This window comes from Dendrobates tinctorius, unplaced genomic scaffold (genome assembly GCF_039654945.1).
Source record: "Dendrobates tinctorius isolate UK_male_01 unplaced genomic scaffold, ASM3965494v1 ptg000063l, whole genome shotgun sequence".
Taxonomy (NCBI): domain Eukaryota; kingdom Metazoa; phylum Chordata; class Amphibia; order Anura; family Dendrobatidae; genus Dendrobates; species Dendrobates tinctorius.
In genome coordinates, this window is record NW_027361731.1 from 33,077,084 (window position 1) to 33,149,172 (window position 72,089).

The following is a 72,089-nucleotide window of genomic DNA, read 5'->3' on the forward strand; positions in this document are numbered from 1 at the left end:
AAGTGCTAGATGTGCTGAAGATAGACGTGTGAAGACAAGAGCCCAGTGTTGTCCATCAAAGGAACTGCAAGCTGAGATATTTCAAGGTAAGAAATATGGATGTCATTACTTCGTTTTCTAAGCAGAGTAATCTGAAATTTATGTCTGTAGACGAGTCTAATTTGGATGTTTTATGGCTCAGCTTATATGCAGAATATGAAATGGTAACTCTAAAGTTAGATTCTAAGCTGTTGTCCTTTAATAGAGAAAGAGAGAAATTGAAAAATATTTTACAAATGATTGATGTATTTCACAAACTTGTATCAGAGAAATCCAAAAATTATTGTTGTGTAAAGGAAAATAGTGATGTTCCCGAGATTCACTGTAACGCAGAGAAGCAGTTACAAGAGGTAGCAGCCATTCAAGGTGACCTTGCAGACGTGGTATAAGATGGAGAAGTAGGAGGAGACTTCAGAACTGACATAGATGCCGTACAAGGAAAGACGTACCACTAAAAATAGACCACTCAGAAGCCCAACTCCGAATTAAAGTTAGGAAAAATTTGTTAAAATTATGCAAAATCATTCCTGCATATGATAACAAAATCCATGTTTGTAGAAACTCTGAGGTTTTTGAAAGCTGTGTTCACAAATTTGATTTGACTAATGAGGAAAAAAAACAGTTGTTTAAAATGTGGATCCCTGTAACCTTTTCCAGGCGGTTATCTTTAAAGATATCTGGTGAAACACATGTGAACTTAAATGATAAAGACAGATTAAAAATTCTGATTTTTTTTGTGCATCAAATGAAAATTATCCAGATATTGATATTCTTCAAAAATTAAGGATTGGTCGGAAGGAATGTACTTATACATTTATGTCCATATATGATCGCTTGTACAGAACGCTCATTGAGAATGTCAAAACACAGTCCATGATAAAGAGTTTTGTAAGCAAATTTTGGTTTCTAAATCCTGCATCTCGTGTTATTGCATCACAAATAGATTCTTTATTTGAATGTGCGCAATCCTTTGATTTTGCCAGAAAACACGAGAATCGTGAAAGGGAAATAAATTGTGCTAATTTTGTAAAGACAGGCAGAGTAAAATCTTTTCAGAAGCCTGTATCAAACTATCCCTGTAATCAAATCTATGAAGAACGAAGAAAATCACGTTTGCTTTAAGCCTTATGGAATGATGCAGACCACCGAAAAAACTTCACAGCTTGAGTTAAGAAAAATTCAAAGTTCTGATCTTCTTTCTGTAAAAAAGATGGCGGAATTTGACAGACAGAAGCAGGTGGTGAGTGACATCATGGTCTGTAAACTGAACACTCTGCTCAGACAATCCATCAGCTTCAAATCACAAGAACTTTTCAGGATATTTTTTGCAGAGAAATAAGATTGGGTTTAGGAATTGGCTAAAAAAGTAATTATATGTTGTGTAAAAGTGTTATATAATGTATTAGTCAGTTATATGTAATTATATAGAGTATAATTCTGTAGTTCTATAGCTTTGTAGAGATACATATTCATACAGTATATATAGAGTGTTTGTAGAAGTAGATTGTAGAACTGTATTTTTTAGTGAAAATTAAAATTTACTCCAGTAATAATATTTAGAATTATGATTATGATATTAACCTTCTCTTTTATTTTTCCTTAGAATTTTCATTTCAAAGCAGGACTTAATCGGGAAAAATTCTCTTAAAAGGATTTATGCCTTTATTTACACAGGAAGTTGCAATAATTGCATGATTTCATATATTTAACACTTAAAAGAAAATAACTAACTGCATTTTAAATGTGTTCTGTGTGTGCCTTTATTGCATGGCTTGACATGACAAACCACAGCATGTGAAATCTGAACCTTGTTATAATAATAAGTATACCATGTCCCTGGGTTTAGTGCTGTAATTTAGCCTGTTCTTTAGTGAAAAGAAATTTCAACTCCACTACATATGTAAGATTAGCTCATAGTAAATGTCAACTCCATATATATATATAGACCACATGCTCTAACAGACGGATATACACTCACTGGCCACTTTATTAGGTACACCTGTCCAACTGTGTGTTAAGACTTAATTTCTAATCAGCCAATCACATGGCGGCAACTCAGTGCATTTAGGCATGTAGACATGGTCAAGACAATCTCCTGCAGTTCAAACCGAGCATCAGTATGGGGAAGAAAGGTGATTTGAGTGCCTTTGAACGTGGCATGATTGTTGGTGCCAGAAGGGCTGGTCTGAGTATTTCAGAAACTGCTGATCTACTGGGATTTTCACGCACAACCATCTCTAGGGTTTACAGAGAATGGTCCGAAAAAGAAAAAAAATCCAGTGAGCGGCAGTTCTGTGGCCGGAAATGCCTTGTTGATGCCAGAGGTCAGAGGAGAATGGGCATACTGGTTCGAGCTGATAGAAAGGCAACAGTGACTCAAATTGCCACCCGTTACAACCAAGGTAGGCAGAAGAGCATCTCTGAACGCACAGTGCGTCGAACTTTGAGGCAGATGGGCTACAGCAGCAGAAGACCACACTGGGTACCACTCCTCTCAGCTAAGAACAGGCATCTGATGGCTACTTTCAGCAGGATAATGCGCCATGTCATAAAGCTCGATTCATCTCAGATTGGTTTCTTGAACATGACAATGAGTTCACTGTACTCAAATGGCCTCCTCAGTCACCAGATCTCAATCCAATAGAGCATCTTTGGGATGTGGTGGAACGGGAGATTCGCATCAGGGATGTGCAGCCGACAAATCTGCGCCAACTGTGTGATGCCATCATGTCAATATGGTCCAAAATCTCTGAGGAATGCTTCCAGCACCTTGTTGAATCTCTGCCACGAAGAATTGAGGCAGTTCTGAAGGCAAAAGGGGGTCCACCCCGTTACTAGCATGGTGTACCTAATAAAGTGGCCAGTGAGTGTATATGTTGGGTTTACTCTAGAGGGGGCTCGCTCTCTTCTTCCCCACCATGAGACACAAACTCGAGGAGTCATCTCTGCTCGGACACGACATTGAATGGACAGCTGGTATGTAATCTAATCACCATCCATAGAAGCTGCGTACTACAAGACAGATGCCTTTTTTTCAGAGTTCTAGGAAAGAAGGATCTATGAACAAATGGACAATCTCTCTTTATAATCATGCATCTATTTTTATGTTTTTCTGTAATAATCTTTTCTTTGATGGAAGAATCAAAATAAACCACTACATTTTTTTTATAAGATATTGTCATATTTTATAGTGTCACATCTGGTAACAAGTCCTGAATAATATACAAGAAAATGCATTTTTAACAATTTACATTTGGAAGTAATAAAGTTTAGTTTTATCCTTTTGTCAGCAAAGAGGAATGACAAGAGAGTTAGTAACCCCTTTAAGAAGATCCAATTTTGGTTAAAACGATTCCAGCAATCTAAACAAAAAAAAGGCTTCTTCCCTATGTGACATCTCTGATGTTTATTAACAGTTGATTTCCAAGTAAAATATTTCCCACATTAAGAAAATGAAAAAGGCTTCTCCTCTGTGTGACTGCTCTGATGTCTAACAAGATTTTCTTTCTGGTTAAAACATTTCCCACATTCTGAACATGCAAAACGCCTCTCCTCTGTGTGGGTTCTCTTGTGCCTAACCAAATTTGAGTTATGCCTAAAACATTTCCCACATTCTGAACATGAAAAAGGCTTCTCCCCTGTGTGAATTCTCTGGTGCCCTATCAAATGTGAGTTAAGATTAAAACATTTCCCACATTCTGAACATGAAAAAAGCTCCCCTGTGTGAATTCTCTGGTGAATAACAAGGTCTGATTTCTGTTTAAAACATTTCCCACATTCTGAACAGGAAAAAGGCTTCTCCCCAGTGTGAGTCCTCTGGTGCCTAACCAAGTTTGAGTTATGATTAAACCATTTCTCACATTCTGAACATGAAAAAGGCTTCTCCCCTGTGTGAGTTCTCTGGTGAATAACAAGGTCTGATTTCTGTTTAAACCATTTCTCACATTCTGAGCAGGAAAAAGGCTTCTCTCCTGTGTGAGTCCTCTGGTGCCTAAACAATTTTGAGTTACAATTAAAATATTTCCCACATTCTGAACATGAAAAAGGCTTCTCCCCTGTGTGAGTTCTCTTGTGAATAACAAGCAGTGATTTATGTGCAAAACATTTCCCACATTCTGAACATGAAAAAGGCTTCTTTCCTGTGTGAATTCTCTGGTGAGCAACAAGGTCCGATATCTGAGTAAAATATTTCTCACACTCTGAACAGGAAAAGGGCTTCTCCTCTGTGTGAGTCCTCTGGTGCCTAACCAATTTTGAGTTATGAGTAAAACATCTCCCACATTCTGAACATGAAAATGACTTCTTTGCTTTAGGAGCAGTTTGTTTTTTAATGTCTCTTTTGTGATTTTGATTTTCCTTAGTAGTCAGTAATGAATCAGATGATGGGACCTGTTTCATAGGATCAGATAACAGATCTTTGCTGTGAATGGATGATGGTATATCTGGAGTAATAGCAATCACTTCAGTTGTATCTTATAGGATCTCAAGATCATCAGATTTAAAAATTGAAGATGTCAGCTGTCCCTCTGAGCTCCTGGTACAGTCATCTGCTAAGATAAAAAAAATGTAATAAAATATCCTTGAGTTTTATATTTTTGAGCATTTCTACTTAAACTGTCCATAAAAATGGCAAGCTATGTAAAAAACTTTAATTATTTACCAAGACAATGACAGTTCACAGTCTAATAGAAAACCTTGTTGGATGAACCAGTAGTGTGCGGTGTTCAACTGTTTGTTCATTCTGCCTCCCAAATATCGAATAAAAAGAAACCAATCAATATTATGTAGGCGAAAATAATACCAATTCTCATCTCACAAAAACAAGTCCCCACTCAGGTCCATCATCTGTCAATGGAAAAACAGAGGTTCCCACACTATTAGTGGCTCAAAGGCTGTTGAAAAGCAACAAGGTTTCCATAAACCAATCCAGCAAAATCCGCTCTCACTTCGGAGTCTTGCAGTGTGCGCAAACAACATTTAGGATCCCTGTATTTAGCAATATTATAGTGAGAAGAATCCACTTAATTTTTGGTGTGTGTCTCCTGGAGCACAATCTGGGTACTATGTGCTGGGTAAGAAAATGGCAAATGTGTAATTTCCACTCCAACATCCACTGTGTGTTAATTTCCAGAAAGTGGCTGTGGAGTCAAAATATTCAGTCCTCCTAAGGATTATAACCCTCAGTGAATTAATTTATAAAATGGAATCACTTTATGGGGATTTCTACTATTCTGGTTTTCTGTCCTTTAGTTATATTAGGGCTTCTGCATATGGTGTGTCCAATCTCATCTGGGATCTGTTCCTGCTGTCCAGCTGGAGTAATCTGCTCCCTACTTCAGCCAATTGGAAAGTACCACACCCTACTAAAGTGCAAAGCACATGGCCGGAATCTGCCAGATACAGCGCTGTTCTCCTCTGGTTCAGTCCTCTGTGCTCAGCTTGCGGCTTGTGTATTTGTTCCCTGCTGTGACCGTGGCCCGTTTACTGACTACTCTTGTGTCTTTGCACAAGAACCGGATCTTATTGTTACGAATATTTCTGCACATAATGAATATAATGGTCCCAATTTCTCTGAGCAGATAGCATTAAAGAATTTGAATGAGTTATATTCCACTAATACCATTGTTTCTAGGGATGTTTTTCAAGCAGAAAATTTGTGCATAAAAAATCCGAGTTTTTATCCCATCCAGTCCAGAGCTGAGTGCATGGACAAGTTTCAAAATGTCATGGAGCGGGAACTCAAGAGCTGGACGTAACAATTAAAGCACAGAGGCAAAAAAGTAATTTGAGTCACAAACAGCAGAGAGCCATTGATGAAATTAAAAAAAACAACTGAAATAACAATTGAAAAAGCAGATAAAGGTGGTCTGATCGTGATCATGGATACCGCCCAATACAGGGATCAAATGAACGCTTTATTAAGTGACAGTTCTACATACAGAAAATTGCCTCATGATCCCACAAAGGATTTTCAAAGAAAGGTGTTTAAACTCATTGAGGAGGGGGCAGCATTGGGTGCTCTAACGAAAGCACAGCTAGATTTTTTGAAAGTTGATTTCCATATTATTCCTACAATATATGGGTTACCTAAAGTGCATAAAAGTGCATCACCACCCCCCATGCGCCCCATTGTATCGGGCATTGGGTCTCTCACTGAACACCTCAGCCAGTGGGCAGATTCTTTATTACAGCCACTGGTTACACGAGTTCTGGGGTTCTTGAGAGACTCAAAAGACGTACTACATCAATTTTCAAATGTGGTTTGGAACGGTGAATTTCAGTGGATTGGCTGCGATGTCACTGCCCTTTACACCTCTATCCCCCCAAGACATTGCAATTAGAGCACTAGAATTTCACTTGTACAAACACAGTAATTATACTAATGAATTATGTAATTATATTGTGCAGGTTATTCATTTTCTGATGCTTCATAATTATTTCTTCTTTGATGGGGACTTTTTTCTGCAATGCAGAGGAGTATCAATGGGTGGCAAACACTCGCCATCGGTGGCTAATCTTGTCGCATTGGGAGGAGGTAATTCTATATTCTGACAACAATCCGTTTTTGTCCAGCATTTTCTGGTATGGCAGATACATCGATGATACACTCCTTATTTAGAGTGGTGATGTGTCTGCCACACCAGAATTAGTGGAGTATTTTAATTCTAATGATTTCAATCTAAAATTTACATTTGTGACTGACCCACATGTGACTTCATTCTTGGACCTCACACTGAAGGGTGTTGCAGGTGCTGTTATCAGCACTGCTACATTCTGTAAACCACGTTCTGGTAATAGTATACTACATGCTTCTAGTAGCCACCCCAGGCATACTATTAAATCTATACCAGTGGGGGAGCTTACTAGAATTACCAGAAATTGTAATGATGACAATATCTTGAAAAAGGAAATGAATTCATGTTGTGACAAGTTGGGAAAAGGCGGTTAGTCTAATTGGTGTCTTGATAGAGCACAGAAAATTGTGCACAAAAAGAAAAGACATGATATGTTGTTACCTAGGGCAGATAATAACGATAAAAATCAAGATACAATTGTTTGCTCTGTTCAGTACAGTTCTCAATTCAATACCATTAAGACACTTATTCTAAAACATTGACCCGTTCTATTTGAAGATGATGTTTTATTTAATATTTTGCCCAAAGGTTGTCAAGTGGTTGCAAAAAAAGCCAACACTTTATCGGATATGTTGTCTCGGACATGGTTGCATTGCTGCGCTTTTTATCGTTGTGGCACATCTAAATGCAGAACATTCCGACATTGACCACTCTTTTTTTTATAGCACCAATTGCAATGAACATAAAATAAAACAATATATTAATTGTAATAGTAAGAACGTAATATATTTGTCTGTTCAAAGTGTAATCTGAGATATGAGGGCTGCACACCTCGCACGCTCAAGACTCGCATATCTGAGCACATAACCGATATTTCATCTCCCTCTAGTGCAAATCGATCTATTTCATCTGCGTCCAGACATCTCATTAATGAACATCAAAGAAGTGCTGAATCTTTTCGTGTTATGGGTATCGAGAAAATAATGCCACACACAAGAGGTGGAAATTTAAATGAACGTCTTCTAACATGAGAAGCCTACTGGATTTTTTATCTGAACACGTTTTCCCAATGGATGGAATGCCAGAAGAGAAATGATGTTCCATTATTGATGGTATTAATGTAATTGTAATCTATATGCATATGTTTTTTTTGTTTTTCCTCTTTTTTTATATAAATGCCTGCCTTTTCTTTTTATATGGATTTCATAATTCCTTCCCTTTTTTATGTATATATAATTATTTGTGCACTATAGTTAAATTGTTTCCTTTTTTTCTTTTTCCTTTTCACATCATGTGTTTTAAATTTTACTTTACTGGGTGAAATGAGTATAAATTGTAGTAACAGCCAGGGGAAGTAGCTTTGAGAAACAACAAGCTTTTGTTCGAAACACATAACCCACCATCTGTTACTCATGTGAACAAATTTCTTCTTTTTTGTTCTGGACGTATTTTTAAACAATAAATTGGACTTTTTTTGTGAAGCTGGACCCTTTCTCATCTTTTTTCTGTGCATTTATTCCCTGTTGTGACCGTGGCCCATTTACTGACTACTCTTGTGTCTTCTGATTCTGTATTCTGTCCTTCTGGTTCTGACCCAGCTACCCCCCACACACATTAACCCCCTTCCCAACTCATTAACCCCACACACATTAACCCCCATCTCCACTCGTTAACCCCCCACTCATTAACCCCCATCCCCACTCATTAACCCCCCCACACATTAACCCCCATCCCCTCATTAACCCCCATCCCCACTCATTAACCCCCCCCCCACACTAACACCCCCCATCTTCGGTGTCTTCAGCTCCACAGTGGAGCACTTACCACCAGCGTTCGCTCTGGGCGCCAGGGAGTGACGTCAGCAGCGTGATCATATGACCTGATCACACTGCTGACGTCGCTCTGGCCCGGCGGTCAGAGCTTCAATTGTACTGGCGTCTATACAGACGCCAGTGCAATTGTTCCCTGGGAGCTGGCACGCGCACCTTCTCTGCGCCAGCTGTCAGATTGACAGTGGACACAGAGAACCACCGACTCTCAGGCCGGGGGGGCGGCAGAACGCAGCCGCCAGGGAGGACACTGCGGAACGCTGCATTAGGCGGCCCGACTGCGCCCCCTGCCAGCTGCGCCCGGGGCAACTTCCCCGGCTGCCCCCCCCAGATACGCCCCTGATCCTTGGGATATGGAAAGCAGAGAAGATAGTGCCAAGCATGTTCACGGTGGACATCTTTTGAGCTGCCAGGTGACCATGAACAGTGCTCCCAATACATTGTGTCTGCAAACTATTCCAGCTAGATCTGCATTCAAATAGCTAAATGGCGCTCCTTCCCTTCTGAACACTGCCATGTGCCCAGACAGTAGTGTACAACCGTATATAGGGTACAGTGCGAAGCTGGAAAATAATTTGTAAGATCCATTTGTTTCCTATTATCCTTTGTGAATAATTCCAAACTTACCACCACATAAAGTGACACAGGTCAGATATTAATAATGGGGCCTGATTAGGAACTACTGAAATGATCAAACTCAACAGTCTCCATCAGTAATAAATGAGCAGCTAGTGGTGAAACCTCTCTGGTGTAATTAGAGTATGGGGCTCGGAGACTTCACAATCTATACTATCGTAAGCTCCAATATTTTCTGTCAGATGAGTTTCAAGAAGAAATATTAGGCATTTAAAAGGAACTGTGTATAAGGCCGGTGTCACAAGTCCTGATATTTCCGGTACCAGAGATGTCCATTGTGTGTAATACTCGTGGCACACGTGTGACAATCATGTGCAGCATCAGTACCACATGGATGGCCGACAGGGAAGAAGCGCTACAGTAAGCGCTGTTCCACGGCGGCGGGTGCTGAAGACGCTCTCATCATTCTCCTCTGCTCTGCTGGAGAATGATGAGAGTTATATAAAAGTCAGAATGATGACAGCAGGTGGGGGCTTTTGGGACTATTACTCTCATCAACCTACACCTGCTGCTAAAAACAGTGACAGCAGGAGCGGATGATGGGTGTATTCCTCACCCGTCGCCTGCACTATAACTAAATAAATGAATGAAAAAAACGGCGTGGGTTCCCTTGTATTTTCTATAACCAGTCTGGCAAAACTCACAACTGGGGGCTGCAATCCTCAGCTGTCAGCTTCAGCAAGGCTGGTTATCAAAAATAGAGGGGTCCCAAAACAGTTTTTTTTAATTATTTAAATAAATAATTAAAAAGCCGTGTGGGGTCCCCCCCATTTTTGACATCCAGCCTTGCTAAAGCTGACAACTGGGGGCTGGTATTCTCAGGCTTGTAAGGGTACATGGATATTGACCCCTTGCCTAAAAATAGCAGCCTGCAGTTGCCCAGAAAAGGCACATCTATTAGATGCGCCAATTCTGGCGCTTTGCCCGGTTCTTCCCACTTGCCCTGTAGTGATGTCAACTGGGGTTCATATTTGTGGGGTTGATGTCACCCTTGTATTGTCAGGTGACATCAAGCCCATGGCTTAGTAATAGAGAGGCATCTATAAGACCCCTATCCATTACTAATCCTATAGTTATATGGTAAATAAAGACACAGCCAGAATAAAGTCTTTTATTAGAAATAAAACAAAACACAGGGCAAGTGGGAAGAGCATGGCAAAGCGTTGGAATTGGCGCATCTAATAGGTGTGCCTTCTCTGGACAGCTGCGGGCTAGTAATTGTTTAATCTGTATTTGTAGCTTTCAGTTAATGAGATTCTCATGCTTCGGGGTGGGGTTGTGGGAGTGGCTGTGTGCGGGGACTTATGTTGTGCTCTGGGTACATATTCATCTGTATTGGCTTATGACACTGATCCTTCAGTGACCTGCCCCCTATTTTACATAAAAAATTACATGACCGGTGATGGAGGGGCCTGCACAGTACCATCTATAAGCAAGAGATAGATGCTACTGGATAGGTGCCGCCAGTGTCATTTGTAAAAAATTTTTCTAAGCCTCAAAATAGCCACAATATTATAGGCTGTTGTGAATTCGCTTTCTGGTCTCCCTCTGGTTATTATTGAAGGTAGTGGAGCTAGGCAGATCGACTGAGGGGTTGCGAGTTCTCTTTCTGAGCTCCCTCTGGTGGTTACTGGAGGTAATGGAGCTGATGTGATTGACAGAGGCTTGCCACTTGATATTGATGATGACGATTGGAGATCTGGGGTTTCAGATTGTGATTTAAGACAATCGACTCCTCTATCCCTGCTGGTGATTTGCTTCCTGTTCCTCCTGAGGTCTGATTTCTCCAGCTCTGTCCCTGCATTTTCAGCTAAGTGGTTTATTTGCTATTCTGTTTGCATTTGATCTGGTTTTGTCTATCTCTTCTTGGTGCGGGTCAGCCAGCCCATATGTTACTGCTTGTGCCAGTTTGTTTTATCCCATGTTAGATTGGTATATTCTGAAAGCAGAGCAAAACGAGACCAGAGTGCTGATATAGTGGGGGGCGAAGTAGTGTAACTTCAGTGTTTTTTGCATCAGACGTGTTGGACTTTTTGCAGGGTTTTTTTTGCGTGATTGCAGACAGTGCCTTTCCTATCGTGTCCTGTCTGGTCAGTGTGGGTCCCCTCATTTGCTCAGTCTATTTTCCTGCCTGTGTTTGTGTTTTCATCTTGTCTCACCGACAATATATGTTTGGGGGCTATCTATTCCTTTGGGGTCTGCTCTGGGGCAGTTTAGATTTCCCCTTTCTTGCTTTAGGCTTAGCTAGCTCTACGGCTGTGCCGAGGCGTCTAGGATCATCGTAAGTACGCTCCACGGCTACTGCTAGTTGTGTGGATAGGATCAGGGGTCTGCAATCCGCTTAGGTACCAACCTCTCTGGTTTTCTGTGGCTTAGCCTGGACCTGCTCTCCTCCTCGGTGACCCATTCATAACAGAATCACCAGCCCAACTGTAGACTCTAGTGTACTCCAAAGAAGGAAGGAATTTAAAAAAAAAAAAAAGTGTCAGGATTTTTTTTTTATATATTTTTTTCCTCTTTTTTCTGGGGCTGCAGGAGGAGATTTTTTTTCTCTAAATGGAGACTAAGCAATTGTCTGATCGCGTTGAGCAGCTCGCTGCTGAAGTGCGAGTAATTTCTGCCTATCTCGCTCATTCATCTGCTGTTGAACCAAAAATCCCTACTCCTGATGTGTTTTTTTAGGGATCGGTCTAAATTTTTGAATTTTAAGAATAATTGTAAACTATTTTTTGCTTTGAAATCTAACTCATCGGGGAGCTCGGTGCAGCAGGTTAAAATTGTCATTTCCCTGCTGCGCGGTGATCCCCAGGATTGGGCCTTTTCTTTGAAACCGGAGATCTTATTCTGGCTAATGTGGACGCGCTTTTTCAAGCCTTGGGGTTGTTGTAAGATGAACCTAATGCTATTGATCAAGCTGAGAAAACCCTATTGGCATTGAACCAGGGTCAGGATTCTGCAGAGTTATATTGTCAAAAATTCCAAAAGTGGGCGGTCCTTACTAAATTGAATGATGATGCCCTAGCAGCTCTCTTTTGGAAAGGTTTGGCAGAAACCGTAAAAGATGTTATGGTGGGATTTCCTGTTCCCTCTGGTATAGACGATTCTATGTCATTGGCCAATCAAATTGACCAGCGTTTACGTGAGCGTAAAACTACATGAGAGGCGTTACTGCCTTTCGAACGAACGTCTGAACCCATGCAATGTGATAGGGTTTTGTCTAGGGTGCAACTTCAGGAGTTTAGAAGGCATAATAAGCTGTGTTTTTTCTGTGGAGACGCCTCTCATACTATTTCTGTCCGCCCTAAACGAGAAAAGCGTTTTGCTCACGCATTTGCGGTGGGAAGTGTACAGCCTAAGTTTCTTTTGGCGATTACCCTGATCTGCTCCTTGTCTACATTTTCTGCTAAGGCTTTTGTAGATTCAGGAGCAGCTTCGAATCTGATGGATTTGGACTTTGCTAAACATTGTGGTTTTCCCATGATACCCCTGCGGACTCCTATCCCTTTGAGGGGTATTGATGCTACTCCTTTGGCGGAGAATAAACCCCAGTTTTGGACCCAGGTGATAATGCGGGTCGCCCCGGACCACCAAGAAAATTGTAAATTTTTGGTGCTGCACAATTTGCATGATACTATTGTTTTGGGTTTTCCTTGGTTGCAAACTCATAATCCTGTTTTAGATTGGAAATCTGTGTCTGTGGTGAGTTGGGGTTGTCAATGTGTTCTTAGGGACACTCCTGTTTTTTCCACCTCTCTCCAGTCTCATGATTTTCCTGACTATTTGGCAGATTTTTCTGATATATTTAGTGAGAGTAAGTCTGCGTCTTTGCCTCCTCATAGGAGTTATGATTGTGCAATTGAGTTAATGCCCAGGTGTAAATTTCCCAAGGGTCGGCTTTTCTTTTTTTTTTTTTTTTAACTGTGTATTTTATTAACATTTTTAACCCCTTCCTGACATGAGACATACTATCCCGTCCACGGTACCCGGGCCCGTATGACCGGGGACGGGATAGTACGTCTACCGCGATCAGTGGCGCCCACGTGGTGAGCGCCGCTGATCGCGGCCGGGTGTCAGCTGATTATCACAGCTGACACCCGGCACAATGTGTCAGGGGCGGTCACGGACCGCCCCCGACACGTTAACCCCTTGCACACCGCGATCAAACGCGATCGCGGTGTACCGGGAGTTAAAGGGAAGCATCGGCAGGGAGGGGGCTCCCTCCGTGCTTCCCTGAGCCCCCCACGGCAGCGCAATGTGCAGCGCTGCTGCGGGGGGCTCCTTTCCTCCAGGCCCCCGAATCCAAGATGGCGACGGGGGCCTTCGGGGGCCTGGGGAAGCTGGCTTCCTCAGTGCCTGCAAAGCGCAGGCATGAGGAAGCCTTGTGCACTGCCTGTGACAGATTGCTGATCTGTCACAGTGATCTGTGATGTGACAGATCAGCGATCTGTCACAGGACAGTGATGTTCCACCTGGGACTATGTAATAAAGTAAAAAAAAAATTAAAAAAAAGTGTAAAAATAAATTAAAAAAAATCGCCAAATAAATTAGTAAAAAAAAAAAAAAATATTCCCCAATAAATTCATTTTTTGAAAATAATAAAAAAACAAAACAATAAAAGTACACATATTAGGTATCGCCGCGTCCGTAACGACTTGCCCTATAAAACTGTCCCATTAGTTAACCCCTTTAGCGAACCCCTTAAAAAATAAAAATAAAAAACGAAGCAAAAAATAATGATTTATTATCATACCGCACAGGGTAGCACGGTGGCTCAGTGGTTAGCACTGCAGCCTTGCAGCGCTGGGGTCCTGGGTTCGAATCCCACCAAGGACAACATCTGCAAGGAGTTTGTATGTTCTCCCCGTGTTTGCGTGGGTTTCCTCCGGGTACTCCGGTTTCCTCCCACACTCTAAAGACATACTGATAGGGAATTTAGATTGTGAGCCTCATCGGGGACAGTGATGAAAATGTGTGCAAAACTGTAAAGCGCTGCGGAATATGTTAGCGCTATATAAAAATAAAGATTATTATTATTATACCGCCAAACAAAAAGTGCAATAACGCGCGATCAAAAAGACGCATATAAATATCCATGGTACCGCTGAAAACGTCATCTTGTCCCGCAAAAAACAAGCCGCCACACAGCATCATCAGCGAAAAAATAAAAAAGTTATAACTCGCAGAATAAAGCGATGCAAAAATAATTATTTTTTATATAAAATAGTTTTCATTGCATAAAACCGACAAAAACATAAAAAAAGACCTAAATGAGGTATCGCTGTAACCGTACTGACCCGAAGAATAAAACCGCTTTATCAATTTTACCGCACGCAGAACGGCGTAAACGCACCCCCCCAAAAGAAATTCATGAAACGCTGGTTTTTGTTCATTCTGCGTCCCAAAAATCGGAATAAAAAGCGATCAAAAAATTTCACGTGCCCGAAAATGGTATCAATAAAAACGTCAACTCGTCCCGCAAAAAATAAGACCTCACATGACTCGGTGGGTCAAAATACGGAAAAATTATAGCTCTCAATATGTGGTGATGCAAAAACTATTCTTACAATAAAAAGCGTCTTTTAGCGTGCGACAGCCGCCAAACATAAAAACCGCCATAAATAGTAAATCAAACCCCCCGTTATCACCCCCTTAGTTAGGGAAAAATAATAAAATAAAAAAAATGTATTTATTTCCATTTTTCCATTAGGGTTAGGGCTAGGGTTAGGGCTAGGGGTGTGTTGGGGAAGGGTTAGGGTAGGGTTAGGGTTAGGGCTAGGGCTAGGGTTAGGGCTAGGGTTAGGGCTAGGGCTAGGGTTAGGGCTAGGGTTAGGGGCGTGTTGGGGTTCGGGTTGGAGTTAGAATTGGGGGTTTCCACTGTTTGGGCACATCAGGGGCTCTCCAAATGCAACATGGCGTCTGATCTCAATTCCAGCCAATTCTGAGTTGAAAAAGTCAAATGGTGCTCCTTCTCTTCCAAGCTCTGCTATGCGCCCAAACAGTGTTTTACCCCCACATGTAGGGTATCAGCCTACTCAGGACAAATTGCAAAACAATTTTTGGGGTCCAATTTCTCCTGTTACCCTTAGGAAAATAAAAAATTGGGGGCAAAAATATCATTTTTGTGGAAAAAAATGGTTTTTTTATTTTCACGTCCGAGTTTTATAAACTTCTGTGAAGCACTTGGGGGTTCAAAGTGCTCACCACACATCTAGATAAGCTCCGTGGGGGGTCTAGTGTCCAAAATGGGGTCACTTGTGGGGAGTTTCAATAGTTTAGGTACATCAGGGGCTCTCCAAACGCACATGACACCCGCAGACCATTCCATCAAAGTCTGCATTCCAAAACATCACTGCTTCCCTTCCGAGCCCCGACGTGTGTCCATACAGTAGTTTTCTCCCACATATGGGGTGTCAGCGTACTCAGGACAAATTGGACAACAACTTTTGGGGTCCAATTTCTCCTGGTACCCTTGGGAAAATAAAAAAATGGTGACTAAAAGATCATGTTTGTGGAAAAAATACGAATTTTTTATTTTCACGCCCGGGCGTTGTAAACTTCTGTGAAGCACTGGGGGGGTCAAAGTGCTCACCACACATCTAGATAAGTTCCTTGGGGGGTCTAGTTTACAAAATGGTGTCATTTGTGGGGGGTTTCCACTGTTTAGGTACATTAGGGGCTCTCCAAAGGCAACATGACACCCGCAGACCATTCCATCAAAGTCTGCATTCCAAAACGTCACTACTTCCCTTCCGAGCCCCGACGTGTGCCCATACAGTAGTTTTCTCCCACATATGGGGTATCAGCATACTCAGGACAAATTGGACAACAACTTTTGGGGTCCAATTTCTCCTGGTACCCTTGGGAAAATAAAAAAATGGTGACTAAAAGATCATGTTTGTGGAAAAAATACGAATTTTTTATTTTCACGCCCGGGCGTTGTAAACTTCTGTGAAGCACTGGGGGGGTCAAAGTGCTCACCACACATCTAGATAAGTTCCTTAGGGGGTCTAGTTTCCAAAATGGTGTCATTTGTGGGGGGGTTCCACTGTTTTGGTACATCAGGAGTTTTCCAAACGCGACATGGTGTCCGATTTCAATTCCAGCCAAAAACGTCAAATGGCGCTGCTTCCCTTCCGAGCTCTGCCATGCGCCCAAATAGTGGTTTACCCCCACATGTGGGGTATCAGCGTACTCAGGACAAATTGCACAATAACTTTTAGGGTCCTGTTACCCTTGGAAAAATAAGAATTGAGGGTGAAAAGATCATTTTTGTGGAAAAAATATGATTTTTTAATTGTATGGCTTTATGTTATAAACTTCTGTGAAGCCCATGGGGGTTCAAAGTTCTCACCACACATCTAGATAAGTTCCTTAGGGGGTCTAGTTTCCAAAATGGTGTCATTTGTGGGGGGTTTCCACTGTTTTGGTACATCAGGGGTTTTCCAAACGCGACATGGTGTCCGATCTCAATTCCAGCCAAAAACGTCAAATGGCGCTGCTTCCCTTCCGAGCTCTGCCATGCGCCCAAATAGTGGTTTACCCCCACATGTGGGGTATCAGCGTACTCAGGACAAATTGCACAATAACTTTTAGGGTCCTGTTACCCTTGGAAAAATAAGAATTGAGGGTGAAAAGATCATTTTTGTTGAAAAAATATGATTTTTTAATTGTATGGCTTTATGTTATAAACTTCTGTGAAGCCCATGGGGGTTCAAAGTTCTCACCACACATCTAGATAAGTTCCTTAGGGGGTCTATTTTCCAAAATGGTGTCATTTGTGGGGGGTTTCCACTATTTTGGTACATCAGGGGTTTTCCAAACGCGACATGGTGTCCGATCTCAATTCCAGCCAAAAACGTCAAATGGCGCTGCTTCCCTTCCGAGCTCTGCCATGCGCCCAAATAGTGGTTTACCCCCACATGTGGGGTATCAGCGTACTCAGGACAAATTGCACAATAACTTTTAGGGTCCTGTTACCCTTGGGAAAATAAAAATTGGGGTGAAAAGATCATTTTTGTGGAAAAAATATGATTTTTTAATTGTACCGCTGTACGTTATAAACTTCTGTAAAGCCCTTGTGGGTTCAAAGTTCTCACCACATATCTAGATAAGTTCCTTGGGGGGTCTAGTTTCCAAAATGGGGTCACTTGTAGGGGGTTTCCACTGTTTAGGTACATCAGGGACTCTCCAAACGTGACATGGCGTCCAATCTGAATTCCAGCCAATTTTGCATTGAAAAAGTCAAACGGCGCTCCTTCCATTCTGAGCTCTGCCATGCGCCGAAACAGTCGTTCCCCCCCACATATCAGGTATCTGCGTACTCAGGACAAATTGCACAATAACTTTTGCAGTTCAATTTCTCCTGTTACCCTTGGTAAAATAAAAAAAATTGAACCTGAAGTATTTTTTTTATGAAAAAAAGTTAGATGTTCATTTTTTTTTAAATATTCAAAAAAATTCCTGTGCCGCACCTAAAGGGTTAATAAACTTCTTGAATGTGGTTTTGAGCACCTTAAGGGGTGCAGTTTTTAGAATGGTGTCACTTTTGGGTATTTTTTATCATATAGACCCCTCAAAGTGGCTTCAAATGTGATGTGGTCCTAAAAATAAAATGGTGTTGTAAAAATGAGAAATCGCTGGTCAACTTTTAACCCTTATAACTTCCTAACAAAAAAAAATTTTGGTTCCAAGATTGTGCTGATGTAAAGTATACATGTGGGAAATGTTAGTTATCAAGTTTTTTGTGTGCCATATCTCTGTGATTTAAGGGCATAAAAATTCAAAGTTGGAAAATTGCGAAATTTTCAAAATTTTCGCCAAATTTCCGTTTTTCTCACAAATAAACGCAAGTTATTTGAATGAAATTTTACCACTAACATGAAGTACAATATGTCACGAGAAAACAATGTCAGAATCACCGGGATCCATGGAAGCGTTCGAGAGTTATGACCTCATAAAGGTACAGTGGTCAGAATTGTAAAAATTGGCCTGGTCATGAACGTGCAAACCACCCTTGGGGGTGAAGAGGTTAAACAGATACAGAAAAAGTACATGAATGTATAGATATGTCTCACAAGCTTGTTAGCAATAACTGTAAACCAGAAATCAGTATACATATCTTAATATCCACTAATACAATGAAAACAGGGAATATGACAAGACGAACAATACAATACTAGACAGGGAAATATAAGGAGGGCGGGGAAGGAGCGGGGAAGGTGAATATTTCAGACTTCCATCTAGGCCAAGTTTCACTGTTATTCTTTATTGGCCCAATAAGTGTCCCAGAGTGACCAAACACTTTCAAAAAGATCTACCGTGTCATTTGACAAGGCAGATAGATACTCCATCCTTCTCACATCTTGGATCCGAGAATGGAGATCGGCAAGTGAGGGTGGGTGGGCTAACCTCCAGTTACAGGCAATTAGACACCTGGCGGCTGTGGTCATATGCAACAGTAACCGCTTCACTCTCTTCCCCAGCTGAACAAGTAGTATATTTAATATGTAGAATTTAGGATCCAGGGGAACCCGAAGGTTAGTTACTTTATAAATAAGAGATTGCACCAGCCTCCAGAAACTCTGGATATTGGGGCATACCCAGAATATGTGCGGTATGTCTCCTCCTGTAGCTCCACACCTCCAACAATTGTCAGGTATAGTTGGGTTTAGTTTATGTAGTAGTGATGGGGTGTGATACCAATACATAATTAATTTATACTGATTTTCCTTATAAACATAGCACGAAGATGTCTTTGAGGCAGTATCCCAGATCCGTTTCCACGTACACAAGGGAATGGTCTCACCAAGGAAATCTTCCCATTTCCTCATATAGGTGTGATTTGGCTTGTCTTCTGGGCATGGGGCAACTAAAATACGATATATATCTGAGATGAGGCCTTTAGTAGAAACCCCAGCTCTGCATAATCTTTCAAATAGTGTAGGGATAGAGACTTCTAAGGAGGCAAAAAGGGAATGCATCAGGTGTCTTACTTGTAAATACCGATACTGGAAATTGCCAGGGAGATTGAATTTAGCAGATATGTTGGCGTAGGGGAGAAGGACTCTGGAACTTGCGTCTACTATGTCAGCAAAGCAAAAGAGTTTCCTGTCAAACCATGTTTTAGTCGCTATACCCTGCATACCGTCTGGCATTCTGGGATTAAAAAGAAAAGAAGTCAAGGGAGAAAGTTCGGATTTAAGGGTCGGCTTTTCAATTAATCGGTACCAGAACATGATGCTATGCGATCTTATATCAAGAAGTAGTTGGAGAAGGGTCATATTAGACCATCTTTAGGTGCTGGGGTTTTTTTGTGGCCACGAAAGATGGTTCATTAAGGCCATGTATTGACTATCGTTCCCTTCACAAAATCACTGTTAAATATCAGTACCCTAGATGTACGGTACATTCTGGTATCAAATCAGTACCCGTTACTCGATTCCTGATTTATTTTCCAGAGTCAAAAGTGTCTGTTGGTTTACCAAGCTTGACCTCAGGGGGGCGTATAATCTTATTCGCATCAAGCACGGGGATGAATGAAAGATAGCGTTTAATACTCCGGAGGGACATTTTGAGTACCTGGTGACGCCTTTTGAGCTCACTAATGCCCCTTCTGTCTTTCAATCTTTTATGATCGATATTTTCCGGGACTTTGTGGATAAGTTTTTGATCATTTATCTTGATGATATTTTGATCTTTTCCAGTGATTGGGAATCTCAAAATCCGGAAGACAGTGTGGAACATATCCGGACTGTGTTCCGGATTTTGAGGGAAAATTCTATGTATGTTAAGGGATCGAAGTGTCTTTTTGGAGTACAGAGGATTTCATTTTTGGGATTCATTTTGTCCCTGTCTGCTATTGAAATGGACCCGGCCAAGATACAGGCCATTTATGATTGGGTTCAGCCCACTTCTTTGAAGGCTCTCCAGAAGTTTTTGGGTTTTGCTAATTTCTACCGTAAATTTATAAGTAATTTTTCTGGTATTGTTAAACCACTGACTGATTTGAGCAAAAAGGGCGCTGATGTGGTGAATTGGTCTCCAGAGGCACTCGGCATTTCAGGAGCTTAAGCGGAGATTCACTTCTGCTCCGGTTCTACGGCAACCTGATGTCTCACTCCCATTTCAGGTGGAGGTAGATGCTTCTGAGATTGGTGCAGGAGCCGTTTTGTCCCAAAAAGATCTGGTGACTTCTAAGGTGCCTTCTTTTCTCAAAAATTCTCCCCATCTGAACGCAACTATGACGTGGGGAATCAGAAATTGTTGGCCATGAAATGGGCATTTGAAGAGTGGAGACATTGGTTGGAGGGAGCTAGACATCAAGTTGTGGTCTTCACCGACCACAAGAATTTGATTTATCTTGAATCAGCCAAACGCTTGAATCCTAGACAGGCTAGGTGGGCCGCGTTTTAATTTTGTGGTCTCTTTTCTTCCGGGCACTAAGAATGTTAATGCGGACGCCCTTTAGAGGAGTTTCTTTGCGGATTCTCTTGATGTGACCGAGCCTACTACCATTCTAAATGAGGGTGTAATTCTTTCCGCTATTTCACCTGATTTGATATGTGCCCTGGAGGAATTTCAGGAGGACAAACCTGAACGTTGCCCTAAGGGAAAATTGTATGTCCCTGACCAGTGGAGGAAAAGAGTAATGTCTGAAATTCATTGCTCCGCGTTGGCTGGTCATCCAGGTATTTTTGGTACCAGAGATTTGGTGAATCGGTCTTTTTGGAGGCCTGCCTTATCTCATGATGTCAGGTATTTTGTGCAGTCCTTTGGGACTTGTTCTCGGTCTAAGCCCTGTTCTCGTTCTAGTGGGTTGTTGATGCCCTTGCCGGTGCCCAGGAGGCCATGGACCCATATCTCAATGGATTTTATTTCTGATCTTCCTGTCTCTCAGAGAATGACTGTTATCTGGGTGATTTGTGATAGATTTTCTAAGATGGTCCATCTTGTACCACTCCCAAAGTTGCCATCTTCTTCTGTGTTGGTGCCCTTGTTTTTACAACAGGTGGTTCGGTTGCACGGGATTCCTGATAACACTGTGTCGGACAGAGGAATCCAGTTTGTTTCCAGATTTTGGAGAGCTTTTTGTCCCAAACTGGGAATTCAGTTATCTTTCTCCTCTGCATTTCATCCTCAGACCAATGGGCAGACTGAGAGAACAAACCAGACTTTGGAGTCCTATTTGAGATGTTTCATATCTGCTGATCAGGATGACTGGGTCTCATTTTTGCCCTTGGCCAAATTCGCGCTAAACAATAGAGCTGGTTCTGCCAATTTGATATCGCCCTTTTTCTGTAACTTTGGGTTTTATCCTCGATTTTCTTCAGGGTAAGTGGAATCTTCGGCCTGCCCAAGTGTGGACACTGTGGTAGAGAGAATGCAGCAGATTTGGGACCAAGTGGTGGATACGTTGTCCCACTCGCAGGAAAGAGCCCAACGGTTTTCCAACCGGCCTAGGACCATTGGCCCCAGGTTTAATGTGGGTGATCTGGTTTGTTTGTCTTCAAAGAATATTCCCATGAAGGTTGCGCCTCCAAAATTCAAGCCAAGATTCATTGGACCTTATAAGATTTTGGAGATCCTTAATCCCGTTTCTTTCCGATTGACTCTTCCAGTTACGTTTAAGATCCATAACGTGTTTCATAAATCTTTGTTGAAGAGGTTTGTGGAGCCAGTAGTTCCTATGGCGGTGCCTCCTGACTCTGTATTGGTTAAAGGCAATTTGGAGTATGAGGTAGAGAAAATATTGGATTCTCGTTTGGCTAGACGGAGACTCCAGTACTTGGTCAAATGGAAGGGTTATGGCCAGGAGGATAATTCTTGGGTCTCTGCTTCTGACATTCATGCCGAAAGATTGGTTCGTGCTTTTCACCGGGCCCATCCTGATGGGCCCTGGTGGCGTAGATGAGTGTTCGGTGACCCCTCCTCAAGGGGGGGTACTGTTGTGAATTCGCTTTCTGGCCTTCCTCTGGATATTACTGAAGGTAGTGGAGCTAGGCAGATCGACAGAGGGGTTGCGAGTTCTCTTTCTGGGCTCCCTCTGGTGGTTACTGGTGGTAATGGAGTTGATCTGATTGACAGAGGCTTGCCACCTGATAATGATGATGACGATTGAAGATCTGGGGTTTCAGATTGGGATTTAAGACAGCCGACTCCCTCTATCCCTGCTGGTGATTTGCTTCCTGTTCCTCCTGAGGTCTGATTTCTCCAGCTCTGTCCCTGCATTTTCAGCTAAGTGGTTTATTTGCTATTCTGTTTGCATTTGATCTGGTTTTGTCTATCTCTTCTTGGTGCGGGTCAGCCAGCTCCGACTGGGGCTGTGCTGAATCACCGCCCATATGTTACTGCTTGTGCCAGTTTGCTTTATCCCGTTAGATTGGTCTCTTTTTGCTCTGCTTTCAGAATATACCAGAGTGCTGATATAGTGGGGGGCGAAGTTGTGTGACTTCAGTATTTTTTGCATCAGACGTTTTGCAGGGTTTTTTGCATGATTGCAGACAGTGTCTTTCCTTTCCTGTCCTGTCTAGTTAGTGTGGGTCCCATCATTTGCTCAGTCTATTTTTCCTACCTGCGTTTGTGTTTTCATCTTGTCTCACCAACAATATGTTTGGGGGCTATATATTCCTTTGGGGTCTGCTCTGGGGCAGTTTAGACTTCCCCTTTCTTGCTTTAGGCTTATTTAGCTCTCCGGCTATGCCAAGGCGTCTAGGATCATCGTAGGTACGCTCCACGGCTACTGCTAGTGGTGTGGATAGGATCAGGGGTCTGCAATCTGCTTAGTGACCACCCTCTCTGGTTTTCTGTGGCTTAGCCTGGACCTGCTCTCCTCCTCGGTGACCCTTTCATAACAATAGGCATTATCAACAATAATATCAACACTATTATTGTATCAGGTACAAAGTGCTGCAGTGCAAAAGTAAAGAAGGATAAAGTGCATGGGTTTGTATCACCGAGATACACAGCGTGCTGCCAGGGTCCCATGGACCGGATACTTATTACAGGCACATTGTAGTTATATGCCCCCATGATGTGTTTGCACTATTAGCACTTTATCACACAGCGATTGTGGCACTGGTTTCTGATAGCACCTTTGGCACTAGAGCACTTTGGTTATAACACTCTTTACATTCACACAATGCAGCACTTTCCGTTTTTGTGATTTCATAAATATATAAATTTTTTGATATTTGATTCCCTCCATATTAACAATAATAGGGGCAGTTGATATAATGTGCTTTTATACTGACAGTGTGTATTAGGATTTTTCTATTCTATTGTGAATATTGTGGCTTTATTTACTGTAATACATTTTTCAGATATTTTCCAAACATGCTCCAGTTTGATTCAGCTGCATATTAATTCAGTTTTTATTTATTATAATTCAATAAGAATTATTTTAATATTATCATTATGTTTTTCCTGTAGTTTATCACAATCCTCCTTGAAATTACCGTATTTTTTGGACCATAAGACGCACCTAGGTTTTAGAGGAAGAAATTAGGAAAAAAAATTGAAGCAAAAATGTGGTCAATTCTGTACTTAATATCCCCTATCCTGGTATATATGGTCCCCTCAGCCTCATCCTGATACACATGGCCCCCTCATCCCTATCCTGGCATGCATGGCCACCTCATCCCTATCCTGGCATGCTTGGATCACTCATCCCTACCCTGGTATGCATGACCCCCTCATCCCTATCCTAGTATGCATGGATCCCTCATCCCTACCCTGACATGCATGACCCCCTCATCCCTATCCTGGTATGCATGGATCCCTCATCCCTACCCTGGTATGCATGCCGCCTCATCCCTATACTGGTATGCATGGTCCCATCTCATCCTGGTATGCAGGGCCCCCATCTTGTCGTAGTATGCAGGATCCCCTCATCCCCATCCTGGTACGCAGGGCCCCCCCATTTCATCCTAGTATGCATGCCGCCTCATCCCTATCCTGGTATGCAGGGCCCCCATCTCGTCCTAGTATTCATGGTCCCATCCCTATCCTGGTATGCAGGGATCCATCTCATCCTGGTATGCAGGGCACCATCTCGTCCTGGTATGCAGGGCCCCATCCTTATAAGTGGCCCCCACCACCATTCCTATCCTGGTATGCAGGGCCCCATACCTATCCTGGTATGCAGGGTCCCATCCCGTCCTGGTATGCATGGTCCCATGTCGTCCTGGTATGCAGGGCCCCATCCTTATAAGTGGCCCCCACCCCCCATTCCTATCCTGTTATGAATGATCCCATCCCTATCCTGGAATGCATGGTCCCATCTCATCCTGGTATGCATGGGCCCATCTCGCCCTGGTATGCATGGCCACATCTCAACCGGTTACGCAGGGCCCCATCCTTATAAGTGGCCCCCACCCCCATTCCTATCCTAGTATGAATGATCCCATTCCTATCCTGGTATGCAGGGCCCCCATCTCGTCCTGGTATGCAGGGCCCCATCCTTATAAGTGGCCGCCACCCCCATTCCTATCCTGGTCGACATGGTCCCATCATTAAAAAAACAAAAACAAACCATTACACTTACCTACCCGGCGCTCCCTTGCAGCGTCCTGCTCCGGTGCCAGCAACTATTTGTTTGTAAGCAGCGCTGAGAACAGTGAGTATTCATGAATATTCATTTCTCTTAAGTAGCGGCACACGTGACCTGAAGCAGGAAGCCGGTGGCTGACACTGCGCGCTACTGAAGAGTAAAGAATACTCACTGCCCTTTGCGTACACAGTCCTAGCAGCTGTGCTCTGCTTGTGAGCAGCGCGTGACGTCCCTACCATGTGCTGCTTACAAGCATATAGCAGTTGCTGGCACCAGAGCAGGAGGCTGTGAGGGAGCGCGGGGTAGGTAAGTGTGATGGTTTGTTTTTTAATGTTTTCTGATACGGCCATGCATACCAGGACTGGGGTTGGGGGCTAATCATATCAAGATACTATTATTAAAGAGAAATGAATATTCATTGCCCTCCAAACCCATGGGAGTGGAATGCAGTGAATATTCATTTCTCTTTAGCAGCGAGAACAGGAGTCAGCCGCAGCCACTGGCTCCGGCCTCATGTGACCGGCTGCTCCGCCGATGCCGTTCTCCCACCTCCCCTCCACAGCCAGAGCCGGTACATCCGGACTATAAGACGCACCCCCCATTTTCCTCCATATTTTTGAAGGAAAAAAGGCGTCTTATAGTCCAAAAAATAAGGTAGTTTTAACACAAATTGAAAAGTCAGGATAAAGGGAAACTCTGCTGTTATTGTACAGAAATTCACACTTGGCCTCACTGCACATTTACTGTTGTCGATCATAAAAGCAAAGTTTGACCAGAAAGACTGGACCTGGTCTTGTAGGGACCGTGAGACATTCAGCAGCACAGAAGGGAGAGAAGATTCATCTGATAAGATCTCAGGGATCTAGGAAGCCAACAGCATCATTACCCTCCACTTTCTCTTACAGGCCCAGCATAAGATTTTTCTCCAAGTGATTTTCTATCTTGTCAGCACATTCTACGTACGCTGTCATTTGGCTTTATAGTTACAGATCTGGGCAGGTAACGGTCAGCGTCTTCTAATTCAGGTCGTATGTTCTATAGAAAAGGGCTTTCAATGCCCAAAGTCATTTGAACAGTTTTGGGTGGAGGAGAATGTTGTGGTCTAGAGGCAAAATGGTGATCATGGTAATACGGCCGGACTACACCACCGATAAAGCAGCCACAGCCGGTGACTGAGAGGAATCTGTGACTTCTCTGCATTCAGTGGTTACTACTCACCTGGGTAGTCATATGTGGGAATCTCCTCTTTACACCACTCATCACCCCTCATATATGTCTCAGTAGTATTAATATGGGTCAGATCTTCACCCTGAAACAAATATTGTAAAAGTCACAGACAGATGGAGAAGTCCCATCTATGATCAGCTCTAATCCTGCCATCTCCACCGCTCTCATTACACAAGTATAAAACATATAATACTGGTGGATAAAACAAGACTGAGCACAAGACCTTCACAGCCGCCTACACATCATAGGGGAGATCTCCTGACACCTTCTCTCCATCTACCTGATGATCCTGAGGAACACTGGGATCTTCTTGGTTACAGTCCTGTGGAAGAAGAGGTCGGGGACATCTCTCTGGTGTTGTCCTCTTACTGGATAGATCTGGAGGAAACACATACAGGGACTGAATTCATTCTCTACATACAGATAATTATAGGCCGTGTGTATTTAGTCCTGTCTATTACCTGGAGATGTGAGGGGCTGGGGAACCTCCATTATGACGTTCTTGTACAGATCTCTGTGTCCTTCTAAATACTCCCACTCCTCCACGGAGAAATAGACAGCGACATCCTGACACCTTATAGGAACCTGACGCATACAATGATACCGTCATCCCCCGATCCCTTCATAGTGTTACTCTATAATGTCCCAGCATTCCCAGCAGTGTCACCTCTCCAGTCAGCAGCTCAATCATCTTGTAGATGAGTTCTAGGATCTTCTGGTCATTAATGTCCTCATGGATCAGGGGGTGAGGTGGAGGCCCCGTGATTGGGCTCAGGGGTCTTCCCCATCCCTCAGACACAGGGTCCTGACAGCGATCACTAGAGGTCTTCTTCACCACTGTGTAATCCTGGTTATGGAGAGACACAGTAATAAATCTCACTACAGACATTTCCAGAGTCCTCACCTCTCCAGTTCTGTCCATCTGTTATTCCCGTAGATAAGAATGATGTAATGTGACGTCATCAGAATCTCTCACCTCTCCAGTGAGACGGAAGAGGATCTCTAGGGTGAGGTGTAACATCCTCTCTGCCATCTTGTCTCTGTCCATATCCATCCTTGATGGGTAAATCAGGAAAATTCTCTTCTGTAGAAGATCTTCACTAAGAGGATCCGATATTGTAGAGACCTGAATGAGAAGAAGATGATCCGATGTAACATCATAAGAATCCTGTGTAATAATACGATTACTGGAGATAATAAGGGAAACATATGAGGAGATTTATTATCTTACAGGGTTTAGTTTTCTTCCCTGACATCTACTAATAAAACCTATATATTTAGGCCACAGACAACAAGCAGTTTCCTCCTCGGAGTCGGCAGCTGAACACGTTCCTCATAGACTCATCTTCCATAACGCTAATTCTCGTCTCATTACCGACACTGGAATCGGCATTAGCAATACTGCAGGAGATATTCATTACACGCGACATGAGAAATAACTCCTTCATGATGAGGACGACATCTTCATCTTCTACTGCGGCTCTAGAGACAGATGTGGCCAGAGTCGGTCACTGCCTCCATCCCCACCGGCCGTCTATATGAATGTTTCCCGTCTTCCCCGCACTGGAATCTTCTATCACGTTAGATCTCAGCTCTGAGTCACACACAGAAGTTTGAGGCTTTTAGAAAAGATTTTTAGTTTCCACAAACACAACGGACAGAAATGATCTGATCCCAAAGTCTCCATGTACAGTGATTTATGGGGTTTATTTCTGGCCTTAGGCTTTCCTATATTACAGGAAAAATGCATATATTAAAATGTTTCTAAAGAAAAATTGGCTCCAACAATTCTAGTAAGAAGAAAAAAATATGTAAAAAGCAAAAGACACATTTTATAAATTTTATTGTGAAACATTTATTAAAAAGAAATGAATCTTTTTGGGCCCCAAAATATAGATGTACACCGCAGGGACGGCACAGATGAGGCTTCAACGAAAACCCTGAGAGTTTAACCACTTGCTGCAGTGAAAAGCAAACATGGCATCTAAGAAGCTGTGACAGAGTTTGGCTGAATGTCCCCCGCCTCCAAGTACTCGATAGTATGGGGCGGCCTAGTTACTCCGATACTTACATGCCTAATAATGGGGTCTGGGCTGCAATGTATGAAGGTCTATTAGGCCGGGCCAGAGGCAGCGTCCAATAAGTTACCTTATAACGCCCCCATACACATTAGACTAAAGTTCCATGAAAGCACTGATTTCGGGGGGTTTGGCCGACCATATAATGTATTTGGGGTCCTCCTGACAGATGATGTCAGGGCAGAGAAGGATCCGGCATCCTGAATTTCAGAGGATAATCCGTTTGTTCTTCCTGTAGATAATCCTCCTCTAGAGGAGTCTGGAGGCGACTCTCTCATACAGACCACAGGAAAGCTGGAATATTTGTGTGTATGGGGGAGTCGGGAGAGATCGCCGTCTGCCAAATGACCGCTCAGCCAACTCTGATCTCATGTGTATGGGGCCGTTAGTATTACACTGACAGGCAGTGATGATACACGGCACTACAGTAGTACAGGGCATCACCGGAGCCATCAGAGGCTTGTATGTTGTGTGATCGCACTGATCAGAGGGGTTTAAAAAAGGTTTAAAGGGGAAAAATATCACAGTTTCAGCAACAAAAAATATCTGTCACTATATGGAAAGCAGAGTCACTGCACAATGTTAGTTACGTCACGTCCATAACTACTTTATTATACTCTATTATCCTGTACACAGTGGAGTAGATAGAAATCACAGATCCCACAGCAATAGCTGGAATTGGACCCTCCAACGTAAAGAAAAAAAAATCTCTCTATCTATATACACTGTTCAAAAAAATAAAGGGAACACTTAAACAACAGAATATAACTCCAAGTAAATCAAACTTCTGTGAAATCCAACTGTTCACTTAGGAAGCATCACTGATTGACAATCAATTTCACATGCTGTTGTGCAAATGGAATAGACAACAGATGGAAATTATTGGCAATTATCAAGACACCCTCAATAAAGGAGTGGTTCTACAGGTGGGGACCACAGACCACATCTCAGTACCAATGCTTTCTGGCTGATGTTTTGGTCACTTTTGAATGTTGGTTGTGCTTTCACACTCGTGGTAGCATGAGACGGACTCTACAACCCACACAAGTGGCTCAGGGAGTGCAGCTCATCCAGGATGGCACATCAATGCGAGCTGTGGCAAGAAGGTTTGCTGTGTCTGTCAGCGTAGTGTCCAGAGGCTGGAGGTGCTACCAGGAGACAGGCCAGTACACCAGGAGATGTGGAGGGGGCCGTATAAGGGCAACAACCCAGCAGCAGGACTGCTACCTCCACCTTTATGCAAGGAGGAACAGGAGGAACACTGCCAGAGACCTGCAAAATGATCTTCAGCAGGCCACAAATGTTTATGTGTCTGCACAAATGGTTAGAAACTGACTCCATTAGGATGGTCTGAGGGCCCGACGTCCACAGATGGGGGTTGTGCTCACAGCCCAACACCAAACAGGACGCTTGGCATTTGCCACAGAACACCAGGATTGGCAAATTCGCCACTGGCGCCCTGTGCTCTTCACAGATGGAAGCAGGTTCACACTGAGCACATGTGACAGACGTGACAGAGTCTGGAGACGCCGTGGAGAGCGATCTGCTGCCTGCAACATCCTTCAGCATGACCGGTTTGGCAGTGGTCAGTAATGGTGCAGGGTGGCATTTCTTTGGAGGCCGCACGATGTTGGGCTGTGATCACAACCCCCATGGAGACACAATTGTGCCTTTACCTGGAGATAAATTCCCAGTGGGGGCAATTTCCAAAATGCAATAACTTAAGTGGGGAATTCAGCTCTTTTCGTACTTAAGGGATCTGTATATGGAGTCTACAAACTACAGTGGGGGAAATAAGGATTTGTTACGCTGCCAATTCTGGGGCTAAAGTCACATTTTTGTGAGGAAAAAGTAAAATTGTCATTTTTTCCTTCCACATTGCTTAAATTCCCGTCACACTGTCCGAATTCAGATATTGTCCTGCGAGAAAGGAGAATACAGGGAGCGAAAGGGTTAATAGGACTCACAGGAGGAACCGGCCCAGAAAGCAGAAGATCCAGGAGTGTCCACCACATATATGACTGCTCTGTGCACAGGACCTGTGATGAGGTCACAGGAGGGGAGGAGTCAGGGGTCACATGATCAGGGGCCTCAGTGTGTGCAGGACTCAGTGTGCTGGAGCGCTCCCGATAATCAGCTGCGTGTGTCGCGCTGTGTGATAGTCACAGCACCTGCATGGAGGGCGACACACGCAGCTGATTATCGGGAGCGCTCCAGGGATCCGGGGTCCCGATGCAGCTATTCGGTAAGCGATATTAGCCAATAACAACTTCTCCGACGATATTCACTCATCTCTAGTAATAACAGCTCAAAGAAATTCACCAAACTTTTCATTAAGTTTAATAGTGAGACCCTATTAAATATTGAGCACCAGCGGGATGAAGCATTGACAGCGGCATGTAAAAGTGTGGGCGCCCCGGGTCAAAATGACCGTTATTGTGAGCAGTAGTAAGATGAAGATGAAATGATCTCTGAAAGGCCGAACCTCTAAGATGGCACATGGCCTTTGTATTTTAGGCAAAAATAATAATAAAATTTATATTATATATATAGATTTTTTTACAATTCCATAATTGCAAAAAAAGAAAAAGGGCGATGCAAAACTTTGGGCACCTTTAGAGATTTGTGTACTGAGATAATTTTGATCAAGATTTCACACCTTAATTAGCTTGTTAGGGTTATGGTGAGATCACATGGTGACCAGGAGCTACAGTCTGAGGAAAGGGCTAAAAAGCCTTCACTAGACCCCTGTACAGCTGTATAATGAGGCCCAGGCTTTATAGTGAACGGACAGGAGTGAGGGCCTGTGCCCAGGAGCTACAGTCTGAGGAAAGAGCTAAAAGCCTTCACTAGACCCCTGTACAGCTGTATAATGAGGCCCAGGCTTTATAATGAAGGGACAGGAGTGAGGGCCTGTTCCCAGGAGCTACAGACTGAGGAAAGAGCTAAAAGCCTTCACTAGACCCCTGTACAGCTGTATAATGAGGCCCAGGCTTTATAATGAAGGGACAGGAGTGAGGGCCTGTTCCCAGGAGCTACAGACTGAGGAAAGGGCTAAAAAGCCTTCACTAGACCCCTGTACAGCTGTATAATGAGGCCCAGGCTTTATAATGAAGGGACAGGTGTGAGGGCCTGTTCCCAGGAGCTACAGACTGAGGAAAGGGCTAAAAAGCCTTCACTAGACCCCTGTACAGCTGTATAATGAGGGCCAGGCTTTATAATGAAGGGACAGGAGTGAGGGCCTGTTCCCAGGAGCTACAGACTGAGGAAAGGGCTAAAAAGCCTTCACTAGACCCCTGTACAGCTGTATAATGAGGCCCAGGCTTTATAGTGAAGGGACAGGAGTGAGGGCCTGATCCCAGGAGCTACAGTCTGAGGAAAGGGCTAAAAAGCCTTCACTAGACCCCTGTACAGTTGTATAATGAGGCCCAGGCTTTATAGTGAAGGGACAGGAGTGAGGGCCTGTGCCCAGGAGCTACAGTCTGAGGAAAGAGCTAAAAGCCTTCACTAGACCCCTGTACAGCTGTATAATGAGGCCCAGGCTTTATAATGAAGGGACAGGAGTGAGGGCCTGTTCCCAGGAGCTACAGACTGAGGAAAGAGCTAAAAAGCCTTCACTAGACCCCTGTACAGCTGTATAATGAGGCCCAGGCTTTATAATGAAGGGACAGGAGTGAGGGCCTGTTCCCAGGAGCTACAGACTGAGGAAAGGGCTAAAAAGCCTTCACTAGACCCCTGTACAGCTGTATAATGAGGCCCAGGCTTTATAATGAAGGGACAGGTGTGAGGGCCTGTTCCCAGGAGCTACAGACTGAGGAAAGGGCTAAAAAGCCTTCACTAGACCCCTGTACAGCTGTATAATGAGGGCCAGGCTTTATAATGAAGGGACAGGAGTGAGGGCCTGTTCCCAGGAGCTACAGACTGAGGAAAGGGCTAAAAAGCCTTCACTAGACCCCTGTACAGCTGTATAATGAGGCCCAGGCTTTATAGTGAAGGGACAGGAGTGAGGGCCTGATCCCAGGAGCTACAGTCTGAGGAAAGGGCTAAAAAGCCTTCACTAGACCCCTGTACAGTTGTATAATGAGGCCCAGGCTTTATAGTGAAGGGACAGGAGTGAGGGCCTGATCCCAGGAGTTACAGTCTGAGGAAAGGGCTAAAAAGCCTTCACTAGACCCCTGTACAGTTGTATAATGAGGCCCAGGCTTTATAGTGAAGGGACAGGAGTGAGGGCCTGTGCCCAGGAGCTACAGTCTGAGGAAAGAGCAAAAAGCCTTCACTAGACCCCTGTACAGCTGTATAATGAAGCCCAGGCATTATAATGAAGGGACAGGAGTGAGGGCCTGTTCTCAGGAGCTACAGACTGAGGAAAGGGCTAAAAAGCCTTCACTAGACCCCTGTACAGCTGTATAATGAGGCCCAGGCTTTATAATGAAGGGACAGGTGTGAGGGCCTGTTCCCAGGAGCTACAGACTGAGGAAAGGGCTAAAAAGCCTTCACTAGACCCCTGTACAGCTGTATAATGAGGGCCAGGCTTTATAATGAAGGGACAGGAGTGAGGGCCTGTTCCCAGGAGCTACAGACTGAGGAAAGGGCTAAAAAGCCTTCACTAGACCCCTGTACAGCTGTATAATGAGGCCCAGGCTTTATAGTGAAGGGACAGGAGTGAGGGCCTGATCCCAGGAGCTACAGTCTGAGGAAAGGGCTAAAAAGCCTTCACTAGACCCCTGTACAGTTGTATAATGAGGCCCAGGCTTTATAGTGAAGGGACAGGAGTGAGGGCCTGTTCCCAGGAGCTACAGACTGAGGAAAGGGCTAAAAAGCCTTCACTAGACCCCTGTACAGCTGTATAATGAGGGCCAGGCTTTATAATGAAGGGACAGGAGTGAGGGCCTGTTCCCAGGAGCTACAGACTGAGGAAAGGGCTAAAAAGCCTTCACTAGACCCCTGTACAGCTGTATAATGAGGCCCAGGCTTTATAGTGAAGGGACAGGAGTGAGGGCCTGTGCCCAGGAGCTACAGTCTGAGGAAAGAGCTAAAAGCCTTCACTAGACCCCTGTACAGCTGTATAATGAGGCCCAGGCTTTATAATGAAGGGACAGGAGTGAGGGCCTGTTCCCAGGAGCTACAGACTGAGGAAAGGGCTAAAAAGCCTTCACTAGACCCCTGTACAGCTGTATAATGAGGCCCAGGCTTTATAGTGAAGGGACAGGAGTGAGGGCCTGTGCCCAGGAGCTACAGTCTGAGGAAAGGGCTAAAAGCCTTCACTAGACCCCTGTACAGCTGTATAATGAGGCCCAGGCTTTATAATGAAGGGACAGGAGTGAGGGCCTGTTCCCAGGAGCTACAGACTGAGGAAAGGGCTAAAAAGCCTTCACTAGACCCCTGTACAGCTGTATAATGAGGGCCAGGCTTTGTAATGAAGGGACAGGAGTGAGGGCCTGTTACCAGGAGCTACAGACTGAGGAAAGGGCTAAAAAGCCTTCACTAGACCCCTGTACAGCTGTATAATGAGGCCCATGCTTTATAATGAATGGACAGGTGTGAGGGCCTGTTCCCAGGAGCTACAGACTGAGGAAAGGGCTAAAAAGCCTTCACTAGACCCCTGTACAGCTGTATAATGAGGCCCAGGCTTTATAGTGAAGGGACAGGAGGGAGAAAAGTGGGGAAAGCAGCAAGAAGAGCCGGACTGCCCATCACTAACCTGCAGAGCCGCACTCCACATATATGGCTGCTCTGTGCACAGGACCTGTGATGAGGTCACAGGAGGGGAGGAGTCAGGGGTCACATGATCTCCGGAGTGAAGATGCTCCATGGAGACTTCTCCTCAGTCAGCGACATTCCTGCCATTATTTGCCCCTCACTACTGGCACAATTACCCCGCGCCGCCTTTTCTGCACAGTGTTATGTGTGGAATGTAACGTGTGATTTCTCTAGAGACAAATAGACCCCACACATGAGGGAATTCTCACCAGTTACCGGCCGTCTACTATATGGCGGCATATGATTGTGCTATCGACTCCACACCAGGAGCTAAAATGTGCAAATCTCGGTTATTTCCTCCCTTCCAGAGTCTGGCTGAGGCTCATATATGGCCATGCTCCTCTCAAGTCACCGTGGGGGGTTTGGTAAAAGGATCGAGGGTTGGGTGTTGTGAGTTCATTTTCCCCTTCACCGTTGATGTCTGATGAACTCCCTCTGCTGGTGAAGAGAGGTAGTGAAATTGATTGGGTTGAGAAGAACCTGTCATCTGAACAGGTGGAGCCTGATTGGACACCCGGAATCACTGAGTGGATATAAGGCAGCCGACGCCCTGCAGGGTTGCTGGTGATCCTTTCTGCTCTGAGCTCTTGCAACCAGTTAGTCCTGTCTACTGAAAGCTAAGTTTTTGCTATCTTATTTTTCCATGAGATTTTATCTGTTTGCTTCGTGTTTTGTGTTCAGCCTGCCTTTGTTGGGACGGGCTGAGCTCCATTTTTGTCTCTGATCAGTTTATCTCTTTGCTCTGTTTTCAGAATATACCTGAGTGCTGATATAGTGATTTTGAAGTCTAGCGACTTCAGGGCCTTTTTCCCTATCAGACGGTTGGGACATTTTTGGTAGGGTTTTTTGCGGATTGCAGCCAGCATCTTTTCTGTCCTTTCCTATTTAGTTAGTTGGGCCCCATTGCTTGCTCAGCCTGTCTTTCTGTCTGTGATTGTGTTTTCATCTGTTTTTCACTGACAATACATGTTGGGGGCTGTCTATTGCTTTGGGGTCTGCTCTTGGGGCAGTTTAGATTTCCCTTCTTTCTTTAGGCTTATTTAGTTCTCCGGCTGTGAACGAGGGGTCTAGGGCACCGTAGGAACGCCCCACGGCTACTGTTAGTTGTGGTGAATAGGATCAGGGGTCTGCAATCCGATAGCTACCAACCTCTCCGGTTTTCTGGACTTAGCTTGTATTTTTGTTTTTTCCTCCTTCGGTGACTCATTCATAACAGTTGGGCCTGTGAATCATGATTCCCCTTCCCTATCCTTTACCCCTTATACCTGACCTGTTTATCCAATTGTCTGCAGCTAAATGGCTTTACAAACTTACCGTGAGAGGGGAATATAATCTTATAAGTGTACGTCAGGGGGACGAATGGAAGACCGCAGATATAAGGGGCAGATATAAAATCTGATGCTGCCATTCGGGGTAACCAATGCTCCGGCAGTCCGTGAAAATGTCATTAACTATATTTTTTTCTCACCGTTTGGTAGATTTGTGGCAATTTTCCTGGATGATATATTGAGTTACCCCCGTCCTATGGAGGAGCATGCTGAGCATGTCAGACAGGTTCTCCAGGTTCTACGTGACAACTATTTATCTGGTAACCTGGAGAAATTACAATTTGTGGTCCAGCAGGTCCAGTTCTCAGGACATTTGGCTTCTGCATTGGGGGTTCAGATGGACCCCGTTACGGTCCAAGCAGTCCCATCATTGGTTTGGACTATAAGCCACACCCCAAATTTTCAGAAGGAAAATAGGGCAAAAGTTAATGTGTCAAATGGGGGTCTGTCTCACAGTCGGAATTCAGTAAACCAGGGGGGGGGATCGGCAGCGCTGGTGGAGCCGGGTCACAGGAGGTGTGCGGTGATCCGGCGATGATCTCACTTACCCCAGGCTGGTGCAGCAGGAGCCTCTGTAACATCTGTAATCTCACTGAGGCCATTTGGAGTAAGGGTGTTTAGTTTATAAATCCAGAAGATTTCTTCCCGATGTAGTTGTCCAATGCGATTCTGACCCTGTGGGGGAATCTCCTCTGTGGGGAATATTCTCAGTTGTGTGGAATCTTTCTTGTGTTTGATGGTGAAGTGACGTGAAAGCCCATGTTGGAGAAAACCCTATGGAGTATTGGAACGGTGTGAGTTCAGCCTTTTGTGGAGGGGTCGGGTCGTCCTTCCCACATATAATGTCTGGTATGAGCATATAATCACGTGTGTAACATAACTGGTGGAACATGACATGGGAGTTTTGGTCGGGAAAATTTCACCAGTAGAAATAAGGGTGAATTCAGAGAGACCATGGCAGATCCAGTCACAACAGAGGCAAGTTTTCAGATTGCATGTAATGATTTTATTCGGAAGACAGGCGACTTTTAGTGAATCGTCCATGTTCTTTTTATTGTTCTTGGTGCTAGGACATTTTTCAATGATGGAAGTCTTCAAAATGTCAAAAAGGGATTGCTGGGTAATGTTTTTCCCACTCCAGCTGTCTGACATGCTCATGATGCTCCTGCAGATGACGTGAGTAACTCAATATATCATCCAGGTAAACTACCGCAAATCTACCCATCGGTGAGAAAAAAAAGGAAATGTTCATAGATTGCCGGAGCATTGTTTAATCTGAATGGCATCACCAAATTTTCACTATGGCCCTCCGGTGTATTAAATGCGGCCTTCCATTCATCACCATTGCGTATACGTATAAGAGTAATCATAAGGGATTGAAAGAATCGTCACCCAGATCCTTCTTACAATTTTATTCCATGGTGAAACGTGACATCAAACCATATTAGAGTGCGGCGTGCAGGTAGCAGGGAGCTATACAGATGAGAGAGCCTGACAGACTACGGCCGTTTCGCACTTGCTTAGCGCTTCTACCGGTCCATGCTTGTCAGGGGGTTACACTACTTCCTCTTAACAAGGGTTAGGGAATGGTTAACTGAGAAGTGCAAAACATTTACAGTGAGTACAGTGAAATGATTAATATAAAAAATTAAAAGAAATATAACATAGATCATAGCCACACAGACATATTCAATGTATCACTGAGGCCAAGGGGAACTTGTGCATCGCAATCCACAATCCATGCTGCTTCTCTTGTTAGTAGTAATCTATTCTGGTCACCGCCTTGTACAGGATAATCAGCGGGCTCAATTCCTGCAGATCTCAGCACATTGGGGTCCGCATTATGGACCTCTCTTATATCATTAATGTCACAGATCCTTTTCCTGTGTGACTGAATGGAAATGTTCTCTGAGCCTGATGTGCCGCGGTCTAATAGTCGGGGCAATATAATAATCGTCCTGGGCAGTATATGACATAAAGCGCTTGCTCTGTGCGGCCCGTGATTGGTTTATCTACCGTCATCGCCCCGATCCTCAGATTTCTCCTGTAAGATGGAGATGACAGAAGGAGCGATCCCCACAATGGAAATGGCCTCTTGGGCGTCTTCCATGTAACCAGGTGACTTTATTGTTCCTCTCCTGGAATCTTTCCTGTAGCGATAAGTCATCTAAGTCACCGCTTCTTCTAGAAGCAATCGAGGGTTGTTCTTTGCTGCTACGGCTAAATCTTTATCTCCTCACAAATGCCAATTCCTGATTATCGCTGATTTTATTACATTCATATTGGGATTAGGTGTAAAAGTAACAATAAACCTTTTATTATCTCGTCCTTTTTTCTGCTCTTCCTCCTGGATCCTGTAACTAGACCCACATGGGTTCCTCCATCGCTCTAGCACAGTGTAATAATGTTGGCGGATAACCTCTGTGCAATAAGTTGTCTGTCAGGTCATTCGCTTGTTGTAGGAAACCTTCTTCTCTACTATTCATTGTTCTCAGCCTCAGATACCGGCTGTATGGTCGGCCTCTGTTAGTATGTTCCAGGTGCGCATTATTAGAATGGAGGGACATATTGGTGGCTGCAGGTTTTTATAGGTGCTGGTTATTATTCTACCATCCACTATTTTATTATTCACATCTGAGAAATCTAAGTTATTCTGTCCAAATTGTGAATAAATCTCATATTAACCTTATTCTCCTCGTTCAAAGGGAAGAGTTTCTCTGATATTTCTTAGACAATCGTCCCTTCTCTATGTGAAATCTCAGAGAAGATCTTCGTTGTTCCTTCTCGTTATTTGTGGGATCAGCGCTTGTTTTTCTCTGTGCTGCTATCTGATCGCTGTCTTTCTGCTCCTTACTATAATGTCCATTGCTACTAACACTACATTATTGCCTTTATCGGCTTCTCTAATAACAGTATCTTGGCAGTGTGAGAATCATGTGGGAATAGTGGATGAGGGCAGGTATATCTCGCCCAGATTCCTTTCCTATGTGGCCTAGTCTGCTCAGTATCGCACCTGCTTGCTAATGAATAATGAGAGGTGGATATAAAAGGATGCCAGGTGGTTGTGTGAGTGTCTCAGCCTGGGAACACAGAGAGCCTGTCTGTGTGAGAGACACACCTGTGAGTGAAAGCAGTGCCCACTGCAACTGTGGTTTGGCTGGACGGGAGAAGCCCGCCAGTTGGTAGTTAGGTTGTCCATTGTTTAGTTAGTGCCGGACAGGCAAGGATTTGTTTTATGTTTTATTTCCTTTTGCATTGCTTTCACTATTAATAAACCTGACCCAGGGTCAGTTACACCCGAATCCCAGCTCTGCGCCTGAGTTTCATGCGGAACGCACGTGACCTTTGACCCCAGCAAAGCCGATCCCGGAGTGTTTTATCACATTGTGGTGGAGAACGCGGGCATCACGTTGCAAGCATGAGCATGGAGGACGTGGTGAAAGCGCTGGTACAGTCCACCGCCATCCAGCAAGAAGCTAATCGGGTGATGATGGCCCAGCTGAAGGAGTTGGTGGACATGACAGCTACCGATCGTTCACTTCTCCAGCAGGTGGCGCAGCGCCTGGCAAGCCTACAGGAGGTTAATCTGGAAGCCGAGTCGAGAGTGATTCACGTGAGTCGGTACTGGCAGAAGATGACGACCGAAGATGACGTCGAGGCATACCTGACCACGTTTGAACGGACGGCGGTGCGAGAAAAATGGCCGAAGGCACGATGGGCCGGCCTGATTGCTCCGTTTCTTTCCGGTGAGGCCCAAAAGGCGTATTATGACTTGGAACCTGAAGCTGCGCAGGACTTTGACAAATTGAAATCCGAGATCTTGGCCCGGCTGGGAGTGACGACCGCTGTCCGTGCGCAGAGAGTGCATCAATGGACTTATCAGCCGGATAAACCACCGCAGTCCCAGATGTTCGACCTGATCCACGTGACGAAGAAGTGGCTACAACCCGAGGTGTTGACAGCGCCAGAGATAATCCAGAGAGTCATCATGGACAAGTCCCTGAGAGCTCTACCGCCAGCCCTGAGGAAGTGGGTAAGCCATGGAAATCCTACGACGGCAGATCAACTGGTGGATCTGGTTGAACGTTACTCCGTGGTGGAAGGACTCCGAGACGATGCTACCCCACCTCGTTCTTCATCGTCTCCACGTGGAACCGGTAAGACTGTTCCAGGGAGTAGGGGAGATGGAAAAATCCCTAAGACAGTGGGGGAGGAAAACGGGACTGCCCGCACTGCGAGGCCGAGAGTAACGAACTATGGTCTAAGCAAGGGGCCCGTTAGGTGTTTCCGCTGCCAAGAGATGGGACATATTGCTGCGAACTGTCCGGTCACTACTGAACCCATGCAGTGCGACGTCACAGACTCTAAAAACCGCATGTCTATGGTTGCACGGGTAGTGAGTGTGAATGCCGGTCAAAAGGATGTGGAAAAACACTTGTGTGATTTAACTGTTGATGGCAAAAATGTGGTGGCATTGTTAGACTCGGGAAGTGTGGTGACTCAGGTGAAGGCCAGTCTGGTGTCAGCCCCGACTGGACCATCAGACAAATTTTCTGTAACGTGTGTGCATGGAGACACCTGTTCGTACCTCACCGCGGTCATATGCATTACAACTTCCTATGGGTCTGTGCAACATAAAGTGGGACTCGTCCCGGCGTTATTGCATGATGTTATCCTGGGCCGGGATTTTCCCCACTTCTGGCAATTGTGGGAGAATCAGTTGATACCCCAGGGTAATAGTGTACATGATTCTTCTCCCAGGGCGCGTGTGGGTCCCGGACCCCTGGAAGAGGTCTCCCCGGAAGACTCTGGGGAAGAGTCTGCGGGAAATGACCTGCAGTTCCCGTTTTCAGTCATGGCGGGTGATACGGAGGAGACCGGGGAAGAGGAGGAGGCCCGAAAGCCGTCCACCTCCCCGTTTGCTGGATTTAGAAGTTCAGAAAGATGACTTCCAAAGCGAGCAAATAAAGGATCCTACCCTTTCTCAGGCTAGGACAAATGTAAAAGTGATAAATGGGGTACCTGTAGAACCTGGCTCTAGGCTGGCATATCCTTACATGGTTCTGGAGAATGATTTACTCTATCAGATAGAGAAAAAGGGGGAAGATACGGTGCAACTATTAGTCGTGCCAAAACCCTACCGGCGGCAGGTGCTGGACCTGGCCCACGGACATGTGATGGGAGGTCACCTGGGAGTCCAGAAAACCACCGAAAGGATATTACACTGTTTTGTTTGGCCAGGCATGCATCACGATATTCGTGTATATTGTGAGTCTTGTCCTGACTGCCAAGCCTCTGCACCTAAGCCCCGGTTCTGTAGCCCTTTGGTACCCCTACCTATTATTGAAGTCCCGTTTGAGAGGATTGGGATGGATTTAGTTGGGCCCCTTCCACGGTCTGCACGTGGAAACCAACATATCCTGGTCATCTTGGATTATGCCACTCGTTACCCAGAGGCCATCCCTTTGCGTAACACGGCCACCAAGACGATTGCCAAGGAACTGGTGCATGTGTTTAGTCGGGTCTGTATACCGAAACAGATACTCACCGACCAGGGGACCCCCTTTATGTCCAGGGTAATGAAGGAGCTCTGCCGGTTGTTACAAATCGAACCGTTACGCACATCCGTGTATCACCCTCAAACAGACGGGTTGGTCGAACGGTTCAATAAAACTCTGAAGCAGATGCTGAGAAAGGTGATAGACAAGGATGGGAAGAACTGGGACTATTTACTTCCGTATTTGCTTTTTGCCATCAGGGAAGTACCCCAGTCTTCCACGGGGTTCTCGCCTTTCGAGTTATTGTACGCCCGACGTCCTCGCGGACTATTAGACGTTGCAAAAGAAACCTGGGAGGGTCAGGTCACTCCGTTTAAAACAGTGATAGATCACGTCACACAAATGCAGGAGCGTATTGCGGCTGTTATGCCTATCGTCAAAGAACACATGATACAGGCCCATGGAGCCCAAAAAAGAATCTATGATAGGGGCGCCAAGATCCGTCGTTTGCACCCGGAGATAGGGTGTTGATCCTGGTCCCCATGGTGGACAGTAAGTTCCTGGCAAAGTGGCAGGGCCCCTTTGAGATCAAGGAAAGAGTTGGTGAAGTAAATTACAAAGTATACCAGGCAGGTAAACGGAAACCTGAACAGATTTATCATGTAAATCTGATAAAGCCCTGGAAGGATCAGTCTGCCTTGTCAGCGGAGCTGGCCCGTCCCGTCTGCTCACATACCGTACCGGAGGTACGGGTTGCAGAGACTCTCTCGGAGCGGCAAAAGACTGAGGTTAGGCAGTTTTTACTTCACAACCAAAAGTTTTTCTCAGAAAAACCCGGGCAGACTACGCTAATGAAACATGACATCGTAACGGAACCTGGTGTCACTGTTCACGTGAAACCCTACAGAATTCCGGAAGCGCGCCGTGAAGCCGTTTCCCGAGAAGTGAAGGCAATGTTAGAGTTAGGTGTCATTGAGGAATCGCACAGTGCTTGGTCCAGCCCGATTGTGTTAATTCCTAAACCGGACGGCACAATCCGGTTCTGCAATGACTTCAGGAAACTGAATGCGGTCTCAAAATTTGATGCCTACCCTATGCCCCGGGTCGACGAGTTAATAGATCGGTTAGGTAAAGCCCGATATATTACGACCCTAGACCTAACAAAGGGGTATTGGCAGATCCCTCTGGCGGAGGCTGCCAGAGAAAAGACGGCATTTGCTACGCCAGAAGGTCTATTTCAGTATGTGTATATGCCGTTTGGACTGCACGGAGCACCGGCGACCTTCCAGAGACTGATGGATCGAGTCCTGAGGCCACATAGGCAGTACGCTTCGGCCTATTTGGACGACATTGTCATTTACAGCTTGGACTGGGAGACTCATCTCCAGAAAGTACAAGCTGTGATTGACGACCTGTGGGAGGCAGGTCTAACCGCGAACCCCAAGAAATGTCACGTCGGGCTAGAAGAAGCCCGGTATTTGGGGTATGTAATTGGGAGGGGTGTTGTTAAACCCCAGGTTGATAAGATTCAGGCGGTTCAGGACTGGCCACAACCTGTCAACAAGAAGCAGGTGCAAGCCTTCCTGGGGATCGCCGGCTATTATCGCCGGTTCATACCCAATTTTGCAGCCATCGCTACCCCCCTGACGGATCTTACAAAAGGGAAAGACTCCGTCATGATTAAATGGAGTTTAGCGGCTGAAGAAGCCTTCCATGGCCTAAAACGGGCACTTTGCTCTCAGCCCGTACTGGTGACTCCGGACTTCCGAAGCGAGTTTGTGGTACAAACGGATGCCTCTGATACCGGTATCGGGGCCGTACTCTCACAAGTGAGGGACGAAGTGGAACACCCAGTCCTCTATCTCAGCAGGAAGCTGAATAAACAAGAGCAAAGGTATGCAGTCGTGGAAAAAGAGTGCCTAGCCATTAAGTGGGCTCTAGAGGCCCTCAAATATTACCTGGTGGGCCGAAAGTTCAGGCTGATCACTGACCATGCCCCTCTCAAGTGGATGCACTTGAACAAGGAACGGAATAGCCGGGTGACCCGGTGGTTCCTTGCCCTGCAGGCCTACACTTTTACGGTGGAGCACCGCCCAGGGGTACAGATGGGGAATGCAGATGCCCTGTCCCGAGTGCACTGTTTGGCGGGTGTCATTGCTCGACCGGAGTGGTCTGAGCAGAGGGGGGGGATATGTGAGAATCATGTGGGAATAGTGGATGAGGGCAGGTATTTCTCGCCCAGATTCCTTTCCTATGTGGCCTAGTCTGGTCAGTATCGCACCTGCTTACTAATGGATAATGGGAGGTGGATATAAAAGGATGCCAGGTGGTTGTGTGAGTGTCTCAGCCTGGGAACACAGAGAGCTTGTCTGTGTGAGAGACACACACGTGAGTGAAAGCAGTGCCCACTGCAACTGTGGTTTGGCTGGACGGGAGAAGCCCGCCAGTTGGTAGTTAGGTTGTCCATTGTTTAGTTAGTGCCGGACAGGCAAGGATTTGTTTTATGTTTTATTTCCTTTTGCATTGCTTTCACTATTAATAAACCTGACCCAGGGTCAGTTACACCCGAATCCCAGCTCTGCGCCTGAGTTTCATGCGGAACGCACGTGACCTTTGACCCCAGCAAAGCCGATCCTGGAGTGTTTTATCACAGCAGTTTTTATCTCCTTCAGTGCTCGCTGTTCTTTTTTGTTACATTATCTGTTATTTTTGTACAGCACTGCCTGTGTGTCTTTTACCACTCTGTAAAAAAACATAAAAACAATTAACCCGATCAATAAACACCGTAAATAGGAAAAAATTGAGAATTGCCAAAATTACGTTTTTATGGATGGCACAATTCCACAAAAAATGCTGTAACGAGTGATCACAATTGTACTAATAAAAACGTTATCTCGTCCTGCAAAAAATAATCCATCATACAGCTCCACCGGAGGAAAATAACAATGTTACGGGTCTTGGAAAATGGAGAAACTACTCCAAAAATGTTTCTTTGCAAACCTCAGATTTTTTTCTCCACTAAAAGAATAATAAAACCTGGACATGTTCGGTGTTGCCGTAATCATAGTGATGAGGAGAATCATATTACATGGTCAATTTTACCACAAAATGTACAAAAACAATTCACAAAAAACAATGTCAGAATTGTTTTTTTTACAGTTTCACCGCACTTGGAAAATTTTCCTCGTTTTTGAGTACACTATGTGGTAAAATTAAGGGAGTCATTGAAAAGTACAACTCGCCCCGCAAAAATCAAGCCCTCATATGTCTATGTGGACAGAGAGATAAAGAGTTATGGCTCTGGGAAGAAGGGAAGGAAAAAAGGAAACAAAAAAACAAAAATGGGCCGCAGCATGAAGGGGTTAATTGCGTTTTTCTGCCACTTACAGGGAAAGTTAGAAATTAGTTGTGTCAGGTCAGCGTTATGTTCATGGCTTCTGATTTAGAGTAGTTGATGTCTTACCGAGTCAATATGATGGACTTATGGTCCTTACATACATAGCGCTCACTAATATACTAATTAGGCAAGAGACAAGAAGTCTGTGCTCAGTAAAACAATAGTATTTTATTCTATTAAAATCAGAGATATTAATGAATTAACATATAAATTTGCACATGAATTTTAGCAGCACTAGTCTAACATTACATGATCAATACATCATCTATTCATAGAGAAAGTAAGCATCAATATATTACCGGATATTGTAGCATCACTCCTCTATCGGGGGACTCGATTGGCGAGGAGGAAATATCCCGTAAAACTCCATCACAGAAGATATGCGTCCATAAGTCTCCTGGAACATCCCTACTCGCCAGTGGAAATTCCCTCGGTTATATACAAACTGTTCCTAGATATGAATCTAGTCCTGCGCACTACAACTTCTACAAGTAATGTTTACACAAGCTGTACAGCTGCGCAGTGAACATTCCAACTCGTGCTCTGCTCGTGTTACGCAAGCGCTGTATGGTTGTTTTTCACATTCCTTCTGCATGTTCTCATCATGTACTCAGAGAGGTCATTCAGTGGTCAAATCCCCAGTCTCTGGTAATGTTGTACTGAATACTTTTGAAAAGGAATAATAAGACCCGTGATCACCTACCTACCATCTGGATACCTTTTCTAATATCAATCATACATCATTCATATCACATAAGTATCACAATCGGTCCTTGAGCACGGGAATTATTTTCCACTTCCATAGGTCACCATCAGTACTTTTGGTTTCCTACAGAATATTTTGTATGCCATATAGCAATTCCACATTGAAAGGAGCATTACTATTATGGCAAGTACCAACACAGGGTGAATGATCCAATTTAGCATCTTTTGAGCTGAGGGAGAATGACCCATGAATATATCATACCAATGATGAGAAGTAGCATCAGCTATTATAGACCCCATTTTTACAATTTTTCCTACAACTATGGTAGTTCTAATTATATGCTGTTGTATTGTTTTTTTTTAAAACAGAAAGCATATTTATACCCTCTTCTGAATGCGTAATAACATCTCTTAATTTAGTCATATTTAATTCCCAATTGTTTACTTCTAAAAGTTTAGGGTTCCACTGAACCGTTTCTTGTATAACTTGATCAGGAGTTAGTAAGAATGTCTGTCTGATTTTCCCATCATATTGTGGACACAGCCTTCAAACATCCCACAAAGGGAGTTTGCCTAACTGGTATTATAGGGGTATCTGTTACCACACAAACTTCTTGTGAAGCTATTTCTACTAACAATTTGAATGTTATAGGTAAAACAGTGAATTCACAGATATTAACGGTATTTTGCAATAGACAAGGTTCATATACTGTAGAATGTAATCTGCAAATCTTTCCATCCAAAGTATCCTCACATAAACTTAAATCATGTGTTCTATTGTTAACATCAATATACATACCATACATGGTAGGCATCCGAAACCATTGTGACCCTGGGGGCCCCAATAATAATGGTAATACAACATACCTACACATTATTTATTGATTCGTTACATTGTATATATATAATATACCTTGACAACTTGTATCACTGCAAATCATTTTAGGAACTTCAATTTTTAACCATGAAGTTTTTGAAATTGTATTATTAAATACGGTCCTCCAAACTTTTTCATTCCCTGTCATTAATTGAGTTTGCATTGTAGTTTTCTGCTGCATTTGATATATGGTCTGCAATGTACAAGTGGTCCAATTCAAAGCTTTACTTATATTAGACCCTGCTTCAAAGTTAAAATTATTTGAAGCATTCTGCATAGCTAATAAAAACTGATCTACTCCGGTGGCTTGAGTCCATGGCTGCCATATAGTAGGCATCCATTTTCCTTGTAAAGTCAAAGCATTCTGTATATCCTCCCTGCATTACTCATTCGATTGGCCAGAGCCTCTATATCAAAACCATTTAAAGTTCCAGTTACTGTACCATATGCTCCCATTAATGTATCATACCATGCTCGCTTCTTTCGAATGCGGCATGGGTGTGTGGGAGGAAAGGTAACTACAACTGAAACAATGGTTTTCCGAGATTGGGTACCAGTTTTTATACAGGATGTTGGGATTCTTTTCATATGTCCCGGATCAATCTTTGAAGCATTTGTTTGAATTATTCTTAAGTACCGTCTTAAGCTAGATACTCCTCCCCATACACCACCATCTGTCCTATTTGGCTTAGGGTTAATAGCTATTACCCTATTTGTCATATTGGCACATACTATTAGTTTAGTTTTATTTAGCTGAAAACTAAAATTCGTAGCATTTAGTCCTTTATCAGAATAATTAGCAAATACTGTCCAATTTATTCCAACATTTGGAGGTTTCATTAACAGTTTGTCTATGTCTTCCTCCCAGCAAGCAATATTTTCTTCTGCTGCAACTTGTACAGTTCCAGCGCCATTCGTTAGCACTGTAAAAGGCCATGGTCATCGTCCTGGATAGTCATAGGGTGGGGGTTCTTCATATAGCGGCCCATACATCTACGATGCTGTAGTGTTTATTAGCGTCAAGTTCACGTTGAATACCAATGTTCCATTATTTGATACATTATAAACATTCCAATCTCCAGGCCTTGGCAAGGGAGGCACCTGTTCTGTAGTCAACTTAACTCCGGGGGTCCATGTATCAACGGCCCAACACAGCCCTCCAAGGATTCCAAGGCACCACTGTACAAGCATCTAAAATTTAAATAAAGAGAGTTATTCTCGCAAGTAACATTTTTCTTGTGGGATGTATTCCCACTTTTCCTGCCCTGGTCTCATGATCAATAGGGTACTGTCTTTCCCAATGGCAATAACCTCCGTCGCAGATGGCGGTCCTTGCCTATTGTGTACCCAAATTTTTGCTCCAACATTGGTCACATCAGATGACCCAAATCCTTTATCCCCCCTCATAGACAGTTCTAGAGGAGCTTGTCCTTCAATTGATTGAGCAAGATCAATTGGAATCACCAACATTTGAGCTATTTTCTGTCCTTTAGCAATAACCAATGGCTCTATTCCCAAATTTATTATGACTTTAATTTCTCCTTGATGGTCAGCATCAATGACTCCTCCTACCACTACTGCCCCTTTCAGAGCAAAACTAGAGCGAGTGGCCAACTGACCATAATGTACCTTGGGTATCTGACACCCTAATCCTGTTGAGATTGGAACAGTCTTACCTGGAGGTACAACAATCGCTTCTATTGCACTGAGATCTAATCCCGCAGACAAAGGAGTTGCCCTCTCAGGGATTTTGGCATCTTGAGTTATCTTCCACCAGGTAATTGTATGTACCACATGTGCCTCATGTACTTTAAGGTTTGGTGTCAGCATCCTCATTAGTGGTGTCATGGAATCAGTAATAGGCCTGTTGTTAATGATTTGTAATGCCTCACTTAAATTGTCTCTCCACTGGCCATATTCTCCTTCTACACCGTGCACTTTCTTTAATGTGGATTTCAAGATCCCATTCATTCTCTCCACTAACCCTGCAGCTTGTGGATAGTATGGCATGTGATATACCCATTGAATATTATGGTCATTAGCATAGTCTTTTACTTGTTGGCCAGTGAAGTGTGACCCATTGTCAGTTTGTATTTGTAATGGAACACCATAATATTGGGTAATAATCTCTAAAGTCCTAAGTGTACTCCATTGTGTAGCTGCTTTGCAGGGGAAACCAATCAGTAGTCCTGAATATGTATCTACAGCTGTACAAATGTATTTGCATCCCCTGCTTTCACTGAGTGGACCGATAAAATCCATCTGCCAAATCTGTACAGGTAATTAACCCCTTGCTATGTGTCCCATAACTGTGTGTGGTACTTCTCGTTTCTGTGAATGTTGGCATATTGGACATTGTATAATGACTTGCTTAATTATGTCCATGGTTAAGGGGACACCTCTTTCTTGGGCCCACCTGTAAGTGGCCTTTTCTCCCAGGTGTCCACTTTTGTTGTGTGCCCAAACAGCTGTACCGTGCAGCCATTTTTCTTTATCTTGATCAACTTCCGAAGTTTGCCTAATGGCGGCGGCTTTATCTGCTTCAGAATTAAACAAGCGGTCAAGTGAGTCAGCAGGCATATGTGCATCAACATGAGAAACAGTAGTAGGTGTGGTTCGTACCATTTCTTCTATAAACTCCCACACCTCCTTCCCCCCACACTTCCTTACCATGGATGAGCCAATTATACTTTTTCCATCCCATCATCCAAGTTGCAAGTCCATTAGCTACAGACCATGAGTCTGTGAAGAGATGGCATTCCCTTCCTTGCTCAAAGCTTAATGCCAAAAAGATAGCATACAATTCTGCATATTGACTACTTTTACCATGACCTTCCATGACCAGATGTTTTTCCAATCTGGGGTTATAAACCACACTTTTCCAATGTCGTTTTCCATTGACATATCGGGCTGATCCGTCTGTAAACCAAGCATGTTGCTGTTGCTCAGTTAGATCTTCATACGATTTTCCCCATTTGCCAGGAGATTCCTCTAAAATAGTAGATTGTAAAGGGGACTTCACTCCCTCCCCTATCTCAGCTATTTTCTCATGAAGGGAGGCGATCCCGCCTTCACCTTTCTTTGCTCTTTCAGAAATATACCATTTCCATTTTATGATACTTTGTTCTTGTGCGTGTCCTACCCTATTTGTTTTAGGGTTAGATAATACCCATTGCATGATGGGTATTGCTGGTCTTAAAAGAACCTCATGTCCTAAAGTCAATTGTTCGGTTTCCACTAATGACCAATAACAGGCCAACAATTGTTGTTCAAATGGAGTATATTTTTCTCCAGCATCGGGGAGTTTTCGTTTCCAAAACCCTAAGGGGACTCTTTTTCCCCCTTGTTTCTGCCAAAGTGACCAATTGGCATACAAATTCTGCACTGATGCATGTAATTCTACACTCCCCGTCATCATTGGCCACAAATCTACAGCCTGTCGTATGGCTTCTTTTACCATTTCAAATGCAGTTTGTTGTTCCTCTCCCCAATGAAATTCATATTTCTTTCTAGTCACTTTATACAATGGAGCTAGCTTCTGTCCCAAATGAGGTATATGTTGTCTCCAAAATCCAAACAATCCAATATATGATTGAGTTTCATGCTTAGATTTAGGCGTAGGGAAATTGATGATTTTCTGTTTAGCTTTTGGCAAGATTTCCCTATGTCCTTTGTTCCACTGAATTCCTAAAAATTTTACAACTTGAAACGGTCCTTGGACCTTGGCATCATTAATCTCCCATCCCTTGTTTCGCATGTGAGATATCAATTTATCCAACTGTTCCTTCACTGACTGTTCATCATTACCCTGTATCATTATATCATCGATATAATGTGAAAATTGCATTTCAGAGGGCAAAGGAAACTCATCCAGGTGTTCTGCCACCGTCCGGTGACAAATAGTAGGACTGTGTAGCCATCCTTGTGGCAACCTGGTGAAAGTGTATTGTCTTCCCAACCAGGTAAATGCGAATTGATCTTGAGCTTTTTCCTCTATGGGAATTGTAAAGAACGCATTAGCCAAATCAATCCCTGCATACCAGGTGCCGCTATGACTTTGCACATTTTCTACTATAGTAATAGTGTCCGGTACTGCAGCTGTTAGTGGGGGGAGTATATTTGTTCAATTCTCTATAATCCACAGTCATACGCCAGGAGCCATCACTCTTTCACTGGCCAGACAGGATTGTTCCAAGCAGTGGTGGTTGTACGCATTACTCCAGCGTCAACCAAATTTTTGATTGTTTCAGTAATTTCCTTATGTCCTCCCGGAATTCGGTATTGTTTCATAGCTACCATTTTTGTAGCCGGGGAACATGTATAGGTGGCATTTTCACTTTTCCAACTACCACAGGTCTCATTTGGATTTCACCTGTTCTGACTCCGAAGGAAAATTTTCCCTCAGCCAAATTTAGCGTCATCCCTTTCAAAACATCTATTCCCAAAATATATTCTGGTATAGGTACTACTAAAACTCGATAATTCCTTATTGGTAAATTACCTATTTTCAGGGCAACTTGTGTTTGGACCCCAGTGATAACTTGTCCTCCTAATCCTGCAATTTTAATTTTCGGACCTTTGAATTTGTTTGGATTTCCATAAATTAAGGTAGCCTCTGCCCCAGTATCAATTAATGCGGGAACCCTTTGTACATTGCCCCCTTTCCAATGGATACTTAAATTTACGTATGGACGTTGATCACTTTTTATCCATACGGGGGCTTGGCTGGCTACCTATGATATCTCTTCATCAGAATTTTTTCCCGTGGCTGCCTCATAGGCATTCCTGCCCCAGCCATCACTTACCCGAGTAGCTACTGCTGCAGCCAGTTCCTCCCAAGGATAGACTGTTTTAAAGTCTTCCCATGACACTTTCTCAGGTGCTGTTGGAATTTTAACAGCTTTCTCCTTCTCTTGACCAACTTCTTTTTTAGCATCCACCTTTTTAGCAGTCAACACTTTCTGCTTATATAATCTCCACAATTCACCTGTCTGTTTTCCATCTATAGATTCTTTACTCATTCCAGCTTTCAATAATGCCTGGAACATTTCCCTCCGGGATACCCGATCCGGATTAGAGGGGTTCCCTTCTTTCTTCCATTCTGGATTATAGGGTTTACTATTACCTGGGTGTGTTTGGGAGGGATTTTGAGGAGATGATGCCTGGGCTGCAGCTTTCCAGTCACCCATATCCTGCAACTCCCTCATTCGAGTAATCACTCTGCTCACTGGTTCTCCTGTCATTGCCACTGTTAGGGTCAATATCACAGCTTTATATGCAGGAGGAGCAGTCTTTACCAACCGACTCCTCATGCTTGCAGTCATTGGATACTCTGTATATTCTTCTTCTACAGCTAACACTGAAACTGCACTCCGCATAGCTTCTTCTTTCAATACCATCACGGAGAGTATACCATGGTTTATCATTGACTGGTATGTCAGCCTCCGTAGGATATTTATCCATTATAGCTCTGGCAACAATAATTACAATATTTTGCAATTGTTCTTGATTCTCCTTGAAATAGTTTTTGAAATATCTCTGGATCACAGGATCCCGGGAAAGAGTAACAAATTTGGTGATGTCCTGAAAATCTAGTTTTATCCCTGTTCCTCCAAAATCATGCATCCTTACTAACCAAGCAATTTCTGACTCTCCTGGCTTTTGTTTAAACTGAGTTAGAATGCTGTCTACCTCATTTTGAGTATAATCTTCGGTGGAGACTCTGGTTCGGGAATGGGGAACACTTCAGTCTACCATAAGGGGTTGTCCGTCAGCCTCAAATTGAAGCTGGCCAGCTGCATCATGGGCTTGTTCCTGGATTATTTCATTTTCCGTGCGTTCCATACGCCTTTGAATTGGATTAGCTTTTTTAGCTCCTCCTCCTCTCGCGCGCTGTCCTCTCTTCCCGCGCGGCACTTCACTGCTTCGCTCTCTGTGGCAGGCTCCGCCCACGAAGGCCCGCCTCTTTCTTCCCGCACATGCCAAGCAGCGCGGCAATGGCAGTTTCTGGTGCCAATTTCACACACAGTCTTTAAAACACAGTCTATGGCACACAGGACCCGGGGGGTCCCAGGCTCCGTAATCCTGTTCGTGACGCCAAATTGGGTCGCCCTCCCAGGGCTGTGGGGTACTCGGTACCGGGCCGGTGTCAGGGGGATGTGTCACAGCAGCGTGACCCGGTCCGTGGCTCTGGGCGCCCAAGTAATGGGGAAATGTAGTTAATGGGATAGTTCGTGACGCCACCTGTGGTGTTCGGCAAGTGAGATGTTGGGCCGACGCTGCATGCAGATCCGCTGGGATTGATGGTAGGGTGCAGCAAGGATGTAAAAGCTCCCCACAGGTGAAGCTGTAGTCCCAGGGCAGTATGGATGTGGTTGGCACGGGGATGTAGCAGTGCCGACAGGTTAGGAAGCAGACAAGACACAGCGGGGTGTAATTCCTGTACCTTTACTTGATAACTGCAGTCCTGGGTCCTGATTACAGATGGTAACGGAGCAGGCTGGCCTGGAAGCAATTCAAGGATTCTCTCTCACAGACGGGCTGTGCAGTCTCCTTCCTATCGCCTTTAGGTGTGAAGATCTCCTAGTACTGAGTTACTCTGGAGTTCCTCCTGACGGATGTTCCCAAGAACCTTACATGCACGGCAGACAGCTGTAGCCTGTTATGAATGGGTCACCGAGGAGGACAACAAAAAGCTAAGTCCCAGAAAACCAGAGAGATTAGTAACTATGCAGATTGCAGATCCCTGATCTTAACCACACAACTAGCAGTAGCAGTGGCGGGTTCCTACGATTATCTAGACGCCTCATCACCAACGGAGGACTACATAAGCCTAAAGCTAGGAAAGGGAAAACTAACTGCCCCAGAGCAGACCCCAAAGGAATAGATAGCCCCCACACATGTATTGACGGTGAAAAAAGATGAAAACACAAACACAGGCAGGAAAATAGGCTGAGCAAACGATGGGGCCCAACTAACTATAAAGAACAGGAAAGGAAAGACACTGTCTGCAATCTGCCAAAAAACCCTACAAAATAATGTCCAACACTTCTGATAACAAAATTAACCCTGAAGTCACTAGACTTCTCCCACTATATCAGCACTCTGAAATATTCTGAGACAGAGCAAAAAGAGGCCAATCTAATAAGGGACTAAAAAGCAAATTGGCAAATACAGATAAATAAGAGTGGAAATTCAGCACAGCCCCAGCCGGGGCTGGCTGAACACACAAAAAACTGAACAGACCAACAAAATCAAGTGTGAACATTAGCAAAAACACTTAGCTTTGAGAAGGCTGGAACAGAGCTGAAAACCAAGACCTGAGTAGCCAGAAGCAATCACCAGCACTGACTTAGGGCGTCGGATGTCTTAAATCCAGTCTAAGATTCCTGAGGTCCAATCGTCATCATCATTATCAGGTGGTAGATCTCTACTGATTAAATCAGCCTCAACACCTCCTGTCACCACCAGAGGGAGTCTGGAAGGAGAACTCACTACTGGTGGACCAGAGAATGAACTCACAACAGTACCCCCCTTGAGGAGGGGTCACCGAACCCTCATCCACGCCACCAGGCCGATCAGGATGGGTGAAAAGCACGAACCAATCTATTGGCATGAATATCAGAGGCAGAGACCCAAGAATTATCCTGGCCATAACCCTTCCATTTGACCAAATACTGGAGTCTCCGTCTAACCAAACGAGAATCCAATATTTTCTCTACCTCATATTTCATATTGCCTTTAACCAATACAGGGCCAGGAGGTGCTGCCATAGGAACCACTGGCTCAACAAACCTCTTCAACAGTGATTTATGAAATACGTTATGGATCTTGAACGTAACTGGAAGAGCCAATCGAAAAGAAACAGGATTAAGAATCTCCAAAATCTTATAAGGTCCAATAAATCTTGGCTTAAATTTTGGAGATGCAACCTTCATAGGAACATTCTTAGATGACAACCAGACCATATCACCCACTTTAAACCGGGGACCAATGGTCCTACTTCGGTTGGAAAATCGCTGGGCCTTTTCCTGAGAGAGTGACAACTTATCCACTACTTGGTCCCATATCTGCTGCATTCTCTCAACCACAGTATCCACACCTGGGCAGGACGAAGATTCCACATGCCCTGAAGAGAATCGAGGATGAAACCCAAAATTACAGAAAAAGGGTGACATCAAAGTGGCAGAACTAGCTCTATTGTTCAGCGCGAATTCGGCCAAGGGCAAAAATGAAACCCAATCATCCTCATCAGCAGATATAAAACATCTTAAATAAGACTCCAAGGTCTGGTTTGTTCTCTCAGTCTGCCCATTAGTCTGGGGATGAAACGCGGAGGAGAAGGATAACTGAATTCCCAGATTGGAACAAAAGGCTTTCCAAAATCTGGAAACAAACTGGACTCCTCTATCCGACACAATGTTCTCATGAATCCCATGTAACCGAACCACCTGTTGTAAAAACAAGGGCACCAACTCAGCGGAAGATGGCAACTTTCGGAGTGGTACAAGATGGACCATCTTCAAAAATCTATCACAAATCACCCAGATAACAGTCATTCCCTGAGAGACAGGAAGATCAGAAATAAAATCCATTGAGATATGGGTCCATGGCCTCTTGGGCAACGGGAGGGGCATCAGCAACCCACTAGAACGAGAACAGGGTTTAGACCGAGAACAAGTCCCACAGGACTGCACAAAATTCCTGACATCACGAGATAAGGCGGGCCACCAAAAAGACCGACTCACCAAATGTCTGGTACCAAAAATACCTGGATGACCAGCCAATGCGGAGCAATGAACTTCAGACATCACTCTCTTTCTCCACTGGTCAGGAACATACAATTTTCCCATAGGGCAACGCTCAGGTTTATCCTCCTGAAATTTCTCCAGGGTGCATCTCAAATCGGGCGAAATGGCAGAAAGAACTACCCCCTCACCTAGGATGGTAGTAGGCTGGGTCACATTAAGAGAATCAGCAAAGAAACTCCTAGAAAGAGCGTCTGCCTTAACATTCTTAGTGCCCGGAAGAAAAGAGACCACAAAATTAAAACGCATGATAAACAAGGCCCATCTAGCCTGTCTAGGATTCAAGCGTTTGGCCGACTCCAGATAAATCAAATTCTTGTGATCGGTGAGGACCACAACTTGATGTCTAGCTCCCTCCAACCAATATCTCCACTCCTCGAATGCCCACTTCATGGCCAACAATTCCCGATTCCCCACGTCATAGTTGCGTTCAAATGGGGAGAACTTACGAGAAAAGAAGGCACAAGGATTCATCTTAGAAGTCACAGGGTCTTTTTGGGACAAAACAGCTCCTGCACCAATCTCAGAAGCATCTACCTCCACCTGAAATGGAAGTGAGACATCAGGTTGCCATAAAACTGGAGCTGAAGTAAATCTCCGCTTAAGCTCCTGAAATGCTGAGACAGCCTCAGGAGACCAATTCAGCACATTGGCGCCCTTCTTGGTCAGATCAGTCAGTGGTTTGACAATACCAGAAAAATTACCTATAAATTTACGATAGAAATTAGCAAAACCCAAAAACTTCTGGAGAGCCTTCAAAGAAGTAGGCTGAACCCAATCATAAATGGCCTGTACCTTGGCCGGGTCCATTTCAATAGTCGACGGAGACAAGATAAATCCCAAAAATGAAATCCTCTGTACACCAAAGAGGCATTTCGATCCCTTAGCAAACAGGGAATTCTCCCTCAAAATCCGGAACACAGTCCGAACATGTTCTGTTAAGGGGAAAATATATGGCATATGAATATATACAAGAATCAAAACTGTACCACTATATAGACGCTTTGCTGAATATTGGGATCATGTAACTTTAAGATACTTCCGATTTTCTGAGAATTACTTCTGTATTGTATAACCCACCTAGGCTTCATGTAATACTGGGTGAACTAGGGTGGATCGGGCTAGAAGACGATAATTATGTACATAATGATCATGTAGCGATATGGGAACATATGAGATCCCATGAGATCAATACTAATTTACTATTTGGGGTAAACAGTAATTTGGAAATGCACCCATGATGTAACACAATGAGACAGCGCGATTTCTGTTATAAAAAACTGTACACCTTGGATTAAAGATAGAGAAGAATCATATTGACATGATACACCTTGTCTTGTGTATTCTTTTCTCTGTGCACGTATAATCTCTGCCAGAGATCCAATTCGGCCACAGACAATTAAGACGGGTCACACCCTAGTGTGGCAGAATCCATAGAAATCAACAGTTGGCGCTCAAACAGTGGGGCTCAGGACGATACCAGACGATCACAGCCGCAACAAAATCTCCCCCAGGACGGACGTCTTTCCAGCAGGACGAGGCAGCAGCTCGAGATCAGGTGAGAAAATATATCATCTTACCTACGCTTCTGTATTCAGGTCCGGCTGGGAGGAGATAGTTGTCTGTCTTCTCTGAACCCTTAAACTGACCACGTTTGAAAGTCCTGAGCCTACGGACCCGGTCAGGTATATAATTCCTTAATTGTCTGTGTGTATTGTCCGGTCTAACCAATTCGGAGGGTGTGTCTAGAATCCGTCTAATATCTGTTAAAAACTATTTCATACTGCACTAGGGCTACTAGAAGCATACAGAGCAGAGTACAAAGGGGGTGTTCACACTGGGTTATCAACCTGGTTCTGACCTTAGACGGTCGAAGAAGTTATATATACACTCACTGGCCACTTTATTAGGTACACCATGCTAGTAACGGGTTGGACCCCCTTTTGCCTTCAGAACTGCCTCAATTCTTCGTGGCAGAGATTCAACAAGGTGCTGGAAGCATTCCTCAGAGATTTTGGACCATATTGACATGATGGCATCACACAGTTGGCGCAGATTTGTCGGCTGCACATCCCTGATGCGAATCTCCCGTTCCACCACATCCCAAAGATGCTCTATTGGATTGAGATCTGGTGACTGAGGAGGCCATTTGAGTACAGTGAACTCATTGTCATGTTCAAGAAACCAATCTGAGATGATTCGAGCTTTATGACATGGCGCATTATCCTGCTGAAAGTAGCCATCAGATGCCTGTTCTTAGCTGAGAGGAGTGGTACCCAGTGTGGTCTTCTGCTGCTGTAGCCCATCTGCCTCAAAGTTCGACGCACTGTGCGTTCAGAGATGCTCTTCTGCCTACCTTGGTTGTAACGGGTGGCAATTTGAGTCACTGTTGCCTTTCTATCAGCTCGAACCAGTATGCCCATTCTCCTCTGACCTCTGGCATCAACAAGGCATTTCCGGCCACAGAACTGCCGCTCACTGGATTTTTTTTCTTTTTCGGACCATTCTCTGTAAACCCTAGAGATGGTTGTGCGTGAAAATCCCAGTAGATCAGCAGTTTCTGAAATACTCAGACCAGCCCTTCTGGCACCAACAATCATGCCACGTTCAAAGGCACTCAAATCACCTTTCTTCCCCATACTGATGCTCGGTTTGAACTGCAGGAGATTGTCTTGACCATGTCTACATGCCTAAATGCACTGAGTTGCCGCCATGTGATTGGCTGATTAGAAATTAAGTCTTAACACACAGTTGGACAGGTGTACCTAATAAAGTGGCCAGTGAGTGTATATTATATATATACACATATAGGTGCTCACGTCCGGCCATACGCCCACGGTATAAACTGGGCCCGGTGACGTGAATGACACGGCATATATATATTTTTAAGGAAAGAGGTGATTACTATTTTTCCCCCTCTGCTGAAATATCAACCACCTATCTAGAGGTGATTACCACTATATACTACAAGTCCTAGCACCAAAAACCCACCCTGGTGACAATTTCCTTAATTGTCTGCCTTATCTGCTTTGCCTCTCTGCTTTGCTGTTTTGGTTGTTTTCATACGTGATTGTTACCTCAGCCAGCCTGAAAAGGAAAAAATATAGATAGGGAGACGTACTGAGCAAATTCACTGTCACTCTGGTTCCTGTCCTGCTCTCGGCTTGACTGATGATCGCAGAAGTCTGAACTGTGTCTCTCCCAGTGGGCAAGTGGGAGTAGGGGCTTGATTACTCTGTGTGATTTTCCGACCTCTAAGTGGTTGGTGACTTCTTGCGGGGTTTCCCACCGGACATCATCTGGCTAAGATGATGGTGTTTTAGCTGCAGCATAGGTTCATAAGTTATACGGGTGGAAGGGTAATTATACTAATTACAATTACCATGTTGATGTGACAGTGATTGCTCTCTCCCTGAAAAGTATGGTTTGCCCAGGTATAGATTTTTCACCTCTACAAATCAGGCTGGCATATGGATAGGTAAATTGTGAATTGTTTTGGTGTCAAGGATTTGCAGTATTTGATGTCAGTGCCAGTTTTAAATTCATTTTCTTTTGTCTTTTGTAGTGTGTATGATTTGCCGGCAGGAGGGGTACTAGCATGTGGTTAAAATTTTTGAATGCATTTTATATATGTATGTATATATATATATGTATATATATATATATGTATATGTTGTGAAATTAGAGAATTGGATAAACTGGTTTTGTTCTGCATACTATAATTATAAGGTTAGTTGTTAAAATTTGTTCAGGTAGAAAGAGAATTGCTTGAATGGTAATTGCTTGATTTGTACAGATATCTCTGTGAGATCCGAGGTCTATTGTTACTTTTTAGTTATTGTTTTACTAATGTCACTACATTTCTCTGTGAGATGTTTTCTTTGAAATGTTTTAAAGCAAAAGTTTTGAGGAAACAGAAATGTTAACAATTTATAAGGTATTTTTATACTACGCAGTTTCTGGATACACAAGATTTGTGAAATACTCTGGTGTTAGTTGTTGGTTGATTCCCTATATTACTGTGTTCAAGATAGCTAGACATCACTATGTTCACTGAAGACCCCTTTACTCGGACATAAGGAGTACATGCAGCTTTTACAGTCACATATCCCACTGTTCATAACCCCGTGAGAATTTGTCTCAAGACGCACACATACACATGTTTTTCAGATATACTCAGAATTCAGATGATAGAATGGGTGGGAGCAGTCAGTCAATATCTATAAGACAGATATGACCCATAGTGGAGTGAGGAAGAAAATGTACGTTAAGAAACCCTCCGATCACGAGGGGAGGAGCATTAGATAAGAAGGGATAGAAGAATGTGTTAATGAGTGGAGAGCAGCGTCCCAGCCTCAGGTATTATGAGGTGTTACAGGACCCTGAAGCATTTTATAAGATGGCAGAGGAAGTTAGGGAAAAAAAAGGGATGAGGAGAGGAATATAACAAGATTGCTGAATTTTGTGCAAAACAAATATTTACACAGGAAGATGTGTCAGTTGCAATATCTGCATTACATTCATTTATACTTCTATATACATTCCCGATGACTGGACGTGTGCCAGCTGTCAAACGCAGAATGCAGAACATCGTGAGACTTGTTCTGACTGTCAGATGACCAACCCAAAGAGCCGTACCTTCTTTCCAACTATTTATATAGACGGCACGCCTTATGCTGCATCCTGTCCAGCATCCATTATAGTTTTATTAATTAATGTCGTTTATGAAAAGAATAATGAAGAAAAAGATGAATATGACATGGAGGTATATAATTAAACGGAACAGGAGGAGACAGGAAATAAATAGCTCAGACTGATAATCTACAGTATTTATGGTTATATGGTGAGGGGACATAATCATCATCATCATCATCATCTTTTAAGCCTCAAAGCTCATTCTTTTGTACACAATCTACTCCACACAAGGACTCCTGGAAATACCAGGAGACAGATACCCTAGTAAGCAGCTTGCCAGACCCCCATTCTCCAGGATGTCATGCAGGGAAAAGGAGAACCTGTTGATAATTTCTTCCACCAATGTAACAAAAAGTTTCTGGATCTCAGATTTGAAATGCAAATTAGTTCCTAGTTGGAAGAAGCTTGACACCCACCAACATCGAGCTCCAGATTTTAATAGGGTATTGGCATACTGATTCCACAACCCATGAAAGTACGTATACTCTTACAGCCCCCCTACAAAAATACAATAGAGAAACAACATCTCTCACCCAGACAGAGGTTGAGGATACTCCGCTCAAATTCCTGGTTGGTCCCGATGCAATCAGAAGATTAATCAGGGATATTGATCTACTTGCTGAAGAAGTATGTAGTCTTTTCTTTTTTACAGGACACATCTGTAGATCACGTGGGCGTTGAACTAATGGCACTGATCCCAGACTCAATATTGGCAGGCTGAAAATCCAGTTTGTAAAGGTGGGGCCGAAGCCAGTAGCCCTGCTACCAAGGAAATTGCAATATTCACCCTCCATTTCATAATTTGTAATTATTTTTATCAAGTAATAGATGATACATGACTTGTGTGCTGTCAATGAAGTTATAGTACTGAACACATCTATGGTGCCAAACCCACACACTATGTTTTGTTTTTATCAATTCTATTTATTTTTCTATGCTTCACGGTGATTGACCTGGCCAATGCTTTCTTCAGTTTATTTCTACATGCTGCAAGCCAGTACCTGTTTATTTTTACATATGGTGCCAGCAATATATTTGGACTATGATGCCTCAAGGGGCACAGTATAGCCTCTCTATGTTGACCCGAGCCATGACCACGGTCCTGGAGCCCTGGAAGAGGATACATCCCACAGTCACTTTTTTTTTACAATACATATGGATGACCTCTGACCCTGACTGAAGACAGCCAAGACAATACTGCTCTTCTACACATGCAACCTTTTTATAACTATTTTAAGGTTAACCAAAGAAGGCATCAATGCGTTTTATATGCTAAATTGCAATCACATTTTCACAGCACTAGGACTGCCAGACTATACCGAACTGTTTTGTCTGTTTGTCATGAAGAAGCCTGACCATGTAAATGGAGTCCTAACACAGCTTCACAGAGGAAGACAATGCCCTCCTGGCGTCTCCTCTCCAAGACTTGACCAAGTGGCTCGTGAAGTCCAAACCTGCATGAGAACTGTGTTTGCAACCCACCTGTGCTGGACAAAGCTTCTGATATATTTTATGGGTCACCAGTTGATGATCCTGGCCCAAAGCACCTGTCTGCAATGCCCTACTCTGCTCCCGGACAACGTCACCATCTCCAGATGTGCTGTCCATAATCCAGCTACTCTTCTACCTCTGCCAAAGGGGGGAGGAAGATGGAGGATGAAAACCACATCTCTGACACATTAGTGGAAGAGGTAGTCGACTCTGAAATGGCTGAACGCGATTGTCTTGCTGTCATGAGGCAAGAGAACACCTGGAAGATCCTGACCTGATGCTCTTTGTGGATAGACCAAGGTATGCAGACCAAGAAGGCCGTTCGCACACTGGTATAGCAGTAGCCACAGAAGTAACTTGCTGCCAGCAAAACCACTGCCTACACCCAAAGGCAGGACCGCAGGCCTTGACAGAAGCATACGAGAGGTCCACTCAACATGAAGCTGTCAAGATCAATCTGGAGGGAAAGAGACTTCATCACGGCTAACGGAACACCGGTCAGACACCACAAAGTCATACAAGAATTAATGGAGTCCTTGTTGATGCCAGGAATAGTTGCGGTGGTAAAAGTAAAAGCACACACCCTGGAGACACTTCAAGGGAAGCAGTGGGCAACAGACTAGCTGAAGTAACAGCAAAAGAAGCAGCAGTAATACCGGTTGACACGGAAACAGAGGAAAAGGAATAACCCTGGAAAAAGATGTTCTGACACTCCAGAAACAAGTATCCAAGGAAGAAAAGAAGAAATGGACCTAAGATGAAGTTATACAGGATGAAATACGCCTAAGGATGAACAAGGAAAATTTAAGGCCTCCAACAAAACTCTACATACTTGATGCTATACAGGAAACAGGGGTCATAGCATAAGAGTTTATTCTTTCCCTTGGGTCACACACACGCTCAAATACACACACATAATAGCAGGTCCAACAAAACTCAGCCCTATAAGATCCTACTTGTAAATATTCACAGTTTAGGATTATATTTTGTTCTTTATAATTGCCTATATGTAGACTAAGTTTAAAAACATGTGACTAAAATGCATTTTTGAGTCTTTTCATCCATCCCAGATCCTGAGGACCTAGGAGCCCACCAGATCCTGCCCGGTGACTGAGTCCTCATTGCCAACAGGGCCAACAGACGTACCCTTGAACCTAGAGATGACAGCCTGTTCCAAGTCCTGCTGACTACTACCACAGCTGTCAAGCTCGAGGGCAAGCCCACATGGGTCCACGCTTCCCACTGCAAGGAGATGCCGGATCCAGAGTCCAGTAGCGGCTGCCACTCTTCATCCCTCTGCACTTATCCTTTTCCTAGCCCAAGGGGTAGTCAGTCACCAAGGGGTAGTCACTCATGAGAAGGGCATACGGACTTTCTGGTATAATGTCTCCACCCCAAGAGTAACATATCAACTTGACTACTGTCTCACAATAAGAATGTCCAGGCCCCATGGCACAGTTTCATATCGGGTTAAATACACAATTTATCTGTGTCACTACTGCTGAAATAGGGGAAGGTTCAAACTGGGAGGATTAGTCACTTGTTGGGTGGCACACTGGTGAAAGTGACTGGAGACATCAACCAGTCCAGGCCCTACAGCGAAGGGACAAATGGGGAATAAGCCTATTAAGTCGCATGACCCTGTCCAAAGCCCATTTTAAGGGTCAGAGTGGCCTTCCAGATTCAATACTCCCTGTCACTGCCGTTCACTGCCCCAAGGAGGGATGCATAATTCTCTACCTTACTATTAACAACCCCTCAGAGAATGACCAAGGGTTGTATGTACTAGGCTCAAGTACTAAACTTGGAAGGGAAAATGGTGGCAAAAAAGGTAAATTTTGGCTAAGAAGCATAGATACCAGTGGGGGCACACAGGGAGCACTTGACAAATTCAGAGTCAAGAACGAGACAATAGTTGTGTTTAAATGTACCATCACCGTAAATAAGAATGCAAAGTGGATAAACTATTTATACAATAATCAACAATGGTTTATAAAATATACTGGGGATGTCATAAAGGCAATTATTGACCCATTAAGTTTACAATAGTTATTTTATGTTCTTTGATCATATCTTCTTTAATTCTATGCTGCATAGCTCCATGTCTTAAGAAAATGATGACGATGAAAACTATGGAAACCACAGTGATGACCATGCATGCCGATTTTGAAGATCCCCTGTATGAAAGATGTCCCAATGAAACCATGCAAGCACCACCTCCGGAATATGCCTGCTTGAAGCAAACCAACGAGGGAAAGTCCAGGATCTGACTTCCTCCTGTGCAAAGTCCGTTAGGAGGGGGTCCATCTACTAGAGATGGGTCGTCTCGTATATACGGTGAAGATTAGTTAGTTAGGTTCCAGCATTGTTGAGATAGGTAGGCCGGGAGGACAGATCGATAGGTTCGACGAGATTAGGATTTTGATTTTGCATATCTCCAAAGGAGGGACTGTTAAGGGAAGAATATATGGCACATGAATATATACAAGAATCAAAAATTATACCACTATATAGACCTTTGCTGAGTATTGGGATCATGTTGCTTTAAGATACTTCAGATTTTCTGAGAATTGTTTTCTGTATTGTATAACCCACCTAGGCTTCATGTAATACTGGGTGGACTGGGTGGACTAGGGTGGATCGGGCTAGAAGACAATAATTATGTACATAATGATTATGTAGCGATAGGGGAACATATGAGATCCCACGAGATCAATACTAATTTACTATTTGGGGTAAACAGTAATTTGGAAATGCACCCATGATGTAACACAATGATTTCTGTTATAAAAACTGTACACCTTGGATTAAAGATAGAGAAGAATCATATTGACATGATACACCTTGTCTTGTGTATTCTTTTCTCCGTGCACATATAATCTCTGCCAGAGATCCAATTCGGCCACAGACAATTAAGACGGGCCACACCCTAGTGTGGCAGAATCCTCAGAATCAACAATTAACATGGAGCACGGATCCAGGACAACACGGGTACGTGTGCAGGGATCAGTTTTGTGGCACTGATGCTTGGAAGCGAGGGATGTGCTGTATGGGAAAGTGATGACACTGTATGGGACCAGACTGCAGACATAATCTAGACTATGTCCGCATGCTGCTCTGTCATACAGGGATCTTTCCCGCCTCACTAGAAGGGCTTGTGCCCTGTGTTACAGTGTGGTAATGATAATAACATGTATTGGGAGCATGTATATGACATGGGGGCACCTGGTTAGCGGCTGCACGGGTGGGGCTGCGTTCACACTAGCGTTGTGGTACGGTGCGTTGTGATGTGTAGGAATCCTGATCCAGATTACATCCCTATACTTAACATAGGGGGGCACGGAGCTGCGTTTGCATCAGGATTTTCCATGTTCTCCCAAAACGCAGCTTGTTGCAAATTTTGGGTGTTAAAAAAAATCTGCAGCCATCCTGATATTTGTCAGTAAAACCATATGATTGTCAGTGTAGACGCACCTGAATCAGGATGCCTGCGCCCAATCTGCATGTGGATTTCATACTGCGCAGGCTCCGAGGCCCATTTTCTTTTTTTCTTTCACCAGTCTCTCTCTCCCCCTATCCTCTGCCCCAGAAGTCAGAATTTCACATTTCCAACCAGATCCTGATCAGGGGGCAGTTCCATGCGTTTTTATCCATTTGCAGAAAAAACACGGATGCGGATAAATCGCGTCCAAGAGGGAATGACTGCAGCAATGAAGGTGCGGACTCCTAGTCTGGGGGAATAGACGTCCCGCTGGGCTACTGCTGGGTCATTATCAGATCACCAGGGCCGATATGAAACTATTCTTACTGCACATGACTTTATTACACTGCAGTAATAGGGGGGTCAGGAGGAAGGGGCCAGTGGGGAACAGAAAGGACCTTTTCAGTGTAATATGGAAACAAAACTGGCCCCAGTCCAAATCATTTTGCAGGCTTCAAATAAGTGCACAAGCGAGGATGTCCATGACTTTAATGCTGGCTGACCTTAGAATAGGTCAGCAATATCTGATCAGTTAGGGGGCGACACCGAGCCCCCCGGCCCGGCAGCTGCTCTTAGTGTCTGATTTTACCATTCAGTAGGCTTTGCTTACATATTCTGGAGTGTGTGTTGGCACAGTGCTTCCAACATAGCTTTAACGGATTAGGCCGGGGTCACACTAACCTGCGCAAAATACGGTCAGTATTTTACATGCGTAATACGGATGAATGGCCCCTAAACAGTGCTCCGTATGTCATCCATAAGCAAGGTGTGGTCGCGTATTTTGCGCATGTAAGCATCCGTATGTAATCCGTATGGCATCCGTATGGCGAGATTTTCTCGCAGGCTTGCAAAATGGACATATAATGGAGCCCTATGACAGGTTTTACAACACAAACCAAAGAATAGATATAGACACATAGAATGCATATATATATATATATGTGTATATATATATATATATATATGTATTCTATGTGTGTATATCTATTCTTTCTTTCTTTCTTAAACCTGTCAGTGTGAGTTTACTGTATCGCGCACTGAATTGCCGGCTTTACTAAAAGACACCGGGTGCGTATTTCTCGCAAGTCACATGTGTGGTCCGTGTGTAATCCGTATTTTTTGCGCACCCATAGACTTGCATTGGCGTATTACGGGCGTAGTACGCTGACAGTCCCAGCATGCTGCGAGTGGCACGGAGCGTAGAATACGGATGAGAAATCTACAGCTGGTGCGAGGGACCCCATAGAGAATCATTGGTCCGTGTCTAATGCGTGCTTTTAGCGCCTCTCACTCGGCCGTATTCCTCGCCAGTGTGATCCCGGCCTTATACTCTTATACAGCGCCAACACAGATTGCAGCACTTACTAATCCAGACAGGACATGTACAAAAAACGCCACAGATTAGAGAGGAATACATGGTAAGACTGTCTGCAACCGAGGAGCCGGGGCCTGATCACAAGAGCTGACAATCTGAGGAGACAGCAATGCTGAATAACAGTCTACACTGCGTCACTAGATCCTTATACAGGGGTATAATGAGGCCTCACTGTACAGGAGAGACCGGAGCGAGGAGCAGGGGCCTGATCACAAGAGCTGACAATCTGAGGACACAGCAATGCTGAATAACAGTCTACACTGCGTCACTAGATCCTTATACAGGGGTACAATGAGGCCTCACTGTACAGGAGAGACCGGAGCGAGGAGCAGGGGCCTGATCACAAGAGCTGACAATCTGAGGACACAGCAATGCTGAATAACAGTCTACACTGCGTCACTAGATCCTTATACAGGGGTATAATGAGGCCTCACTGTACAGGAGAGACCGGAGCGAGGAGAAGGGGCCTGATCACAAGAGCTGACAATCTGAGGAGACAGCAATGCTGAATAACAGTCTACACTGCGTCACTAGATCCTTATACAAGGGTATAATGAGGCCTCACTGTACAGGAGAGACCGGAGTGAGGAGCAGGGGCCTGATCACAAGAGCTGACAATCTGAGGACACAGCAATGCTGAATAACAGTCTACACTGCGTCACTAGATCCTTATACAGGGGTATAATGAGGCCTCACTGTACAGGAGAGACCGGAGCGAGGAACAGGGGCCTGATCACAAGAGCTGACAATCTGAGGAGACAGCAATGCTGAATAACAGTCTACACTGCGTCACTAGATCCTTATACAGGGGTATAATGAGGCCTCACTGTACAGGAGAGACCGGAGCGAGGAGAAGGGGCCTGATCACAAGAGCTGACAATCTGAGGAGACAGCAATGCTGAATAACAGTCTACACTGCGTCACTAGAGCCTTATACAGGGGTATAATGAGGCCTCACTGTACAGGAGAGACCGGAGCGAGGAGCAGGGGCCTGATCACAAGAGCTGACAATCTGAGGAGACAGCAATGCTGAATAACAGTCTACACTGCGTCACTAGATCCTTATACAGGGGTATAATGAGGCCTCACTGTACAGGAGAGACCGGAGCGAGGAGAAGGGGCCTGATCACAAGAGCTGACAATCTGAGGAGACAGCAATGCTGAATAACAGTCTACACTGCGTCACTAGAGCCTTATACAGGGGTATAATGAGGCCTCACTGTACAGGAGAGACCGGAGCGAGGAGCAGGGGCCTGATCACAAGAGCTGACAATCTGAGGAGACAGCAATGCTGAATAACAGTCTACACTGCGTCACTAGATCCTTATACAGGGGTATAATGAGGCCTCACTGTACAGGAGAGACCGGAGCGAGGAGAAGGGGCCTGATCACAAGAGCTGACAATCTGAGGACACAGCAATGCTGAATAACAGTCTACACTGCGTCACTAAATCCTTATACAGGGGTATAATGAGGCCTCACTGTACAGGAGAGACCGGAGCGAGGAGCAGGGGCCTGATCACAAGAGCTGACAATCTGAGGACACAGCAATGCTGAATAACAGTCTACACTGCGTCACTAGATCCTTATACAGGGGTACAATGAGGCCTCACTGTACAGGAGAGACCGGAGCGAGGAGCAGGGGCCTGATCACAAGAGCTGACAATCTGAGGACACAGCAATGCTGAATAACAGTCTACACTGCGTCACTAGATCCTTATACAGGGGTATAATGAGGCCTCACTGTACAGGAGAGACCGGAGCGAGGAGAAGGGGCCTGATCACAAGAGCTGACAATCTGAGGAGACAGCAATGCTGAATAACAGTCTACACTGCGTCACTAGATCCTTATACAAGGGTATAATGAGGCCTCACTGTACAGGAGAGACCGGAGTGAGGAGCAGGGGCCTGATCACAAGAGCTGACAATCTGAGGACACAGCAATGCTGAATAACAGTCTACACTGCGTCACTAGATCCTTATACAGGGGTATAATGAGGCCTCACTGTACAGGAGAGACCGGAGCGAGGAACAGGGGCCTGATCACAAGAGCTGACAATCTGAGGAGACAGCAATGCTGAATAACAGTCTACACTGCGTCACTAGATCCTTATACAGGGGTATAATGAGGCCTCACTGTACAGGAGAGACCGGAGCGAGGAGAAGGGGCCTGATCACAAGAGCTGACAATCTGAGGAGACAGCAATGCTGAATAACAGTCTACACTGCGTCACTAGAGCCTTATACAGGGGTATAATGAGGCCTCACTGTACAGGAGAGACCGGAGCGAGGAGCAGGGGCCTGATCACAAGAGCTGACAATCTGAGGAGACAGCAATGCTGAATAACAGTCTACACTGCGTCACTAGATCCTTATACAGGGGTATAATGAGGCCTCACTGTACAGGAGAGACCGGAGCGAGGAGAAGGGGCCTGATCACAAGAGCTGACAATCTGAGGAGACAGCAATGCTGAATAACAGTCTACACTGCGTCACTAGAGCCTTATACAGGGGTATAATGAGGCCTCACTGTACAGGAGAGACCGGAGCGAGGAGCAGGGGCCTGATCACAAGAGCTGACAATCTGAGGAGACAGCAATGCTGAATAACAGTCTACACTGCGTCACTAGATCCTTATACAGGGGTATAATGAGGCCTCACTGTACAGGAGAGACCGGAGCGAGGAGAAGGGGCCTGATCACAAGAGCTGACAATCTGAGGACACAGCAATGCTGAATAACAGTCTACACTGCGTCACTAAATCCTTATACAGGGGTATAATGAGGCCTCACTGTACAGGAGAGACCGGAGCGAGGAGCAGGGGCCTGATCACAAGAGCTGACAATCTGAGGAGACAGCAATGCTGAATAACAGTCTACACTGCGTCACTAGATCCTTATACAAGGGTATAATGAGGCCTCACTGTACAGGAGAGACCGGAGCGAGGAGCAGGGGCCTGATCACAAGAGCTGACAATCTGAGGACACAGCAATGCTGAATAACAGTCTACACCGCATCACTAGATCCTTATACAGGGGTATAATGAGGCCTCACTGTACAGGAGAGACCGGAGCGAGGAGCAGGGGCCTGATCACAAGAGCTGACAATCTGAGGAGACAGCAATGCTGAATAACAGTCTACACTGCGTCACTAGATCCTTATACAAGGGTATAATGAGGCCTCACTGTACAGGAGAGACCGGAGTGAGGAGCAGGGGCCTGATCACAAGAGCTGACAATCTGAGGAAACAGCCATGCTGAATAACAGTCTACACTGCGTCACTAGATCCTTATACAGGGGTATAATGAGGCCTCACTGTACAGGAGAGACCGGAGCGAGGAGAAGGGGCCTGATCCCAAGAGCTGACAATCTGAGGAGACAGCAATGCTGAATAACAGTCTACACTGAGTCACTAGATCCTTATACAGGGGTATAATGAGGCCTCACTGTACAGGAGAGACCGGAGCGAGGAGAAGGGGCCTGATCCCAAGAGCTGACAATCTGAAGAGACAGCAATGCTGAATAACAGTCTACACTGAGTCACTAGATCCTTATACAGGGGTATAATGAGGCCTCACTGTACAGGAGAGACCGGAGCGAGGAGCAGGGGCCTGATCACAAGAGCTGACAATCTGAGGAGACAGCAATGCTGAATAACAGTCTACACTGAGTCACTAGATCCTTATACAGGGGTATAATGAGGCCTCACTGTACAGGAGAGACCGGAGCGAGGAGCCGGGGCCTGATCACAAGAGCTGACAATCTGAGGAGACAGCAATGCTGAATAACAGTCTACACTGCGTCACTAGATCCTTATACATGGGTATAATGAGGCCTCACTGTACAGGAGAGACCGGAGCGAGGAGCCGGGGCCTGATCACAAGAGCTGACAATCTGAGGACACAGCAATGCTGAATTACAGTCTACACTGCGTCACTAGATCCTTATACAGGGGTATAATGAGGCCTCACTGTACAGGAGAGACCGGAGCGAGGAGCCGGGGCCTGATCACAAGAGCTGACAATCTGAGGAGACAGCAATGCTGAATTACAGTCTACACTGCGTCACTAGATCCTTATACAGGGGTATAATGAGGCCTCACTGTACAGGAGAGACCGGAACGAGGAGCCGGGGCCTGATCACAAGAGCTGACAATCTGAGGAGACAGCAATGCTGAATAACAGTCTACACTGCGTCACTAGATCCTTATACAGGGGTATAATGAGGCCTCACTGTACAGGAGAGACCGGAGCGAGGAGCAGGAGCCTGATCACAAGAGCTGACAATCTGAGGAGACAGCAATGCTGAATAACAGTCTACACTGCGTCACTAGATCCTTATACAGGGGTATAATGAGGCCTCACTGTACAGGAGAGACCGGAGCGAGGAGAAGGGGCCTGATCCCAAGAGCTGACAATCTGAAGAGACAGCAATGCTGAATAACAGTCTACACTGCGTCACTAGATCCTTATACAGGGGTATAATGAGGCCTCACTGTACAGGAGAGACCGGAGCGAGGAGCCGGGGCCTGATCACAAGAGCTGACAATCTGAGGAGACAGCAATGCTGAATAACAGTCTACACTGCGTCACTAGATCCTTATACAGGGGTATAATGAGGCCTCACTGTACAGGAGAGACCGGAGCGAGGAGCCGGGGCCTGATCACAAGAGCTGACAATCTGAGGACACAGCAATGCTGAATTACAGTCTACACTGCGTCACTAGATCCTTATACAGGGGTATAATGAGGCCTCACTGTACAGGAGAGACCGGAGCGAGGAGCCGGGGCCTGATCACAAGAGCTGACAATCTGAGGACACAGCAATGCTGAATAACAGTCTACACTGCGTCACTAGATCCTTATACAGGGGTATAATGAGGCCTCACTGTACAGGAGAGACCGGAGCGAGGAGAAGGGGCCTGATCCCAAGAGCTGACAATCTGAGGAGACAGCAATGCTGAATAACAGTCTACACTGAGTCACTAGATCCTTATACAGGGGTATAATGAGGCCTCACTGTACAGGAGAGACCGGAGCGAGGAGAAGGGGCCTGATCCCAAGAGCTGACAATCTGAAGAGACAGCAATGCTGAATAACAGTCTACACTGAGTCACTAGATCCTTATACAGGGGTATAATGAGGCCTCACTGTACAGGAGAGACCGGAGCGAGGAGCAGGGGCCTGATCACAAGAGCTGACAATCTGAGGAGACAGCAATGCTGAATAACAGTCTACACTGAGTCACTAGATCCTTATACAGGGGTATAATGAGGCCTCACTGTACAGGAGAGACCGGAGCGAGGAGCCGGGGCCTGATCACAAGAGCTGACAATCTGAGGAGACAGCAATGCTGAATAACAGTCTACACTGCGTCACTAGATCCTTATACATGGGTATAATGAGGCCTCACTGTACAGGAGAGACCGGAGCGAGGAGCCGGGGCCTGATCACAAGAGCTGACAATCTGAGGACACAGCAATGCTGAATTACAGTCTACACTGCGTCACTAGATCCTTATACAGGGGTATAATGAGGCCTCACTGTACAGGAGAGACCGGAGCGAGGAGCCGGGGCCTGATCACAAGAGCTGACAATCTGAGGAGACAGCAATGCTGAATTACAGTCTACACTGCGTCACTAGATCCTTATACAGGGGTATAATGAAGCCTCACTGTACAGGAGAGACCGGAGCGAGGAGCCGGGGCCTGATCACAAGAGCTGACAATCTGAGGAGACAGCAATGCTGAATAACAGTCTACACTGCGTCACTAGATCCTTATACAGGGGTATAATGAGGCCTCACTGTACAGGAGAGACCGGAGCGAGGAGCAGGAGCCTGATCACAAGAGCTGACAATCTGAGGAGACAGCAATGCTGAATAACAGTCTACACTGCGTCACTAGATCCTTATACAGGGGTATAATGAGGCCTCACTGTACAGGAGAGACCGGAGCGAGGAGAAGGGGCCTGATCCCAAGAGCTGACAATCTGAAGAGACAGCAATGCTGAATAACAGTCTACACTGCGTCACTAGATCCTTATACAGGGGTATAATGAGGCCTCACTGTACAGGAGAGACCGGAGCGAGGAGCCGGGGCCTGATCACAAGAGCTGACAATCTGAGGAGACAGCAATGCTGAATAACAGTCTACACTGCGTCACTAGATCCTTATACAGGGGTATAATGAGGCCTCACTGTACAGGAGAGACCGGAGCGAGGAGCCGGGGCCTGATCACAAGAGCTGACAATCTGAGGACACAGCAATGCTGAATTACAGTCTACACTGCGTCACTAGATCCTTATACAGGGGTATAATGAGGCCTCACTGTACAGGAGAGACCGGAGCGAGGAGCCGGGGCCTGATCACAAGAGCTGACAATCTGAGGAGACAGCAATGCTGAATAACAGTCTACACTGCGTCACTAGATCCTTATACAGGGGTATAATGAGGCCTCACTGTACAGGAGAGACCGGAGCGAGGAGCAGGGGCCTGATCACAAGAGCTGACAATCTGAGGACACAGCAATGCTGAATAACAGTCTACACTGCGTCACTAGATCCTTATACAGGGGTATAATGAGGCCTCACTGTACAGGAGAGACCGGAGCGAGGAGAAGGGGCCTGATCACAAGAGCTGACAATCTGAGGAGACAGCAATGCTGAATAACAGTCTACACTGCGTCACTAGATCCTTATACAAGGGTATAATGAGGCCTCACTGTACAGGAGAGACCGGAGTGA

The 72,089-nt window shown here is 44.7% G+C and overlaps 1 protein-coding gene across 2 annotated transcripts; it reads right to left on the reverse strand.

The window, feature by feature from the left end:
- Nucleotides 1-4,462: 4,462 nt before the first annotated feature.
- On the reverse strand, nt 4,463-27,363 carry LOC141094119 (oocyte zinc finger protein XlCOF29-like). 2 transcript variants are annotated; one of them, XM_073579858.1, is made up of 7 exons: nt 27,085-27,363; nt 26,830-26,979; nt 26,521-26,700; nt 26,315-26,438; nt 26,134-26,231; nt 25,845-25,935; nt 4,463-4,586 (listed from the first exon to the last, which is right to left on the reverse strand). In XM_073579858.1, exons 2-7 carry the CDS (start codon nt 26,905-26,907, stop codon nt 4,513-4,515), a joined length of 645 nt encoding a protein of 214 aa, XP_073435959.1. In that variant the 5' UTR covers nt 26,908-26,979; nt 27,085-27,363; the 3' UTR covers nt 4,463-4,512. The 2 variants fall into 2 exon arrangements, with proteins under 2 accessions (XP_073435959.1, XP_073435958.1); XM_073579857.1 differs by having other exon boundaries at nt 4,505-4,589.
- Nucleotides 27,364-72,089: the final 44,726 nt, after the last annotated feature.

Bases quoted from the DNA above. Each gene is read 5' to 3' on its own strand.
- LOC141094119 (XM_073579857.1), bottom strand. From the start codon at position 26,907: ATGGATATGGACAGAGACAAGATGGCAGAGAGGATGTTACACCTCACC. The intron at 25,936-26,133 runs GTAGATGGAGAG...TATTTGTTTCAG, and splicing joins GTGTTCCTCAGGATCATCAG to GGTGAAGATCTGACCCATAT. The intron at 4,590-25,844 runs GTGAGTAGTAAC...TTTTTATCTTAG, and splicing joins TCCCACATATGACTACCCAG to CAGATGACTGTACCAGGAGC.